Here is a 71454-nt window from a genome sequence, read left to right as displayed (position 1 = left end):
CCACCACGCCCAGTTAATTTTTCTATTTTTTTGTCAAAACAGAGTCTTGCTCCTGCTCAGGTTTGTCTCAAATTCCTGGCCTCAAGTGCTTCTCCTCCCTCAGCCTCCCAGAGTGCTAGGATTGCAAGCATGAGCCACTGCACCCAACCCCCCTTAATAATTTGAAATTTAAAAAAAATTTCAAAAAAAATATGTAAAATAAAATGAAATATATATGGAAGACCTTAGGAGCAGGAATCACCAAGATACTACTGAAGAAGAAATCAAGTAGGGAGTTCTACCCCACTAAACTTATTAAAAAGCCATAATAATTTTTAAAAATACAGCATTTGTGTGGGGAAGCATTAATAGAACAGAGAATCCACACACACCTGTGCATACGAGAAACTTGCTGCATAACAATGGAGAAAGCGGGAGCTTTTCAATAATGTGTCTGAGACAATCAGTTATCCACAAGGAGGAAAAGAAAGAAAGAAATTGGAGTATTACCTCACACCATACATAAAAATTAATTCCAGATGCTTTAAACATTCAAAGGTGTAACATAAAACTGTAAACATTTTAGAATAACATATGAAAGAATATCTTTGACTTCAGGATAGAAATGGGTTTCTTTTTTTTTTTTTTTTAGGGTGGGGAGGGAGCAGAAATGGGTTTCTTGATTCAAAAAAGCTAAATCATAAAAAGTGTGAACATATTAAAACTAAGAACTTCTGAGAAAACATTTTAGAAATGAACATAAGTCACACATTGAAAAAATATATTTGCGATATACATAACTGGCAAAGAATTGGAATACGGAATATTTAAACAACTACTACAAACTGATAGGAAAAAGATAATTCCAAAGACAAATGTGCAAAAGTCTTGAAGGAACACTTCACAAAGAAACGCCAACAGCTAGGAAAATATGAAAAGATGCTGAGTTCATTATTATTTGGGAAAGTAAAAATTAAAACCACAATTAGATTCCATCTGACATCCACCAGATTGGCAAAATTTTCGAAGTCTAATGATATCAAATTTTGGCAAAGTTGTTAGGAAAAAACCATCTATCGCTACAGGCTACCAATCTGGCATTATCTAGTAGAATTGCAGATGTGCATTCCAGAGATGTAGGAGTTCCTTTCCTAGGAATTCATGAAATGCGTGTGCACATGAAGCGCTCCAAGGAATATCTAAAAAATGTTTCTAACAGCACTGTTCATAGCAAAACCTCAGAAACAAGCCAAATGCCCAACGACAGGAGAAACCTAAAGATTTGGTACATTCATTCCACACAATACTGTACAGCAGTGAAAATAAATGAACTACAGCCATGAGCATATGGCATCCTCAGGAGAGTATGCTGAGCAGCCTAAAGCGAGTTGCAGATGAATACATATGTTATGATTCCATTTAAATAAATTTTTAAATTTGCAACACTAAATACCGTGTTCTTTTGGGGGGTGCTATAAGTGCTGGCCCTATAACGTACTGCCTATCTGCACAGCAAGATAACCCCTGGAATTGTACAGTGTATATTCTCTGAAGCATTGTATAGTAACCCTGCTCCGGATTCAGCTGTAATTGTTAAAACTATGGAGAAATCCAAGAAAATGCTCAGCAAAAATTTCAGAATAGTGATTACCTCTGCAGAAGGGAAGCGGATGAGACCAAGGGCTTCAAGGACCATGGTAATGTCTGTGTCTTAAACTGTGTGGGGATACACTGCTATCGATTGTATTTTGTATCATTATTTTATATTCATTATCTACATTTTATAAATATCATTTTGTATCTAACCAATCTTTAATAAGAGCTATTGCAGGAATGACTTGTCTAGTCGTGGCCTGTCTTTACAATGTGACCAAGGATGTCACTACTCCAGTGCTCGTATTTCTCTACAGGATCCCAGCTTCCTGGGCTCCTCCCCCTGTGAACGAACCCTCACTTCCATGGACCATGGAAACTGGCAGACACTTAGAGAAGCCACCATGGCACAGACAGTGAAACAAAAACAAGCTGACCTGGGCAAATCTTCATTAGACTATATAATATCTGTGTGACATTGAAAAACTTACCCTGACTCTGGCTCCTCATCTTTAAAACGGAGACGGTACCATGTAACTTGCAATGCTGTGGAAAGCCGAACTGCGTGGGCAGAGGAAGGGTAAATCAGATACAGCATGTTCGGTGAACAATTTGCAGAAACTGTTAAAATATTAAATGTTCTTGTCATTTAATCAGGAATTCAATTACTTCGAATCTATTCCAGAAAAAATTCTTTCCAAACTTTACATAGATTTACGGACAAGCTAGTTCATTGCAGCATTGTTTTGGATAGGAAAAAAATGAAAAACAACTTTCAGTATGAGAATTGTTAAATAAATTATGATACATCAATACTTGGAAATATATTGCATAGCCATGTAAACAAATAAGGTAGATAACATATTGACATAAGAAAATCTCTATGATATATGGCTAAGTGAAAAATATTCATGTACATAGAGTGTGAAGCCCAGAAAATTTCAGAGATGTCTAGTTTTTATCAGCTATTTGGGCGCAGAACAGGGACTGTGACCCACATAACGTCATTCTCAAATAAGAATTATTCCTGCGCCAACACAAAACCATCCTTAAGAAACCTTCTAATAGTTATAATTCTCTCTTTCTCTCTCCTAAAAGTTTTTTTAAGTTATTCAGAGTCCATAACTGCAGCAATGAAAGCCTGATGACTTTAGGGGTTTTCTGAAATCTAAAAAAGCAAGACAAGTTCTGTGAGAATCGGGCACCTGAGTTTCGTGGGGCTTTGAGAAAGAGCTGCTATATTTGGGGCGCATGGTTGATCCTACTTCACGTGGCCACTGCCTGTCTGTGGTACTATTTTTTGCCTGAAAAGTGGGGTTGAAATGTCACCTAAAGGCATCCCCAAGGCGCTCAGATGAATAATGTAGTCATCCTCTAGTTGTTTCAGTGATGCTGAGCCTGTCCCTCACGCATGACCAAAGAAGGGAATTCAGAGGTTGCACTGACCCTGTGCCTTCATCTGTCACTGCCGGTGTCACGCCTGTCTGTCTCCCTTGAAGACAGGCTCAAAGAACGATTAGAAGACTCCCTGGAGAGGGGAGAAAAATCATCATTAAAGGTGTTTCTTGAATGTGGAGGAGAGGTGGGCGAGGACACGAGAACCATCCATCCTGAGTCCCCAGGGATCAGTGCAATGATTAGGTTTGGGGGCGGGGGGGTTCGGTTTCAGTTTTTTTTTCTTGAGAGGGAATGGCTGAACCATTTTTAAAACTAACTGTGATATTGCTTAAAAAGGAGCCAGTTCCTTTTCCTCTGAAAGAGATGAGAAAGGCATGGAAGTGTTGGTTTGTTTCCACGTGCCCAGGCAGCCAGGAGCAGGTGTAGAGTCCAGCTCCTCAGTCCCTGCGGAGACTAGCGGGCGCTCCAAAGCCAGCTGCCAGACTCTCTGCCCAGTGCTCTCCCCAGAGCCCTGGATCAGAGCATGTCCGAGACCTCTGAGAGAGACCTGGCGTGAGACCCAGCCCCCAAGGACCCCTGGTCAACCGCCCTGTACATGGTCTGCATGCTGGTGACTGCCCCTGCTGCAGGGCAACGACAAGCCTGGCGAAAGGTGAGCTACGTCGGCACCGGCTTGCACAGAGGACTTTCATGGCAGCGCACAGGAAGTGGGGCCACTACTACTTATGAGCCAAGAGGTATATTACCTCATGTAATCCTCACAGTGATTTTACCAACTGAGTGTTTGTATCCTAATTCTGTAGATAAAAGGTTTGAGATTCAAAATTTAGGAAATTTCCAAGATCTCTTTATTTCTAAATGGTGGCATTCGGATTTGAACCCAGCCCCATAGGATTTCAAAAGTCATGCTTTTCCCACAACTTCTCCTTCCACAGACATCAACGCAGCCAGAGTTATTTGGGGCCATCATGATTTAAATCTCATATTCAGCATTTTCTGAAAATTCCAGCTCAGTCTGAGAGCTCACTGAGTCTAACCTCAGATGCCCCAAAGACAGCAAGCCAGATGAGGGTTGATCTCAGAGAGCCCCCCACACAAGACTCCATTGCCTCAGTTGAGGACGGAGGCTGCCCTGCCACCTCTTTTGAGCTGAGCGCCAGCAGGGACGTCCTTCATGGACAGCTCCTCCTGTCCCCACCAGTCCAGGTCAGCTTTGTGAGGATGATGGGGAGACTTGTTACTCATCCAAAGAAAAGTAAAAACACTGTTTCAATAGCCCTGTCAGGAAACACTGGGTTGGAGCACGGAAACTAACAGAATGCCTCCACCACTGAGTGAAGTAACACCAGCAGCGCTGCCTGGCACCAAACGGGCATTCAAAATAGTTAGCTTCCTTACGGGAAGAACCGTTCTAGGGGCTTCATATAATTTATAGTAATGTCCCCGTGGCCCTTCGGCACCTCCACGGACCTGATAACAAGACTGAAGCTCCAAGCCCATGTTCTGCATGGTCAGGCACAACGGATGCATTGCAACTGTCCACCTGCTGTATGTACGAGTCCAAGTAGGGCACTGAGGAAGGCCCGCAATGTACAGGAAAGGGTCCTGTTCCACCCCTCGAGGAGCTGGCAATCAGACCACGGAGAGAAGCAACACACCATGAAAGAAAAGCAGCAGTGGAAGGGAATGAGTGTCCTTGTCACATAGGCTGGAAGGCTCTCCTGACCAGACAACACCTCCTCCAGGGAGCCCTCCCAGAGCCCGAGATAGTATTAACCACTACTCTCTCTTCCAAGCACTTCTGTCCCCCGTGGATTCTGTGCATGTTTCTGTCTTTGCACACTTCACCGGTCTAGGAGACAATCTGCCTACTCGCCTGTTTCCCCAGTAGACTCTGGGCTCACTGAGGCAGGCACTGTGACTTAGGCTGTCTGTGTGTTCCTAAGACCCAGCAAAAAATTAGTTCCAGAAGAAAAAGTGTTTGTTGGTGTAGGATCTGAGTGGGAAGACCAGGACGCCTGGGTCTGACTGAGCTGGGAGTTCCACGCGGAGTGATTTCTGCAGCAGGAAAGGATCACAGCGACAATGGTCAAAACCTCACCGAGTTGGAGTCCTGGTCTCTCCTAGTCTCTCTGTCCCCTCACCTAGCTTTGCCTGTTCAAACGCGAATTCATTGTGGTGTATGAATCAATTTTTTCGACCTTAAGAAGTGCCCCCAAATTATAGAATAGGAAAGGGGGCACCAGGCTGAGCCAAGGGAGCTGCGGTTGCGGGTTCTGTCACTGACGCATGGTCACGGACGGGAGGCCCTGGCACCTCTGCAAGCCTCAGCTTGCCTGTCGGTGAGATGAGAGGGCTGAACTCGCTGAGCCCCAAGACCGTTTCCCACGCCCGCATTCTGTTAGCCCGAGAAGAATGGGATGAGAAGCTGTGAGCCTCATGAAGCCAGGCATCAGGGAAAACAGGAGTCTTTTGCGGATCGGCACTGGGGCATCGTAAACCTCCCTGCCACTCTCCCGTTGTAATTCCTGCTCGTGATCACCACCACCTAGTTCCCGCAGTCCTTTCATTTCATTTCATGACGGGTTCCTCCAGCCTTCCTAGTCGGATAAGCAGGTTCCACAGCGCCGAGGACGATGCCAGGCTGTGATTTGCGCGGTTGGGAGCCCCGCATAAACCAGGCAGGTCACCGGCGTGGGTGGGCGTCGATTTAGCTCCGGAGACGACAGCCACACCTCCTCCCGAGCAAGACGCGCAGGCCTCGTGGCGGACGCCGGCTGGGGGTGGTGCCGACGCGCGCTTATCAGAGGCGCATGCACGGCTCATGGGTTGTCACCGGGCACAGAGACCAACAGGCAGGATCTGGTCACAAGTCGAAAAAAGGAATCTGGACCAGCGCCTCCCCAGGACGGCCTCGATGCCCCAACCCAAGAGCAGGAAAGTGTGGACCCCTGCGTGGGGGTCACTTACTAGCGCCAAGTGTGGGAGAGGCGGGCACTCCTGGGTTCCGGGGCAAGTTACTTATCCCGCAGGAGCCTTAGTTTCCCCAGGGGTGAAATGGGGACAGTAATAACTGTTTCCTGAATCATTGTGAGTATGTATCATCTTTATGCAGAAGGTCAGCGTGTCCCTGTCCCCACAGCAGTGAAGACCCAGTGAAGGTGAGAGCACTGCCGCCAGCCCCTGCCCTGTGCTCAGCGGAGGGGCCCCTCGGGTGCCCTCGTTCAGCGTGTTCAGCCTGTCGGTGAGTTTCTCGCAGGCAAACATCGCGTGTGCCTTATTTCGCCTTGTCTCTCCAGGGTGCAGCGAAGTGCCTAAGCAGGAAGGCCTAGGGAGGACTTGAAGGGGCCTGGAGCACGCCTGGCACCTAGGGGATTGTGGAAAAACAGCTTCCCAGCAGGCCTGGGAGTGGGAAGGGGAGAGCTGGACGGGAAAGGCCCCCTTCTCCCGTCTCTCCTAACCAGCCCTGCCCGGCAGAGGCCGATGTGACTAAGTGCCCACCGGCCTCCCTGCTGCCCGGCAGGTTTTCTGGAGGTGGGTTAACCACTGGATCAAGGCCAGATCCGCAGGAGGCCAACTCCTACTCACTGGGTGCGTCTGAAATGCAAACCTGGGACAGGAAGGAGGAAATGCCTTCCTCGTAGGTGTAGGAGTGCCCAGGCCTGGTGGGTGTGACTGGACTCTGGCACACACTGGCCATAAGGGGACCATAATGGGTTATAAAGGGGTGTGGCTGGAGGGACCTTGGCTCCCTACAGGCCCAAAACTCCACCCAGGGACAGTGCTGAGGGTCCAGCAAGCAGTCCCCAGGCCCCTGCCTGCCAGGCCCTGCTCTAAGCACATTGCATGCGTTAGCTCATGCAATCCCCGCCACAGCTGGGAGGCAGCTGCAAAGCCAGTTACCGATGAGGATGTGAGCCCCAGAGGAGGTGAGCCCCGCTGGCGAGCACACAGCTGGTGACAGAGAGGAGGGACGTGACCTAGCAGGGTTTCTCCTCTGCTGCACTATGGACATTTGCAGCTTGATCATTCTTTGTTGCAGGGCTGTCCTGTGCATTATGGGATGTTTAGTGGCATCCTTGGCCTCATACACAGATGATTTTGGTGTACAAATTTACCACTAGCTGAGATGGAAACTGGCATTTGGCGTGGGGGCCACTGAGGGACCCTGGGGAGGGGTGTTGAGCTCAATCTGGTGTGTCGGGAAGTGGGCTGGGCTGAGGATGAGGAGCTGGGGGAAGGGGCTGGAGAAGGGTGTCCCAGGCAGAGGGAAAAGGACAGGAGTAGGAGCTGGCAGCAAGTCAGCACCATCCGAGAGTGTTTCACACACAATTGTGTAGAGGGTCCTGTCCCCAGACCCACTGGGTCAGAAGCTCCAGGCTAGGTCCTGGAATGTCCACTCTGACAGGTGCCCCACATAATCTGTGCACAGCCAGCCAGAGCTAAGGACGAGGAATCACAGGAATTGGGTGTGGCTGAGGCTTAAAGTGTGATCAGAGGCTCTGGAACCCTCCGAGGACCCTCTGTGTGGAGTCTGGCAGTGAGCAGCATTGGGTGTGTGGCCGTGGCTATTCCCACCTCCATTACTCCCCTAGAACAGGCTGTTCCCTACCTGAAATCTGGTCTCATCTGAGCTTCCTCACCTAACCAGACATCACCACAGCCTTTGCCCCTGTGGAGGGGAAGAAACATAGATTTGGGAAGCAAACAGAATTGAGTTTGAGTCGGTAATTTACAGACCATAAGAGCTGGCCTCTTTGAGACTCTGTTTTCTTATCTGTAACGGAGTACAAAACCATCTGCCTCCCAGCCATTTTAAGGCTGGAATTGTGTATTAGAAGTGTGACAATGCAGTTTTCATCCCAGGTTTCCGCCAGCTGACTCCAGCACAAGTAGCTGCTCAAGACACAGATCTCTCAAGTTAATGATGTTTCTGAGATGCACGTGGAGCTTACGTGAAAGACCTCGCCCATGAGTCACCGAGAGAGCTTATTAAAAACACGGAGGTCAGATTGGAACCAGGTCCCCATGCAGCAGGCTTTTCCTCCCCAAGAGCTTCTAGTTTTAACCTCACAGCCGTGATTTCAAATCACACACTGGTTCCTGCCACGCCTGGGAGGAATGTGGGGGACGAACTCCTCACGTGGAGGGGACCGTGCCACACTCTGCTTTGCCAACCAGAGCTAGGACGCGTGTCCAGGCCAGCTGACCTGGCTCTCCCCAGGCCTGACAGCCTCCCTGTGGGCCACAGCCACCTTCCCTCCACAAGCCACCCACTTTACTCCCAACTGTTTCCTGAGTAAGGGTCTTTTTCCCAGCACCACTAATGAAAACCAGGACCAGTGCCGGTAAGTGGACATCTTCATTTGCTTCCCCTACTTCTTGGGGACTACATATTAATCAGGAGCTCTGAAATCCTTCCACACTGGGCCCTTTGTTCCACACTCAGCAATCAGTGGCCCGACACTGGCTAAGTTTTCTCTACACTGTATCGCAGATTTGTTGGCTGTACCCAAAACCCACATTTTAAACATGTATTTTGCTTCTTGGTTAAAAAAAAAAAAAAAAAAAAAACCTCAGCACCTTCCCCACAAATAAAAGCATAGCTGTCAAGAAGAATACATGTTATATTTTTAGCTGAGCCTGCAATTTGCGAATGAGTCCATTGACAACGTGAAGGGAAACGCAGTGTTTGAGGAAGCTTTGAAAATGATACCATCAGGGTCACTTTCCGACTTAAACCCATTTGGATGACTAAGAAGCATAATTGAGGAGCTGCTCCACTGCTTGTTCCAAAGCCAGAAAGTCTCTGCTCTCACAGGCATGTTTACAGAGGTTTTCCTCAATGTGAGGAGTGACAGTGGACGGAAGTGACCCTGGGGATGAAGGGCATGAGGGTCAGGGGAGACAGCGCTACTAACACTGCCCAAGGCAAGGGGCACACTGCGCCAGGCACTCAATGAACACGCTGAACGCAGACTGGCCAATGCTTAAGCAGGTGACTTTGCCTCGCGTGGGCAAGGGCAATGCCTCAAGACATTTTTGGTTTTCACATTAGGGAGAGAGGGATCCTACCAACACCTGGTGGGCAGAGGCCAAGGATGCTGCTAAACATCCTAGCCCCCCACAACAAAGAATTATCTAGTCCAAAGGGTTAATAGTGTCAAGATTGAGAAACCCCGGCTTTCAAAGTAGCTATTACTATCCTTATTTTCCAGATGGGGAAACTGAGGCTCACTTCCCAAAGATCAGCAAGCAAAGAAGCAGGATTCAAGTTGAGGTCCACCTGACCTCACAGCCTCATAGGAAACTTCAGGAAGTCGCCTTCCTAGCCATAGGGAATCCAGGCTTCCAACAAAAAGATGTCGATGTGGCCTCTTTTTAGCACAACCTAAAGCTCTATAATTAACCACATGCCTAACGGCAAGCAAAGGTGAGCAAATACACACTCACACACACAACATTTAAAGTCAAGAAGCACTGATTTCACAGTTCTTCTCTTTTCACAGAAGATTTAAGAAGCATATTTCATAGTTATCAAATTGCCATGGGGCATTGGTCGAATCACTGAACTTCTCTAAACCTATTTCTACATTTAAAGAAAATAATTCACACTAAGGTTATAATTACTGAGAATGACCTGAAGGTGTCATACTTACATCTGAAACCTTCCCAGCTAATTAATCAATGCGAAGGATTTATTAGTCTAATCTGAATTTTGATTTACAAGTTAGAAGGGAACCATGCCTTAACCCGAAGGAGTGAAAGGTGGACGGGACATCTCAGGCATCATGGCAAATGGCAAAAAAGACATTGTTGGGTGGAGGTGTACCATCTGTTTGTCCCAGAACTGCGCATCCATCTTAACAAGTGGAAGCAGCCTGAGGACAAACCTGATGGACTGAGGGAGGTAGAATCTGCCAAGACACCCAGCCCACTGCAAACCCCAGGACCTGTGCTGTGGTCAGTAGGCAGGCTCACAGCTCCCTCGTGAGGTCTCTGAGCCTCTCTGGGATAACATGGTGTCACCAGGTGCCTTGCTTTGTGGATCCTTCTCCTTCTGATATGGAGACCACTGTTACCCGGCCAAAGACTTCTGGCTGACTTAGGCCATAGAGGGCTCTCGAGGTCTCGTGATGAGTAGACTGATCTCATCACTTGTTTTATAATAAAATGATTTAGAACATACTTGATGTAAATAGGTTTGCAGACAATATCTGCAAACAAAATGCTTGTTTATGTAGAAAGCCCCAGTGAAGCCACAAAATAAAAATATAATGAATTTACATCTCTAATAAATGAACTTCAGCAAGGCTGCGGGATAAAGGGTCTTACACAAAAATAATTTGATTTTCTGTAATTAGCAACAAACAATTAGAAAAGAGATTTAAAAAGACTCCATTAACAATAACATCAAAGAATATTTAGATACTTAGAAATGAAGTTACTGAAAGATATTTAAGATCTTTTCACTGAAAACTACAAAACGGTCCTGAGAGATATTCAGTCAATAAAGAGAGATGCCGTGTTCATGGATTAAAGGCTTCAGAATGTACAGTTTAATTCTCCACAAATGGATCATCTTGAAATATGCCCACACCCTTCTGTTCTCCATAACAAAGGCCTGCCCTTAAGGGAAACGGTGTTACCAGACTCTTATCTGAACTAGGAGCAGAGCAATTAGACGACTCCGAACCCCACCATCCCTCCTTTCTCACATGAAGGGAGAAGAGAAATGGCTAAGAAATATTTCTGGAAATCACAAGTCAAGGACTCGGGTCAGCTAAAAAAGACCGATATTTAATCATAAAGACCATATAATGTGTTTTCTCCCCAACTTCTTACCACCTGACTAACAAGGCTCCAATATAATTACGGAGGATTGTAATCAGAAAAGCTGCAAGACACAGACCCTCTTTAAAGAGGAGCCCTTAGGGAAACACGAAGGCAGCAGGGAAGAAAAAACTGACACAGAAACTGAAGTCCTCTGATACCTACAGCTGCAACAATCAATAAACACAACCCACATCTTAGTCGGATTAATATAAAAAATCACACTAAAATCCTGATTATCTCCATTTCTATTACCAGATACATCATGCCTGACTTTCAACAAAAAATTACAGTGCATGCTAAAAGGCAAGAAAATACAGCAACTGAGAAGACAAAAGAAGCATCAGAATGATACTCAAATACTCAACAATACAAAGTTTGAAATTATTAGATAGGGAATTTAAAATAATCATTAATATCATATGTTAAGGAGCCTGTGGAAAAGTAGACAACATGCAAGTACAGATGGGTAGGGTAAATGAGAGACATCAACTCTAAATATCAAAATGAAATGCTAGAAATCAAAACGCTGTAATAGAAATAAAGAATGCCTTTGATGTGCTTATCAATAGATCAGGCAAGGCTGAGCAACAATCAGTGACCTTGAAGATATGTCAATAAAAACTTCCGGAACTGATATGAAAAGAGAAAAAAAAAATGAAAAAAAAAATGCCTATAATCCTAGCACTCTGGGAGGCCGAAGTGGGAGGATCGCTTGAGCTCAGGAGTTCAAGACCAGCCTGAGTGAAAGCGAGACCCTGTCTCTACTAAAAATATAAAAAATTAGCCAGGCATCGTGGCGTGCACCTGTAGTCCCAGCTCCTTGGGAGGCCAAGGCAGGAGGATCGCTTGAGCCCAAGAGTTTGAGGTTGCTGTGAGCTAGGCTGATGCCAGGGCACTCGCCCAGGCAACAGAGTGAGACTCTGTCTCAAAAAATAATAATAATAAAAAAATAATGTTGAGAATTTTCCACATTATTTAAAGATACCAAATCACAGGTCCAGGAAGCTGAGAGAACATCATATCTGGATAAATACAAAAAACAAAAATATCCCACGTAGGTTTATAACTTTCAAATTGCAGAAAACCAGGACAAAGAGAAAATCTTGAAAGAAGTCAGAGGGGAAAACCACCTTAACTATACAGGAAAAAAAAAAAAAAAGAATTACAAAATTAGATTATATTTCTCTTCAAAAACCATGCAGGCAAGAAGGGAGTACAATTAAACATTTACAGTGTTGAAACAAACAAACAAGGAAAAACACAAACCTAGAATTTTGAATTCAATGAAATTATCTTTCAAATGGGAAGGAGCAGTAAGTATTTCTCAGATAAACAAACACGAGGCATAAATATGTAGACATGCTTCACAAGAAATGTTTTTAAAAAAATTCTTCAGAGACAAAGAAAATGATACCAGTCAGCAACTTGGATTGACATGTAGAAAGGAGGAGTGTTAGAAAATGAATTAAAAGGTTACATAGGGAAAAAACAAACTGTCTTTCTCCACACTCACACTCAATACAGAACACTTCTGTGATCCAATGTGTGAGGATTTTCCAGTACTCTGCAGACACCAACGAGGTGTCCTACAATTCAATTCAGTTCTCACACTAACCAGAATTAGTGAAGACCCCACAAGTTAAGAGCTAAGTCCCACAAGACTGCCCCCCACTTCAGATGTCAATCACAAGTAGTAGGTTCCTTGGTCACACACAACTTATATTCAACTTGGCTACAAATCAGAAGTTCTCACAACCCCCATCTTGGGTTTGACCCTTTGCTAGAATGACTCACAGAACCCTGGGAAACACATTACTTACATTTAACAGCCAAGTAGAAGAGATGCATAGGGCAAGGTATGGCAGAAGGGGCACGGAGCTTCTACGCCTCCTGTGGGTGTGACACCCTCCCAGCACCTCCATGTGTTTAACAACCCAGAAGACCTTCAAACCTCATCCTTTGGGGTTTTTTGTGGAGGCTTCAGTGTATAGGCATAATTGATTAGATCATTGACCACTGGTGGTCAACTCAACCTTCAGCCTCTCTCCTCTTCCTGGAAGTTGACAGGTAGAACTGAAAGTTGTAACTTTCTAATCACATAGTTGGTTCCCCTGGCAACCAACCCCCCCCATCCAAAGGCTATCTGGGATGACCCCAGCCACCAGTCATCTCAGTAGCATACAAAAGACATTTATCACTTCAGCTATTCTAAGAGTTTTACCAGCTATATGCCAGAAAATGGGAATGAAGACCAAAATATATATTTCTATTGTATCACAGTGTCCCAATATCTTTTTCTTATTCTTAATTGATCTAATAGTTAACTGTTCATTCAAAGTTATAATAGTAAAAATGTATTGGGTTGGGATTATAACTTGAGTATAAGTGAAATGAATGACAACAATGTTATAAGGGAAGGGAGGAAGGAATTGGGTATGCCTCATTATAAGGTAACTGCACTACCCATGAAGAAGTACAGGGTTATTTGAAAATGAACTTAAATTAGTTGTAAATGTCTACCGCAAACCTTACGGCAACAACTTAAAAAAATTCAAGAAGTATAATTGATATGCTAAGGAAAGAGAGTAAAGAATCATATAAAATACTCAATTAAAACCAGAGAAGACAGAAAAAGAATGAAAGAGTAAAAAATTTAAAAAAAGAAAAGAAAAAGGGTAATGAAAACAGTTACAGATATGGTAGATATTAATACAAGTACATCAGTCATCACTTTAAATATGAATGGCCTAAATATACAAATTAAAAAAAAAATAAACTGTCAAAGTGTGTTTTACAAAACCCAACTATATGTTGTGTACAAGAAACCCACTTTAAATATAAAGACACAAATAGATTAAAAATAAAGGAATGGAAAAGGATAAGCTAAGATAACACTAACCAAAAAAAAAAAAACTGGAGTAACCATATTAATTTCAAGCAAGGCAAATTTCAGAACAAGGGAAAATTTCAGTAATAAAGTTGAACATTACATAGTGTTTAAGGAATTAATTCTCCAAGAATATATAACAATTCTTAGCATGTATGTGTCTAACAAAAAAGCACCAAAATATGTTAGGCAAAACCTGCTAGGACTGCAAAAAGAAATAAATCCACTATTACATTTTGGAGACTTCAACATTTCTCCATCATTAATTGACAGATCCAGCAGTCAGAAAATTGGTAAGGATATATTAATAGTTGAACTGAACAGCACTATCAATTTACTGGATTTAATTGACATTTATAAAATATTTTATCCAATCAGCAGAATATAAATTCTTCTCAAGCTCAAATTGAACAATTTATCAAGATAGTCATATTCTGGGACATAAAAGTACTTTAACAAATTTAAAAGAATAGGAACCATACAATGTCTGCTCTCAAACTACAGTAGAATTAAACTAGAAATCAATAACAGAAAGACACCTAGAAAATGCTAAAATATTTGAAGTTTAAACACACTCCTAAATAATACATGGATCAAAGAAGAGGTTTCAAAAATAAATAAAATTCTGTGGACAAAGTAAAAATGAAAACATAAGTTATCAAAATGTATGGGATGCAGCAAAAGTAGTGCTTAGAGGGAAATTTATAGCACTGAATGCATACATTAGAAAAAAGAAAGATCTGAAATTAATAATATAAACATCCACCATAGGAAACCAGAGGGAAAAAAGAGCAATATAAACCTAAAAAAAAGTCAAAGAAAAGAAATAATTTAAATCAAGACAGAAATCAATGAAACTGAAAACAAGGATATCAATGAAATGAAAAGCTGATATTTTTCAAGATCATTAAAATTGATTAATAAATTGATCAATTTAATAAGCCTCTAAGCAGGCTAACCAAGAGGGAAAGAGATAAGGCACAAATTACTAAAATCAGAAATGAAAGAGAGACCATCATTATTGAATCCATGGATATCAAAAGAATAATAAAGGAATATTATAAGCAATTCTGTGTTTGCAAATGTGATGACTTAAACTAGAAAAATTCTTTGAAACATATCTTTCTTGAAGAAATAGATAATCTTAATAGGTCTCTATCAAAAATATGAATCAACAATTAGTAACCTTCCAAAGCATGAAGTACAAAGTTTCACTTTTGAATTCTACCAAACACCTAAGGAAGAAATGATACCGATTCTCTACAATCTCTTCCAGAGAGCAGAAGCAAAGGAAACACTTCCTACCTTTCTCTATAGGGTCAGTATTGCTCTTATACCAAAATCAGATAAACACATCACAAGAAAGGAGAACCACATACCAATATGCAGAACATATGCAGAACATATGCAGAACAATATGCAGAACATAGCTGCAAAAATTCTCAACAAAATATTATCGAATTAATTCAAGAAAACTATACACCATAACCAAGTGAAATTTATTCTATGTATGCAAGGCTGATTTAACCATTCAAAAACTCAGTAAATACAATTCATCACATCAACAGGCTAAGAAGAAAAATCATATGATCACATCAATAGATGCATAAAAAGCATTTGACGAAGTCTAACACTTATTCATGTTAAAAACTCTCAGCAAACTAAGAATAGAGAACTTCCTAAACCTAATATAGAACATCTACAAAAAAAAAAAAAAAAAAAAGAGCCACCAAGCCACAAGTAGACATGAAAGAACCTTAAATGCATATTACCAAGCATAAGAAGCCAATCTGAAAAGGCTGCATTCTATATGATTCCAACCATATAACATTCTAGAAAAAGCAAAACTATAGAAAGGATCAGTGGTTGCCAAGGACTCAGGGGAGGGCTAGGATGAGTAGGTAAAACCCAGGGGATTTTAAGGGCAATGAGACTGTTCTTTATGATACTGTAATGGTTGGTGCATGACATCATGCATTTGTCAAAACCCATAGAACTTTACGACACAAAGGGTGTAAAACTATGGACTTCAGTTCATAATAATGCATCCATATTAGTTCACTGATAGTAACAAGTGTACCATCCAAATGAAGATGTTAGTAAGTCAGAGACCCCACCTAAATGCTGGGGTGCTTACCAGAGCCCTTCCTCATCAATGGGCCCTGAACTCCATTTTCTCCCTAGCCTCAAAAGATTATCGTCAATGCTTCTCAGTTCTCTCAGACACCTCTTGTGTATGAGAAAATGCCTCTGGAGATAAACTGGTACCAAATGTCAGATATAACTACCTGGGTTTCTCCTTTCCATGAAATCTTAGCCCTTCAAGTCTTCCTGCCTCAATGGTTCTCATATAACCGTAAGTCCATTTTCTTAATACTGTGTCCAAGGTTTATAACTGTTCTTGGCTGGAGAGCTGGTGCCCTGTGCTACCCTAAAATTAACTGGAAGCAGTTACAAAGAATAAGAAGATCAGTAGGCCATAGTCAAAAGACCATGACAGGAAGAAAATATTTGCATATGTTATATACAATATATAAAGAGCTACAATAAATCAATAAGAATACAGAGAATCAACAAAAAGGGAAGATGAGCAAAGGGTATTAGCAGCCCATTCACAAACAGAGCACAAATAGTCTATAGATGAGTAGATCTAATAGATGTGCAAGCTCACTCTTCATCCAGAAAATACAAGTTAATCTAGCCATAAACTGCTGTTTTTCACACATTGGATTTTTAAAATTTTGCAAATTAATACAATATATTATTGACCAGTGGTGGTAAAATTGGGACGTTCACATTCTATGGGAGTGGGAGTGAAAATTGCCAATTGGCAGATTTCAAAGTTATCTACCTTTTGACTCAGCAATTAGTTTTTTAAGGCTCCGTCACTCAGAAACTTTCATTAAAGTACACAAAGATATACTAGCTAATAAAAGCATTGGTTGAGAGCCCACTATTTGCCAAACATTGTTCTTAGTGCTTTACATGAACCAACTCATATAATTCTCACAATGACAGAGAGACAATAGATGTATCCCAGTCTGAATGGTAGTTGAGATAGGAAACTAAAGATAGAATAAAAATAGACTACGTTACTATAAGCTATAGAAGAGTTAGCTATTGTCTCAAATACTAGGTAGTAGAAGCAAGATTTTCAAAGAGAGTTAGAGAAAGAGAGAGAATGGCTGAATGTAGGAGACTGTGCTTGGTTTGGAGGATGGGAAATAGATCAGGAAGTGTTGCCCAGGTGAATCAAGGGGGTATGGCATGGAACCAGGTGGAAATATCCACAGGGCTGGGTTAGCCATGGTCCTAAAATTTGATAACCATGGATTTTGTTACCTCCACACCAAGTATTTTCCATCACCTGCCACTTCTTTGCACTCCACTATGCCAACCGCAGTGGGGTTTGGGGAAGAAGTACAGAACATAGTCTTTGTCTCTAAGGATCTAGACATCTTTGCAGGACTGCGGTGTGCTCTCCTCCAGCCTCCCAGAGAAGAAGCCCTGCCCAGGCATCTAGGCAGCATCTTCAGCACTGTGTGGAATTTCCCATGAAGTCATCTCTACTGCCTGACTCTGCTCTTCTTGAAAGCATTCCCGCATCATCCCTGTGTCCTCCACACTCGCACCGTGTCTGGCACACAGTGGATGGCTGTGGCATAAATGAACGGTTTGATCTGCGGATGGATAGATGGACGAATAGCCTAGTGGGTGGGTGGGTGGGGAGATGAGCAAATACTTCATATTTAGTACTAGCCCTTTCTTATTGTGTGTGGATGAGAGGGTTGTTGTGATGTGTAAGGTTTACTGTTCTGCAAATATTTTTATATTCTGATCTAGTGTGTTTCCATCCTTCAAGATTCCAGTTTTGTGGAATTTATTTTTATCCTTCAAGTTGCACCAGTACAGAGAAAACTAAGATTTAAAATGATGCCATTTCTTTTAACTATATTTTCTCTTTTCAAAGCAGAAAGATCTTTTGTACCTGCTGTTTCACGTTTCTGAGAAGACAAACACTAACAGCTTCAGGGCTAAAAATCGGAGTATCTGTCCACTCTTGTATTTATTCTTATCTCAAAAGAAAATCTATTTCGTGTCAATTGCTTTGTATTGCTGCCATGCATAATAAAATTCTGATGTGTCTCAGAGTGTCACATTTGCAGCAGTTCTCAGCACAGTCGCATACAGCTGAGTCAAGGCATCAAGATGGCACGGTAAGGCTTCCAGGAGTGTGGCTCAGGCTGCACAAGCAGCCGCTTCCCAGGCGTGCTCTTCCCATGGTGGAGGGCTGGAGGACAAGAGGCCAAGCCAAACCATGCTAGGACATTCCACACCTCTGCTGGGTCATGTCCATTCATGTGTCACCAGCCAAAGTAAACCCCACAGAACTAGGGCAGGGCAGGGCAGGGCCCTGGGCTCATGTGGGGGAGGGGAAGCGCAAACACGTGTTGGATAACAATCCAAGCTCTCACAGGGGTCCCGCTGCTCCTATAGCCTGCTGAGCTCTGCCTGCTTTGTCTGCTTGGGTGGTTTTACCACCAGTGAGTAAGGAGACAAAGTAAAACGAGTCACCATTTATCAAGTATCTACTATGTCCCAGCCACATCACATATATTATTTTTAATCCTCACCTCAAATCTGTAAGGTCAAAGTTGTTCTGTGCACATTACACAAGAGAAAGCTACAGATCAAAGGGAGAAATTGACTAGTCCCCTGTCACTAAGTGAGTCCATGACAAAGAAAGATGTCAAGCCCAGCTCCACCAGTGCACACAATCGCCCATGAGCTCTTTCCAGTTTAGGTGGGTGCTCAACCTCATTGATCCTCTTATCTGATTATTTATCTATCTGTGCCAACAACGAAGACCACAATGAAATACTCCTACACACCAAACAGAATGACTCAATTCAAAAGATTCAAAATACCAAGTGTTTAGAAGACATAGAGTATGGAGAACACTAGGCACTACTGGTGGTGATAGAAATTGGCTCTTTGGAAAACCATTTTACATTATCTAATAAAGCAGAATGCAGACTCTATAACTCAGCAAGTCCACTCTCCTGTGTGTAGTGCCATGTATGTGTGTGGATAGTGTGGGTACTATGTGTATATAGTGTGTGTGTATACCCAACAGAAATGCATGCACCTGGTCACCTGGATACATGTACATGTACAACAATTTTCTCAGCCACATTGCTTAAATTGCCCCAAACTGGAAATAATCCAAATCTCCACTGATGGTAGAACAGACCAAATTAATTCTAATCTATTCATATATGGGTATACATACAACCATGAAAATGAATGAACTACAGCTCCGGACAACAACACAGTGGGTTAATCTCATGGACATACGTTGAGTAAAAAAGGCCAGGCTCCAATATACTGTATAATTCCATTTATGGAATGTGCAAAAAGCAAGCAAAACCATATTCTCGCGTAGGTAAAAAAATCTAAAAAGAATCATAAGAAAAATGAATAACATTTATTAATAGCATGGCAGTTACCTTTGTGTGGGGAAAAGGCGAGTGAGATTTGGAGGGGGCGTGAGAGGCCTCCGGGCTGCTGGCCACGTCAGCGCTGTGGCCTTGACGGAGCTTCCACAGGTGCTCACATTATGGTAATCCACTGAACTGTGTGTTTCTCTTTGTGCATGATGTGCATGCATATAATGCTTCACGATTTAAAAAATACGGTTAAAAGAGGAAGACAGAATGGAGACAAAGAAGTGGAGGCAGCAGCGCTGGATGGATTTTTGAAGTTTTGCTGTAATGGAGCACTAGCGGATTGGGAGCTGGACAGGTAGCTAGAGAGAGAAGCAAGATCGTCCTTCCAGGCCCGCAAAATCATAGATTTGGTGGTGGAAAGACACAGTGGGTCTATTCTAGTTGATGCTATTTTTACAGTAATAAGGCGTGTGATCCTCAGCTGAGAAGGAGAAGGGGGAGGGCTTCAGGGGTCTGAAGCAAAAGAGAGAGAGATGCAGTGGCATTCGCAGAGAGAGATCCAGTCGGCCTGCACATGTAAGCTGGGAGTGACATGAGACCAGTCAGCACACATTATCCTTGAGGGTGCAAGCGCAGGGGGTAAGTTGGGTCTAGGCGGGGTTGGGCTTTCTCAAGACACCGCAGTGCAAGGAGTGAAGGGCAAGGTCGCCAAAGGGCAATGAAGAGGTGGGCACCGTGTGGACACCCTGGTCTCACCTGGGTAAGGAAAGAACTGTGGCAGGAGAGACAGGAGGACAACGTCGTAGGGTCCGTGGACCGAGGACTCCACAGTCCTGAAGGACTGTTAGAATCGGTTCTAGAGAGACTGATGGGAAGATGTGTGCAGGTGGTCAGAGAACAGGCGCTGCTACACGGAGATGGCGGTTGTAAGGTCTGCAGCGCGACACTGGAGTGGGGGCCTCAGGGGATGGAGGGGAGGGAGAGGCCAGTGGTGGTGGACAGGCACAGGACTGAGAGGCCAGCCTGTTGCTCATGTGGATGCTGAAATCGCCAAGAATTATGAGGAAAGTAGTGCCGGAGAGAAAGGCACTGGAGGACAGGGAAGGGGGGACCATGATCTAAAAGGGGCATTTCAAATACCCAGAGCCTTTGCAGAAAGAGGGATGAGAAACAGTCTATGGGAGAAATGGGAAACAAGGACATCTGCCCCACCGTTGGTCCCAGCAGTCCTGGGGTGAGAAAAACGAAAACAGAAATCGATCCCCACTGGAGCGTACTGAAGAGGCAGCAATGCCCTTGGGGAAAGCCAGGCTCTTGAAAGAGCAAGAACATTAAGGTCATATTTAATAAAACATTACGAAACCCAGGGAAATGTGCTGATAGGCCTGGAGCTCCAGAGCGCCCAGTGGAAGGGTTTGGGGAGTTGGAGGTCGCGGGCGATGACTCCCATTAAGGGATTTAAGAAGAGACTGGGAGGCTTGATGTTTTGGGTGCAGATTCCAGCACGGTGACATTAATCTGGGTGGTGTGTTGGGAGCAGGTGGGTTATCATTTCTAATGAGCTCCTCTGTCATTGGCTGTGGGTGGGCTGGGGAGTCAGAGTCAGCTCCTACCGGAGGTCACAAAGCTGTGGGCACCCCCACCACATCCCTTAATCATGCTGCCGCAGAGTCGAGGCTGGGAGGCTGAGCTAAGTCATGCCCCCTTGGCTCTGTCCATGTACATCTTTTGAAACAAGGTCAGCAATTAAATTAGCTGCTGCTAAATTTCGTCCCACTAAATCAAGCCCATTTTCTCAGCCTGCTCACATCTTTGTAATAGCGTATGCTTTTCCTTTGGTTTACAAGTTTTCTTCAAGAACTAAAAAAAAAAAAAAAAAATCAAGTAGTACAGAGAGCTTTTGTTTTAAAAGCAACCCTCTCCCCCACATGCACCCTTGCCCACAGCCCTGCTCACCAAGGCCCCTTTCACCCTCTCTGACTGTAGGTCTGCAGTCAGCTACTTCATTTTCCTAGATAATATGCTTAGTATCCTAGGTTTTGACTCGCCAGCTTCAGAAAATGCCTGCTGACTTCTCCTGCTGGTTACTCTTTGTATAACACCCCTCTTAGATGCACACTCCCCTGCTCCGTGCCCAGGGGACGGAGGCCAACTGCAAGGGCACCATGGGCAGAGCGTGCAGGCAGGTCAGGCAAAGAGGGTGCCCCTGTCCCCATTCTCACTCGGCGCATCTGCGGTACTGTGTTCCGCTAAAGCCACAACTGTGCAAGGCCCCGCCTGTCTCAGCTAAAATAACACCGTCCTCACCTGCTTCTTGAGACCCGAGGGTGGTGCCCATCTCAGCAAGCCAGGCCCTCACCCTGGCCCACACCTGTGAAATGAGGGCCCTCAAAATGTTCTGCGCACATCCATCCCTTTGAGTGCGTCCTCCTTCTCGCGCCAGCATCCTGCCAACTCACCTTCCCATGAGAATGATGGTAGTTCGGTGCTTTGGCACCGCTCTCTGCTTTCTTTCCCTCCCTTCTCCAAATGTCGGACACTTTTATTATTGTATCTGGTTCTTCTCCAGACGATCGTCTTTGTACTTCAAACAGTGTGGCATAGCACACCTCCTTGCGCCATGCCACGCCGCCTGCGTCCCAGCGCCCTGTGCAAAGTGGACATCAGCGTCCTCACCCTGCCCCCATCTCACCTCCCTCTCCTTCCACCTCTGTCACCTGGACTTGCACAATGTCAACATTGTCGAAAATCACATTCCCTTCAGTGACCGCGACTATCTTCAGTGTGTGTTTGCTCATTTGTTCCCCGCAGGCTTGTTCTGAACCTGAATACCAGTGAGCCGCGACCCAGAGTGACAGCTGTGGAACCATTTCCACTGCACGGCCAAGTGGCGTGGGGCTCGTCCCCCGTTGTTGGGGACCAGCTTCTTGGCCCCTGTGTTTCCCAGTGGAAAACGCCCCCGTCCTTGAGCCGCATTGTCTTTCTCATATTCCATCAGTGGCCCGAGGTGACGCCACATTTTAGTTAGCTTCGAGCTTGGACTGTGGCTGCTTGGTATGGTGTTTTGTTTGTTTGTTTGCCTGCTGGGTTTTCAGCCAACATGCTTTCCTCATGGAAAAACAAGGCCTGCATTCTCACCGCATTTGCAGGTGTCTCCGACAGCTCAGCCGTCCTTTCTCATCCGCGTAGTCTCTTTTTCATTTTTTCCTACAACATCATCCCTCCTGAAGTTCACCTTCCCCTGGTCCTAAACCGAAGCCCTGCAGCCCCGCACCGCCCCAGACACACCCACCGCGGCTGGTCCCAGCCCTGGTCCCTCGGCATTGTCCCGTGTCTGCATGGATTCGTTCTCCAGCAGCTTCTAAACTTTTCAGTCCTCACATCCCCAAAGATGTCTTTATTCTTCTCTCATAACCAATTGCTCTTTCAGCCAGTTGTTAGATTTAAGGTTCAAAGTCGTCTCCACCCCCAGACTTTGAAAGCACTATTCTGTGGTCTTCTAGCATTCGCTGTTATCAATGTGAGTTCTGAGGCCAGTCGGATTTTATTTTCCGCTGAAGCTTCTCTCTCCCCGTCCCTGCCTGTGAAAGCTTTTAGAACTCTTCTCTCTACTGTACGTGTTCCAGACTTACATAATATACAGATATACGTATTCCTTAAATTCAGCCATTTCAGCCTGAAGACCTGTGTCCTTCGTCAGCTCTGAGCTATTTTCTCCTCTTTTTTCTCTTCATTCTTCTTTGTCTTCTTCATATATATGTATATATACATATATACACACATATGTATATACACACATATGTATGTGTATATACACATATGTATATACATGTGTGTGTGCGTGTCCATGCGTGCACACATGTGTGCACACATGTATGTGTGCATGCATACACGTATGTGTGTACGCATATGGTGTACAGGTGCATATATCACTACATATATATAAAATATATACACATGTGCACACATATATATGTCATTTTCTCCTTTTTATTTCTGTGTTCTTTCTTTGAGAAATTCACATTAGGTAGACCTCCTGTATTATATATCATATTTTCCCTCTTATTTTCTCTTGTTTTGCTCTTAGTTTAGGAAAAGATCTTTAGCTTTAACTTTCAACTCTGCAATTGAATTTTTATTTCAGCAATTATATCATTAATTTTTAAGAACTCTCTCTTATTATATGCTTTTCCTTTTTCATAGAATATTACTCTTATTTTATGGTTTTGATATTTTCTCACATCTCTCAGTATATTAAATTTCTGCTTTTTTCCTTTGTTTTATTGTAGTTCTCTTCTTATTTGTGGGTTTTTTTTCACTGAGGTTAGTTTATCATGTTGTTCAACCGAGCCTTCTCCCTTCACGTTCTGGTTTTAATATATTACTTGGCAATTGTCTATAACAGTCTATCAACATTGAAAAATGAAAGACCAGGCTGATTAAAGCGTTGTTACCAGTTTCCTCTTCCATTACGTGAATCCACCTGCTTCCTGATCGCCCTCCCTGCGGTGTGGAAGCTCAGGCTGAGAGACCTGTGTTTGAGACCATGTGGTCTCTCCTTTAGCAGGGGCGGGGGAGCTGTCTGACAGGCGAAGGCCCCAAATCCCAGGAGGAGGAGGCATTTACTTCCCACACTAGTGGCTCTTGCACACAGTTTCTTAATTTTCTTAGACACATCCACACTTTTCTGTCCCTGGGGGCAAACCTCTGAGGCCTGCCTGGCATTGTGTACCCAAAGGTGGGGAAGTGGGGAGCATTGGCTTCTACCACACAGACCCTCAGCTCATCTCCTCATCTTCATCCCCAGGTTCATCCCCAGGTCCAACCCACCCTCCAACCAAGCATCCTTGAGCCCAGACACCCATGGCCCTGACAGCCTAACCCCACACACCCTCCTCCTGAGTCCCCCTGGGCTGCTGTCTCCAGCTTTCTGCTATGTCCCCTCAGCGGCTTGCACACCCCCAGGAGTTCCCGAACTCTCGCTGTGGCTGATGGAACCCCTCATAGAATCTTCACTGTGCAGGGAGAGGATTCCTTTCATTATTCCTTTACATAACTGTAGAGAGAGCACAAAAAATGCTAAGTCTACTGTCTTCAGCCAGACACTAGAAAGAACTTATAAATGAGAGAAATAGATGAGGAATAGACAGTCATCCATGCCCCCACGGCCTTGGCATGACAGTCCACCGTAGGTGGATACAGTTATATCTGGTGTGGTCATGGCACACCTACATCCACACGTGTGTGTTTATTTCACGTGATGTCTTTTAATTTTTTCTACCGTGCCACGAAGACTTTGTCTTTATCACCACTGATAAATCCACGAATGGGCAGAGCTCCCAGGGGAGCATGCACCAACCCTGCAGAGCACGTCAGCACAGGTGTCATTGGCCTGCTTGGAGGCAAAGTCACCCAGCAAAGTGGCAGGCGGTGAGGCAGGAACAAGAGGCCACGTCTGCCACATTCCAAACCCTGGCCTGTCCTTGCTTGTGAGACCATTCTGAGAATCGAATGAGGTAAAATACGTAAAGCTTATAGTAGAAGTTCGGCAAATGACATCACCATTCCAGTTCCCCCCTTAGTCACTGTTGGGACTCAGAAGACAATACCCCAAAGTATGACACTGTGACATGCTGGGTACTTTGAACTGAAGAAGCACCCTCAGAACCAAGGTCGCTCAACCTTCCCGGCCCCCCATCCCTGGACGCTCCTCCTCTCTCGAAGCACAGGGAGGGGCTTCCTCTGAGGTTTCCCTTGTGCGACTAAGGGAAGTTCCTCCAGAAGGAACGCAGTGTCATGAGCTCCCTCCCTGGCATCTACATCAGCAGGAGAAGATCAACGTTCATCACAGGAGATGGAAACTAAAGGTTTCCACAGCCGGGACACCACGCCCAGACAGACTGCCCAGGGGACACCCGCCCAGACAGACTGCCCAGGGGACACCCGCCCAGACAGACTGCCCAGGGCACCGTGCCCTCACTGACCCTTCCCCTGTTCTGCTGAGGACTGCGCCTGGAAACCCTACCTGCACGACCAGACAGCCTTTGTTCTTCCCCTCGCCCTTCCACAGCTTGTCACCCCCACCCTCCGGAAACCCCCAGCCCTTCCTTCTCTTTGTAGCTCAAACTGCTGTTTAAGCTTAAACCACCTGGCCCTTGTTTGAGTTTCACACTTTGTGGGACACCCTTGCCTACGCGCATAATAAATTTGCGTGCCTTTTCTCCTGTTAATCTGTCTACTGTCAACTGTATTTCTAGACTCAAATATCGAACCTCCAGAGAGGAGAGCCAAGGTTCTCTCACCCCTGCATCACAGTTACTTACACCAAATTCCTCCCTCCTGTTGGCGAAAGAGGGGGAAAGCCACAGTCAAAGGTCCTAGCAGGAGCTGCTTTCTTCCCTTAGTGGGCTCAAGGGCTCCGCTGGGAGCAGGTGGACGTGCAGGTTTTTAATTTGGTTTCGCATCGACAACTTATGTCCACAGGGAAAGGGCTGTGTCTCAAACAAGGCTTCCTGAGAGTTGGTAATTCACTCCCTCATTGTTGGAAGACTTTCATTTCTGTCTGTCCTGATGGGAACCGTCTGAGTCGTTCAGCAGCTCCCCGCTTCCTTTGCTTGTGTCTCGCAGCGTCCAGCATGAACAGCCTCCACCGGGCGTGCAGCAGCACCAGGAGTCCAGGACCTGGGCTGCTCAGGGTGAGGTGAGGTGGCCAAGGACAGTGAACTGTTAGCACAGCCCCACGGCAGAGCTTCAGAGAGGAACAGACCTGGATGGAAATCTAGCTCAGTCGCTGCATTACTTCCCCTTCCCTGCACTGGTCCTCAGTTTCCCTTTCTGCAAAGTGAAGAAGAGAGAAAAGGAAAAATAAACAAAAACAAAGCACCACCCACTGTGACAATTAGCTGTGACAATTAAAAATGACCATAGGAGAGAGGCCCAGCATAGTACCAGGCCAGTACATCCTAGGTGCTCAGGAAAGTGCTCCTGTGTGTATAATCCTGTGCCCGCTGGAATGTGTCTTCATGGAAAAGTACACGCCTGCTGGGGTGTCTGGACCAGCCACGCTGTCTGTGTGCTGTCTTCTCCTCTTCTCTGACTCCTCCGTTCCAGATTCAAGCTCCCCCTCATGCTTCTCTGGGCCCTTTGTTTTTATTTTCAGTCTGAGTCTTCCTGGCTTTTCTCAACCCAGGTCATACAGGTTGGTTCTCAGAGCAGACACCAACAGGTGAGATTGTACCTGCAGGTCACTTCGACCCAGCCCCAGCCACGCGGTGTTCCCGCTGGGTTTCTGTGCTGCTCCTATTCTCTTACAGATGCCCGTTAGGAAGCTTCCAGAAGTGGGCCATTCTGGATGCTTAAATATCTCCCCTTGAATGAGGTGCTGTCGTAAGTTAGGGGAGAAGACCACAGCTAGGATCTGACAGGAGTCCCACCGCCTCACTCATGGCTGGGTGCCACTGGGGCTCAGAAACTGACACCCCAAAATATGGCGCTGTGACAGGCTGGACTGAGGAAGCAGCCTCAACGTCTCTCTGACCTTCCCGCCAACCTCCTGTCCCTCAAATCCTCTGTCTCTCCCAAAGCACAGGATGAAGTTGTTCTCTGAAGTCCCTTATCTGCCTAAACTCCTGACCCACCAAAGACAGTGACCTCTGGCCCCTTCCCTGAGTGCTCATTAACTGAGCCCTCATCTCAGGAAGAAAGGCAAGTCTGTCAACACAACTGGGCAGACTTTTGTCATAAACTACTGTCTGTGAGCCCAACAGACTTTGTCCCAGGTCACTGTATGTTCTTCAAGCCCATTGAATTCCCCTAAAAATCATTTACTACCCCCCTAAAATCATCCACACTTCCCCATCCTCCTTTCCCCCTAAGAAGAAGGGTGTGTAACCCTCTGTATCTCCCATTGGGTTACCGGGGACTCATTCTCCTATGATTCCCCGGGCATGCACACTAAAATAAATCTATATGCCTTTTTCCTCACATTAATCTGCCTTTTATGAGCTGATTTTTCCCCAAAACTTCGGAGAGTGAAGGGGAAATTGTTCCTTGGCCCCCTAGAGTGCTCTCCCCTTCTGCCAGCCTTTAGCAACTTCTAGAAGAAAAAGGAACCAAGTAGCTCTGTCCCAGCAGGAAATATAAAGTCTCCTCCTTTACCTCAAGGCCCTTCAGACCTCCCCAAGCAGCAGATTCTTCTCAGAAAGTGTTCCGCTCGGAAGTGAGGGAGGTTCCCAGTCAAGGCTGCGGAGCTGGAGCCACTGATCCCGCCGTGCCTGGTGCAGGTACAGGAGCAGGTACGGGCTTCCCCCGGTCCCCCACAGGCCCACTCCCTACCTCCTTCTCATGAGGAGCAGCCTGTGACACCATGAACAAACCAGACCCCCGTTTCTCCTCTACATCCCTCTTAAAATATGCATGGCCACACTTGGGTTTTCTTAAAAGCTGCCAACTTGCCAATCAAATAAGTCAAACTACATTAGTGTGCTAATGGGAAAGAACTGGGAAAAAGCCAAAAGGAAAAATATTTGCAAAACACATGAAAAGGTGTTGTTGTCTTTTGTGTATAAACAGTTCATATAAATCAATAAGAAAAACATTTGCCACCCCTTCAAATAAAGAACTAGCATGAACAAAATATTCTCCTAAAAGAACATGTGATCTGTAAATAAGCATTTGACAGCATATTCAACCCCCGCAGTAACCAAGAAAATGCAAACACAAATAACTACATATGTTTCTCATCTACAGAATTAACAATGGTTTAAAATTTAATGTTTAATTCTGGCAAGAGGCTCTGAGATGAGCTCTGGTATCTTGAGTGGGGAGAAAATAAATTGTTACAGCCACAACTGATGAACTTACCAAGTAATTCTACTTGTCTGAATACAAGCTAAGGAAATAAAGTATGAAATCCAGATATTTATTTATGTTCACATGGTTTATCCCAACATTATTTAGGAAACAATATAGTAAATAAAACAAATTAAAGAGCTTTCATACTTTTATACGGTAAAATGTTTGCGACATAATACTTGGTAGTGAAAGCTCAGCACTCAAAATCGCACACTCAGTAAAATCTCACATCTCAATAGTATAAAGCAAATATCCCTAAGCACAGACTAAAAGTAAATAACCTTAATGTGCTAGCGATTATGAGCGATTATTAGGGTTTGAGTTTCTTTTTCATTTTTTTTCCTCCACTTAACTGTTTTTTTTTTTTTGACAAAGAGCATCTATTACTGTGATGAGGGGCAAAACCTTTCAATAAAAATTGCAAAATGGCCAAGCTCAGGAGCTCACACCTGTAATCCCAGCATAGTACCAGTCCAGTACATCCTAGGTGCTCAGGAAAGTGTTCCTGTGTGTATAATCCTATGCCTGCTGGAATGTGTTTTCATGGAAAAGTACACGCCTGCTGGGAGGCCAAGGCAGAAGGATCGCTTGAGCCCAGGAGTTTGAGGTTGCAGTGAGCTATGATGATGCCACTGCACTCCAGCTGGGGCAACAGAGCGAGACTCTGTCTCCAAAAAAAAAATGTAAAAGGCCCAAGTAACAGCTACCTACCTCCATCTGTAAGGGCTCACACCCAGGAGACAGAAACAACACTAGGGGACCTCTATGCGCCCTCCCAATAAGGGGGCCAGCACTGAGTGCGTATTAGTTTGCAGTGGGATTTGGAGGGCAGGGATCCCCTTTCCCTGGCAGTTCCTCCCAGCACAGTGGTGGAGGAAGAGAACATTCCCCTCTAGGACTCAACCACACCTTGTCACCCCTTGGAGGGCTCAGCAGCTTTACCGGCCACGCAGTTGATGAAGAGACGGCCAGAGCTGAGTCTCCATCCTGGCTGCACAGCCCTGGACAAGTGCTTGTCACTGCTCTGAACCTCAGTGTTCTTGTACTTAAAACGGGCCCCTGGCGATACTGTCTTTGGAGGTATTTGTGGAAATTAAATGAGATAAGAATTGTTTTATTGTTACAAAATATAGATGAGTTTTTTCTACTTCATGAATACAACACACAAAGATACACTAATAACGCATTTCTGTGACTTAATGTCTGACTCTTGCCATATAATCTAATTTTTCATATAATTATTTTACGTTCTTAAAATAGTAGTCATTTCTTTAATATTAGACACTTGCATGGTTGAACTCTCTAAAATATACCCAACGTTTCCCTGGTGGCTAAACTGTGACTCACTATGAAACACTATTTACTACACAAACAAATGTGTATGTCAGGGGGAAGGGGACCAATATCTTTAAGTAACTCCTATGTGCTGAGTAAGACATTGTAATTATCTCACTAATCATTAATTATCTAATTTGTAACTCACAACAACCTAACTTTGCAGATTGTTCCACTTTCATGGATGAGAAAATTGAGGTTCAGAGAAGAGAAGTAAAATGCTACAGGTTACCCGGCTTGTGGACAGCAGAGTAACTACCCCTTGATGGCACAGGAACAGTCCCATCCTCTGGTTACATCCGAGTGAGATGCTTCAGTTCCGTAATAAGCATTACTTAGTTCCTACGCCTTGATAGTCAGTAGGGCTGTCACTTCTGTTGTTTAGCTACTTAGCCAATTAGTTCATTGTTTGGCTTCCTTTCTTTAAGAAATTCTTGTAACATTTTGGTGCTTTTAACCCCTTCTGTCCTGGGAAGATAGATAAGCAAACCTCTTATGATTATGTCTAAGGTCAAAGTGAGCCTCTAAAAGGTCCTCCTACAAGTGCAGTGCAATGACTTGGTGATTTGTTCTTTGTTTACCTGGTGGGACTTTCTACTTCCAACTCTACATTATTATGCATTTATGAATTATGTATTTCAGATAACTAAATTTATTTTCCTTGAATGTGGAGGGAGGGGTATTATTGTCCCACATGGACATATATGTATTATAAAACAAAATGTTAAATTGTCACAGTAATCCTTGCTAGTTTCTATTTATTAAAAGCCTTTCCTGATCCCACTGTGATTTTATAATCACTGCCACTGCAAAACCTTGGAATGTAGGTGTTCTTGTCAACATTTGATAGATGAAGAAACCAAGACTCAAACCCTCCACACCTGGCCAAAGGCATTCTGTGAATAGTTTACTTCAAGTCAACCTGTGTGTGCTGGGCATGGAAGTTTGATTAAAGATCTCTAAGCAGTGGGGGTTCCTCGACATCTAACTAATGTGAATTATGAAAGCTTCCCCCCTGTGTCAAGGCTGTCTGGAGTCTGTGCAGCCCAGGGAGAGGCTGGCAAGGCCTCTGCCGTGCACACCTCCAGGGGGCAGAGTCTCACTGTGTTCAGCGAGGATGACACTCTCAGTGGCATGGCCCATGCATCCTGCAGACAGCAGGCATGGTGCAAGAAGTGGCAGGAGGTGGGGGAGGGGCCGCAACAGTGCTTTGGGGCTTTAAATAAACAACAATGAGGAGCAGCAGCAGAAAGACCAGACAGCAGACAGAAGTGCAGGGTGTTCCCCTGGGTGGGGGGGCAGGTTAAAACAAGGGCAACGAGGCCTCCAGTTCCCTGCCTTCCCTCTGGGGGAAGGGGCGCTATAACTATATTATATAACGTAATTTGTGGATGGTGGGGTTGACTCCATTTAACTAACCAAAGTATATTTTTTTAAAGTTTTAATTGTATAAAGAGGGAATTCTCCACAAATTCCACTATGTCTGTAAGCTTCAGCCAAAGGCGATTGTAACAAATCACGTGGCCCTTGTCCAGAAATTCTTCTCTTTTTCTAATACTCTTTCCCAAATGGAAAGCCCCCCAGTGGGTAGGGGCCCTGAGAGGCGGGCAAGGCAGTGACTCTTCCCAGGCCCAAGGCAGTGACTCTTCCCAGGCCCGAGTGCCCTGCGCCGGCTCAGAGCCGCCAAGCCAAAGAGCAGCCGGCCAAGATTCAAGCACAGGTCTGCCCTATTTGGTCACCATCCCTGACGGTGCTGGGCCAAGCCGTGTCACTTCTGGGAGTTTTTCAGGGAACACCGGGGGAATTCGCAACCACAGCCTGCGTTATCTGGTAGTGGCAGAGGGAAACAGAAACAGGAAAAAATGTCATTCTTGCGCAGGAAAGTTGGAAGTTGCAGCGCAGAAGAGTTCAGAAGTGGGCGGGTGCGTGTGTGTTTAAAAAAAAAAAAAAAAGGTTGGAAACCCCACCAGCCAAGTCTGCAGAAAAAAATAAATGAAGTCTGCCTATCTCCGGGCCGGAGCCCCTCCCCCGGCCCGCGCCCAGGGTGACCCAGGTGCCGCTTCCTCCCGGCCGCTGAGGGTCCGGAGCCCGCGAGCGCGACCCTCACGGCGCCCGGCCTGTCCTCAGCCTCTGCCGGGTTAGCGCGCAGGACCGTGGGCGATGAGCAGCCCCAACCGCACGTCGCCGCTGCCCCGCGACGGTGAGTTCCCGCCGGGGAGGGAGCCCGGGGACCCACGCGAGGCCGCGGCCCACAGCGGCGCGGGACCGGGCCGCGGCCACCGGCGCGAGGGCCCTGGAGTCGCCGGCGCGCGGGCTGCGCGGGTCCCCGTCCCGCGCTGCGACCGGACGCGCCGCCTCTGCGCGCCCTGAGCCCGGAGAGGCCGCGGCCCGCCAGGGCGCGTCTCCTCGCCGCTTTCTGTTTCTTTGTGCGGGGCTCGTGAGGTGTTTGGGGCCAGAACTTGTCACTCTAAGGGAAGAAATAAGGCGCCTCCTGGGAGGGAGAGTCCGCATCACATCGCCAGTGGCTTTCTGCGCGTCCCGGGCAGGGCTCGGGGTGGACTGCGGACCGGACCGCTCCCAGGCCTGCGCTCTCCCTCCTGGGCAGCCGAGGCTCACAGCGGAGAGGCCGCTCGCTCGCCTGGATCCTTTGGGGTTTGCCTTTCCCCACTGCTTTTTTCTCTCTTTTTAAAACCAGCACATGTTTTCTTGCTGACAGGAAATCACATGCGATGTGATTCTTTGTAGGTGCTGGAGACATTGCTGGGCCTCTCAGGGCCCTCCTCCTCTGCCGTTGGGCTTTTGCCACAAAAACTAAAATTTTAATTAATCCAAAAATGAATGTGTACCCCTTTTACCCACCCCGGCTGGGCTGGATCATTAGAGTCTGCTAGAGAGGAGATACTCTGAGCCTATAATGTAATCACATTAAATTATTAATATGAGAATGATACGGGTATTGGAGACACCACCTCTTTTATAAGTCTTTGAAATCCAGGTGTTCGTGAGGCCTCACCACTCGCCAGGCCCCAGCTTGGGTGTGGATGAGCGTGGCTTCGGCCTAACCCTGGCCCGGCAGGCGTGTGCCCCCAGCAGGCCCCCCGGAGCGCACGGGAGCCAGTGAGGGCCGCACCGCCACAGGGATCATCTGTGCCACTTGTTAGCAAGTCGCACTCTCTTAGCTCCAGTTTCCACATCTGCAAAATGGGAATCATAACAGGATATTCCTCATCAGGTTTAGGTGTATATAAATGTGTATAAGTGGCTCAGCACGGAAACGGAGACAAACTAAGTGCTCAGTAAATGTCGGGCATCTTTGTATTAATTTTACATAGCACTGTGGATCCCTGAGTTCTTGTGCTTTAGTGTGTTTAGTGTGTATGTGTCTTACTTGAGCCTGGGGCCTGGGTTAAGGGGACAGAAGCCACCGTGATCCTCCCATTCAGGCACTGAGGAAATGTAGGCTGCAGCCGCTATCTGAAAAGGCCAGGCTTACCCTCCCCTGCTCCGGCCCTCTTCCCCGCCCCAAGCCATTCTCCAGGATTCCAGTTTCAGACCTTGACCAATGACTGCGAACACCTCCCCTGCGGGACTCCTGGGGATGCAGCCCTTCCTTGCATGCCATTCCGGATTACCCTTCGGATTTGATTTATGGCAGGTCCCTGCTGTGGGAGAACTGTGGGGCCCTATTTCTTGCTGCTAACTCAGGCAGGATGTGTCTATATCCTGTCTCAGTTTACATAGCTGCTCCTCAGACCCTGAGGTTAGAGAGGAGAGGGCCCACTTCCGCGGGCCAGGCCTGCTCCTGAATGCCACAGTTACGACGAGCAAGGCCTGCGCAGCAATCCATTGCCTTGCCCTTGGATGGCAGGGGTGAAGCTTCAGCCAGGAGACTGCCAGGTCTGGCAGCTTTATATAGAATTCGCCGCCTCTGGCAGAGGATTGCGCTAAGTGCCAAATGAAATTCCATCTCAGCCGTTGCTCAATCCCTCCAGATATCAGTGGTGTTGGGAGTCACATGGCACTGGCACCGTCAGCAGCTGGACCTTCCCAAGGGTGCACATGGTTGGGCAAGTATTTCTGGGGACTTGCAGAACACACTGGAAGGCAGAGGAGTGTGGGGTAAGAGGCATTCTGTGCTTGCAGGGGGTACATGTAACCCCATCCACAATGACTAGGAAGAGGCCCCCTCAGCAGTGCTGAGGGAGGTTGAGCAAGCCAAGTCAGTTTGCCTTTTCGGGTGGCGTGTGTACATATATCTCAAATGCCGTTCTGAGGACCCAACCTCAACACCTTCCAGTGACCAAGAACACGCGATGGGCCAACAAGCACAAGCTAAACACAAAACCAGCCAAACAAACAGGCAGAAACGTTTGAACAGTAAATGAAGTGCGAACAATAGGAAGAGAAAGACACCTTCTTCCTACCTCAAAGGCAATTTCTTTACTGATTGGTGAGAATCCTTCTAGAAATACTATATGCGTGTGTAATTACTTCTTATGTTACATAATAAAACTGTACTTCATCTTGCTTTTTTCCATAAGAATACATCTTAAAGATTATGCCTTAGCACCACATAGAGACTAACTCATTCTTCTCAGGGCAGCAGAGTATGAATTGTATGACTGTATCAATGAACTAGTTCTTTTACTTAACCAGTTCCTCTGCTAATGAACATTTGGGTTGTGTACGGACTTTATTTAATTCTTTCTCACCTCACACAGTGCTGCCGTGACAATCCCTGTAAGTAAGATTTTACATGCATGTGTTTGTACACCTTTAGGTAAATTCCCCCACCTCAGAATTTCATTTCTGGGACAAAGTGTGTATACATTTAGTTAGCAGATACCGAGAAACTGCCCTCCTAAAGGTCACACAGTTTCTGATGCTCACAAGTAGCTTATGAAAGTCACTGTTTCCCACATCCTGGCTCACACTGTGTAGTTTGCAGGTTGGCCAAACTGCTGGTAAAGATGTTGCCACTTTGGAATGTGCCTCTGTAATAGGTGAGGCCGAGCATGTGCTCTTATCTCCACGTGACTTCTTGGGGAAGTGCCTATTTGTGCCTTCATCTGTTTCCTGTCAGCGCGGCCCTCCCGTGAGGAAACATGCCCCAGACGTGAAATGATGTGTCCTGGTCACAGGGCCAGTGAGAGGCAGAGACCAGAGCCCCCCCGCCCTGCCCCGTGCGGCGGAGTCAGCCTGGGTTTGACCTCGTCCCCGTGTTTACTGGCTTTGGGAAAGACGCCGAGCCCGCAGCCCCTCAGTGTTCCCACCTGTGAGTGGGAGCAACAGCCACTTCCCACGAGTCACACGAACCACCGTGCTAAGAACCTGGCCCTGTGCCCAGCAAGAGCAGTAGCAGAGGTGGCTTTGGTAACAGAATTTACAGAGCACACCTGGCCTTCGGATGCTGGTAATTCCAGGAGTCTCCCTCCAGACAGCTGTTATTTTTCACTTTTGCTATCATAGCAACAACAGCAGCACTTAAGCGCCACTGAGCCCCAGTAAGGGCCTTGCCTGCGACTCGCCTCCACGCCTGGTGGGATGGGCATTGTCTTACCTGTTTCGCAGCTCAAGTACTGGAGGCTCAGGAGAGACAACCTGCCACAGGGCTCCCGGGTACTGAGGGTAAAGCCAGGCTGCGGACACGGGCTGTCAGACCCCACAGGCAGCTGGGGCCAACCTGTGGCAGTAGGCTGTGTGTGGGTCTGCTGCCAGCGTGTGCCTGGCGGGGTACTCTGCCCGCCACAGGGGCTGTGGCTGGGGAGTCACTGCCGTGGCTTCGTACCACAGGGAAGCACTGCATGTGGCACAGAGGTTCCACGCTGATTCCCCACCGCCCACTACCACTCCCCTTTCTGTGCTCAGACCTGGCCCGTGAGCCTGCCCTCATGCACCACGGGTGCTGATGCCTGCCACCTCCCGAGCGTCCCCTCCCCACCCCACTCCCAGCTCTCTGGTACCAACCCCCACTGACACACACGGTCACACCTGCTGCTCCGTGAAGGCCCAGTTTATGCATTCCCACCACGCAGAGCATTTTCCCACCCCTAGAAAACCACCTACCATGGCCCTGGGAACACTGCAGCTCCGATAGATCCCTGTGTCTGTCCTCTTGTCAGAACTCTGACCTTCCACTCAGGGCCCGGCACAGAGAGGTGTTCAGGAAGCCGCTGTGAAATGGATGGATGATTGCACAGGTGACCCGAGGGCCCACACCAGGGAATGGCTGCATTCCAAAAGCCAAAAGTGCCTTTTAAAAATCATACACTCAGGAGCCCCTAGCCCAGAGTTTGGCATATACTTGGAGGCCAGTAAATAACAAATTGAAATGGACAGAAGTCAGCCAAAACAAGTTCTAGAACATAGTCCATGGGCCACAGAAATCCCCACCTAGCCCTCCCCACTTCCCCACTCCAGCACGGGGTCATTTTCAAACCCTCTCACTGTGTCCCTGAGCCAACTTCCCTCTCATCTTGGCCTGGGGTTTTCTTCAGATCGTTGTATAATCTGAACTTCTGAGGGAGTGCTGACTCCTGCCCTTAGTTATTATAAATTTTAATTTTCCACATTCTTCCAGAACAGTGTTCCTCAACAAAGTCTTAGCCAATAGCAGGAACTAACAGAAGCCCATTCCCCTCCTGCCAGCGGGCGGCCCGGCCCCGTAACTATGGGTCCCACCTGGTCCACGGTGAGGGGTGGATGGGGCCCTGGCACGACCCCTTCAGCCGCTGGAGAGCCTGAGCAGTTCTGGCCGCTCCTGGGCGAATGCTGGGCCCAGGAAGGGTGGGCTGCCTTGCCTGGGGCCCCACAGCCACCCGTGCCTACCCCTTCTCCCGCCCCGACATCTTCCCCGGCATCCTCCATAACCCCTTTGAGCTTCAGTACAATCTCTTGTTTCTGCTTGTTGAGCAAACTCCTTCTAGGTGAAGCCAGACACCCCCTCTCTTATTGGCGAAATACTGGTTGTGCACCACTTGGGGCCCAGCAGGCACACCGCTGACCTCTCTCCAGAGCTCTAAGGAAAGGAAGCTCCGTTTCGGGACCCGTGTTGGGGGAAGGCCCAGGGCAGGCTGCCTCAGTATCTTGCTGCATCCCTGGCAGGCACACCCTGATGGAGCTGTTTATCTGCACTCCGCATGTATGGCCCTGACCACACGGCTCTCGCAGAGAGCCTCCAACAGAGCCCCCGCACCCCTACCCCCACGTGCAGTGTGCGCGTTTATGATGGGCTCCAGCGTGGGGCTTCCAGCTGACCTGGCCCAGCACTGCCCTTCTTCCTCCTTGGACTCTGGCATGGAGAATCCTCACACTTCATCGGCAGCTGATGGGCACACGTATTCTCAGCAGAGTCTAAAAGGGGAGAAAACTATGGTTTGTCAGATCAAAGCCAAACAGAACAATGATGCCTGCTGGCCCCCAGTGTTGGGCCCCATGGTGACTTCTCTGCTCACCTGGTGGCAGAGCTCACTGGCTGTGAGATCCACCTTCACTTGAGGTGCCCACCTAACCCTCTTGCTAAAACCTACACAGCCCTTGGCAAGGCTAAAGGCTTCGAGGTCAGATTCCCCTTGTGTATTTTTTTTAGATACCATTTAGTTCAACTAGACTTTGTGCCAATTTGCTGGTGATGAGGAGGTTAGCTTCGAAGTCCCAGGATGAGGTTTTGAATCTGGACGTGCTACAAGCTGGCCGCCACCTGGGACGAGTGGTCGGGCCTCTCTGTGTCGAAGTTAATCATCCAGACCAGGGCTGCCTTCCCGGGGGAGACACCCACACAGTCCCACAGGGCCCTGTGCCCAGCAGGGCCCTGCACTCCCTTGGTTTAATACCCTGCTGTCACTGTCACTGTCTTGAAATTCCTCATTCTGAACAAGGGCCCCGGGGTTTTATTTAGCACTGGCCTCTGCAGATTCTGTAGCTAGTCCTGATCCTGCAAGTGGGGATAATAATTATCTCAGGGATTTGTTCTGAGGATTGAATGTATTGTCACAGATGAAATTCCTAGCGTCATGCCTGGTGCATGTTCACAGTTATGCTCAATCACCGCCTCTTACTGAGTGCATGAGTGTGCTGAAGTGACAGTCCCCTCCCTGCCGCTCAGCTCTCTTCCCACTGCCCAGCCTTGTCTCTCTTTGTTCATTTTCCACTGGAAATCATGCCCTGAGAGAGGAGACCTTCTGCATCTGCCCGAGGCCCGCAGAGCCCAGGGCTAGGCCCTCCGCCTCTTCATCGCTGTGTGAGCTGCTCCCTGGGAGCCCCACTAGCTGCCTCCCAGCACTGCTCCCTCGTGCTTTCATCAAAGAGCTGGCTGGCTGTGGCAGAGAGCAGCCCAGGAACCGCGCAGGCCCAGCTCTTGGCCTCGCACACCAGCTGCCGAGTTGGAGCCGACCGCTGACCTTCTGCAGTGCGCTCTCCTCACATCCTAACCCCTGCTTCATCGGACCACCCACCCCTCAGCCGCAGGCGTCTCAGCTGTCTTGTCTTCCATGGGGAAGATAGGCTCTTCCAAAGCACCCTGTGAGTGAAGGAATGAGTGAATGCATAAAGGGTAGATGGATGGATGAGGGGTCCAGCCAGTGTAGACGAGACAGTCTGCAGAGGGTGCTGCAGGCCCCACACTCACCGCACTGCTCTGCTCAGCTCAGTGCCCACCTCTGTCCTGCCCACCTCTCCCCGTGTGCACATGGCCCTGCCTGCTGCCCACCTGGCCCTGGTGCTCTGCCTTCCCTGTCCCCCTTTCCCTCCAGGCCGCCCTTTGAGCGAGCACACAGCTGGGACTCTCTTGTCCCTGCCTCCTCCCCAGGGAGGGCTCCTCCTCAGCCCCCCACTGCTGTGAGGGGGGCCAGGCCCTCTTTGATCTTGCCCTGGGATGGACTTGTCCTTTGAATCACCCCCCTTCAACTTTTGCAAAATTTCTCATTTCAGGGAAAGTAATTTCAGCTCTGGCTGAAAACCCTTAGATTCCTTTTTTCCCTTAATTCTGTAATCTCCTCTTTTCTTCCTCTTTCGCAAACTCTGTAAGTGATCCTGACCCATCCTGCTCCCAGCTAGACTATGCCCCTGACTCAGCATGGAGAGCTGGAGACACCATCCCGTTCCACCCGTGGGCAGGAGATATTTTTATCTCGGTGTCACATGTGAAATGCAGTACCGAAACCAGCAGTAGGTGTGACTTGCAGAGAGCCCGCGGCCCACACGCACCCTTCCCTTCACCCTCCACACACGGGCTTTCTAGGGGGGGCTCAGCCAGGGCCCCCAGCCACAGTGCTTTGTAAATGTTTTAATTTCTTTTAAAATCAGGAGAAAGGAAATGAACCTTCAAGGTCAAAGACTGCATTTGTATCTATACCCATATAACCATAAATATGGTTTTTAACATTTGGGAGCAGAAGAGACCCATAAAGGCAGAGCCCCTGGGCCCATGGACGTCCCCCCACCCCGCCCCCGTGGGCTGGACTCCCATCCGAGGCCGAGGGGCCTGGGCCACTGTCCCCGCACTCTCCCAGCCAGACTCTGCCCTCTGCGCCCAGGGCTCCGGCCTCCTCTTCAGGGCAGTTGGCTCCCTGTCTGTGCCAGCCTCTACCTCTGCCTGCGCAGGTGCGCCCGCAGGGCGCTGGGACGCAGGGCACACTCCCCCGCGCTCTCTTCGTCTCTGTCTCTTACTTTTTTGGCCTTCTCTTCACTTAAAAGTTTAAAAATAAATTTCCTTTGCCCTGTTTCATTATCACAGAAGCAATGTTTGTTCATTGTAGAATGGTAGGCACAAGACCCAGAGGCAGAACGTAGGAAGATTCTCTCAGGGGAGGAGGGTGACTCTGAGATCCAGCCGTCCCCCTTCCAAGGCTTCAGCCGCCCGCGCTGTAGTGCAGTAAGGCAGTGTGCGTGTGAAGAGAGCGACCACATTCACACGGCTTTCCTACAGTGCATCGCTAGGACTGATTTATTATTAGTTATTGTTGTTAATCTCTTACTGTGCCTGATTTAGAAATTAAACTTATCATAGGTATGTACGCGTAGGAAGAAGCATAGTATCCACAGGGTTTGGCACTATCTGCGGTTTCAGGCATCCACTGGGGGATGTCCCCCCACGGATAATGGGGGACGCTGTGTTCATGGGACAGGTAGGTGACGACTGGGAGGCAGCGTAGAGGGAGAGCTGGGCAGAGACACGGCTGGAGCACCTCAGTGTGAAGAGGCCACCGAGGGAGCCCTGGGGAACCTGCTGGGATCGCATGGATCACCTCGGATTGGGACACGGAGGCGGCTGGGAGCAAAGCTCAAAGCCAGGGTCTCGGCACAGGTGCCAAGGCTGGGGCGGTGCATGGCCTGGGCGGGGGCCCACGCTGCCGTCCTCCATAGCCAGCCGGGACAGATGTATACACAGGACCGCGTTTGGGCCTGAAGATGTTGCATGGATGTAGATATTATTCATTCAGTTTAGAAACAGGGAAACTGAGGTCCAAAGAGGTGATTTCCCCAGGGCCTCACTGTGTCCTTAACCCGCTCCAGCCTTGAAGCCAGATGTGCCTTCCGCCACCCCTGGGGCTCTGCAGTGGGCCTTGCTGGGAGGGGCTGCCCCCACCCTTCCCCTGCCACTTGTGCTCCCTCTGCGCTCCCTGGCGGCACCCTCCTGGGGGCACGGCAGCTACGAATGCCACACTAGCCGTGGTGCGCAGGGCCGGGTTGTGCGAGTCCTGCCAGCCCAGGCCAGCCCGCCCTCCCCCAGGGAAGCCATGGACAGCTGCCTCTCAGGGTCACTGCAGGGGCACCGGAGAGAACAGTGCCCCCACCAATTCCTGGCCTATTCGTGGAGCGCCTCCGGCACAGAACCACCCGTGGGCTGGCGGCTTCGTCCCGTGTTAAAACATACCAGGCGCCGTAGTACCATCATCACCACACAACAGCAATTTCTGTTACACTTTGCTAGACACTTTCAAATCTGCTTCCTCCTTCATTCAGGAGGCGCTACTCTCCTTCCTTCACAAGTAAGTAAAATGAAGCTCAGGGAAATTAAGTGACTTGGCAGAATTCACACAACCAGGGGTGTGGCGTATGGAGCCAGATTGGAACTCGGTCCCCTGGCTCCTTTGTGAGGGCAGCATTTGTGCCGCAGAAGCTCCCGCATCAGGTTCCGAAGAGCCCAGGCCGGGACTGTAGGGTCACGGAAAGGAAGAAACTGTGATCGATGCTGCCCTTCCATTCTCCCGCCCCCTCCCTCACTTCGCGCGTGCACACACACACGCGTGCACACACACATGCCTTCCCACACACCAGGCGCCCTGCATTCCTCGGCAGCAGACGGCTGCCAGCCGCGGGCCTGAGCAGAGGAGCTCCCTGGGAATCTGGTGTGGTCTGGGACAGGGCGTTTAGTCCATGGGTCCTGTTGACCTCCCGGAGGTAACTGGAAAGAGGTTAAGAGCTGCCGCCTGCAGTATCTTTTGGCCTTGGATGAAAGGTGACTTTTGCTTTTGAAACTTATTTCTATGCCACTATTTTGGGACACCGTGCCCATTTCTTTGCCTCCGTGTTGAGATCTGCCAGGCGCCCGGCTGTGGGCAGTGGGTTCGGCTCTCACTGCCTCTTGTGTCTGTGTCTTGCCTGAGGTTAGTGTGGCCATCCCACTCCAGCTGGCAGACGGGGACACGTGGATTTGGGGAATTCACAGAGGTTGTTTCTGTTGTTTTGGGTTTGGGTTCAGCGTTGCCTCTCCTGTCCCCTCCCCAGAGAACCCATCCTGAGTCTATTCACACAGACAACAGAGGCTGCCTTCCCTCGGGCAGGTCGTCCTGTGCTGCACGACCACACACCAGCACTTAGATTCTTGGGTCGGTTTCCAGATGTGACTCCCACACACAGTGCCCTTTATTCCCAGCCTAGCACATGGCATGGAGTCCTTTTACAAGTCCCGTGTCTGCAGGAATCCCGGGTAGCAGGTGACCTGAGCCCTGAGCCTCTCGCTTTGCATCCACTAGCAGCCAGTTCAGTCCAGAGCCCCACTGTTCAGATCACCACAGCCCAGTCTGATGCACACTGATGTCAGTCCAGTGAGTCCCTGCTGTGTGCAGGATGCTGTACAGGTAACACCGACCCTGTCTTCAAGGACCTTCAGCCTAGTTAGGGAGGCAAGACCCAGGAGCAGCAGAGAAAAAGCAAGTCCGAACGCTGTTCAGAGATGTGGCCCGGCAAGCCACTCGCTACTGTGGGCTCAGGCACAAGGAAGAGTGCCATTCTCCCCTAGCGTGAAGGCCACACTGCCCCGAACCTTCAAAAAATGTGGCTTCCCACTCAGGGTCTCCACCCCAAAAGGCACACACAAAAAAAATGGCGTCACAGATACAAATCTCCATTGCAATTCTTACTTTTGATTAATTTTTAGCAGCAGTGACAATTTTACAAAATTAGTTCTTAGGTGAAGTCCAGAAACATAAAAGAGATAAAAAGCCCATCTGATACAATCATGTAGGGAATGAGAGACCTGGTGACCACATCCAAGGGCAGGTGACAGGTGATGGCTCACTCCTGAGACGAGTGGGAAACCTGCTGCCTGGTGCCTTCCAAACCAGGCAGTTACTGCTGCCCAGTCACCGTTTGCCATCCTTGATGACATTTCGGGGCTTGGATCTTGGGATCCTTCCCTATCTCTGCCCCATGCAGTTAGGAAATGCTCTCGCTGCGGTTAAATGCTCACCTGCAGCCAGACTGCAAGATACACGTAGCTGTTGGTCGCTACCCATTAATTCCATTAGAAGAGCTTTTGTCAGACCTCAGGGAGTCCTATTCTCAGACTCTAAGAAGAAAATCTGAGGCCCTGGAAGAGAAAATGGATGGAAAATTAGATTATGAGACTAAGTCATCCACAAATGTTTACTCATCACTTTGCACATCCTGGTTCCACCATCCTTGGAAACTCCTAGGGTTACGGTGGGTCCACCTGTCATCAGTCCCTGGAACTGAGAGGAGACAGAAAGTACAGGACACGATCCTGCCTTCAGAGCCCCGTGCAGCTGCGTGGGGCAGCAAGGCTCACACGGTGGCAGGTGTGAAAACATCCGGTCCTGGTGGGGGGGAGCTTCTTATCACATGAATTCGGGTTTCAGACTGAATTGCCTGCGACTTATTGTGATTATTCACTGAAACAGCAAAGTGGCTATCTAGATATTTAAAGAATAACTTCAAGGAATACAACTCCCCCACGTAAATCAGTGCCTTTCTAACTAATATGAAATTATGGTGAATTTCCACCTAACTAGATACAGTTTTATCTTGGTGAATTAAAATCTTGTGCTTGAAGAGACAGTTGTCAATGATCCTCATGTTGACTGTTGAGCGCGTCCCAGCTCTGGGGAGTGACTGAGTAAACACAAGTTGCGAGAACATGTGATAGGAAGAATAGGCAGAATCGCAGTCCCAGCCTACAGAGCCCCGCCGCGTGCAGGGCCGGGCTGGTGCTTCGTCAGTTCCGAGCAGACGTCGTCTAGCAGTGTTCGTCTTGGCCGTCACCCTGTGCCGTGAGGCGGTGCTCTGGGTGGTCCCCTTCTTCAGGGGGCAGGCATGGCTGGGAGCGTCAGGACTGTGGTTTGAACCTGGGGGCCAACCCCTGGGCCATCCTTCAACCCCTGCACACCACCCCTCGTCTATGCAGGGAATGGGGAGTCTGAAGGGAGAACAAAGTTCTCTTTCACAGGAGGAGTGGATGACAGTGGGTTTGAATAGGCTAAGAACATTTATTTATATCAGGCTTTGGTAATTACCCCGGGTCATTTCCTACTTCCGAGTCCTGGAGCCTCTGGAAAACCTTCTGGAACACGCTATTATAAACAATTCATTTGAATGAAATGATGTTGGTCACTCGCTGAGAAAACAAGCAATGCTGGTGGAAGTGGAAACACACCCTGAGGACGTTGCGGTCCCAGGTGGATGAATCAGCGCTGTCCTCCCAAGGTCCGCCGCCTGCGAGTCCTCGTTCCCACTCGCAGGCAGGTCCAAGCCTTACTCTGCGTCTCATTTCCTGGAGGCTTTGGGTCTCTGTCTAACTCTTTCGCTGTCCTTTTCTCCCTCTGTTTCCAGGGTGGTGCTTTTGGTAAAGGCCGTCTCTGAGATTGCAACATCTCAGAGGCACAATTATCCAAGTTCCTGGCCACATCTAACCCTCCTTGCCCCGGGGCTGTGGGAACAGAGGCCACTTGTCTGAGCGGATGAAAGGTTGGCCTCCCGCTCCCCTGCCTCCCACCCCGGAAAGCCCCCATAGCTCTCAAAGACGGTTCTCCTTTGAGCTGCCTGCATGTGAGTCCCTCCCCAGGGAGAAAAGAGTCCTCCTCTGCCCCGTTCGTGATGTCTCCTTCTGAGACAGGACTGCCCAGAGCACCCCAGCCTCCCCAGACTGAGCCCTTGGTTAGCCAGGCTCTGGCCACTTGGACAGGCCCCTTCTGGGACCTCCACACTCCCAGGGCTCAGGATTCGCTGCAGAGTCCGTCCATGGCCAGGTCTCGCCAGCCAGTGCCATCGCCGCAGAGGAGTATGCAGGGCTGAGTCAGGGCCACCGACTGGCACATCGCCACCTGTTGTCTTGGCCCCACAGCCAGGAGCCAGCAGCTCACTCCCACATTCAGAAAATGGCACCAGCAAGCCTGTGGCCCAAGAGTCACATCCCACAAATGTGTACCAGGCACCATTGGTGTGTCAGGACCAGGCTGGGACCCTGGGGATAGGACAGGGAACAAACCAGCAGTAATCCCAAAGGGAAGCTTACCTTCTGGTGGGGTGGGCAGACACACGCAAGGCACATGAGCAGAAGGCTCAGGACGTCAGATGTGCTCAGGGCTGGAGGACGCTCAAGCCAGGAGGTGTGATGGGGAAGGGGAGTGGGGGGCGCCACTGTAAAGAATGTGGCCAGAGAAGGCTTCCCTGGGGGAGATGATGTTTGAGAAAGATCTGAAAAAAGCGAGAGAGCCAGACATGGGGTTATCTGAGAAGTGGGGCAGGCGGACAGCAACACAGCGAGTGCAAAGGCACTGAGGCAGGGGCAAGCCAGGCCTAATCAGGGAACAACCAGGGGCCAGCGGGGTTGGGGGAGCAGAGTGAGAAGAGGTAACCGGGCAGTGAAGGCAGGTGAGGTGGCAGAGAGAGGAGGGGACCAACTCCCAGCACCTGATGCAGAGTCAGGAATTCCACCGTCTCCCTGAGGCTTGAAGCCCTCCAGTCCCCCTCACTCCCCTCCAGGCAAGGAGGCTCATGACTCAGAGAGGTGCACTCAGCATCCAGCTTGCGCTCCAGCGAACGGCTGAGAGCGAGGCCTGGGTGAGCTGTAACGTGTGGTGGGAGCTGGGAAGGAGGAAGAGGATGGTGAGACTTGCTAGAGTCCCCGAATTGAGGGGTAGGGCAGGAGGGCCTTCACCAAGGGCCCACTTTGCACACACAGAGGCCAGCTTTCAGAGTGTGCCCGGCGTTGCTGGGTGCACCTTCTGGGTGAAGCTTTTCTGCAGTCTCGAAGCCTGTGCCAGGCTCTGCGGGGAGTGAGTGTGAGTGTGGGCCCCTGGCTCCCTGCACCTGCAGCCCACAGAGCATGCAGGACCCTCAGGGAGAAGGGGCGATGTACTTGGGCCCCTTGCCCGCAGCTCCAGGTCAGTGCAAGACCGGCCCAGCAGAGGGCACGGAGCAGTGACCTTCCCCCTCGGGGTGGAGGTCTGGCCTGGCAGTGACAAAGAATCATTACAGGATGTGTACAAGGGAGGTCTCGACCTGCTGCTCCTAGGCCCAGGCTGCCACCTGCCTGGGGGAGGAAGGCCTGGCACCATGCTCAGACCCAGCCAGTCTTCCCTGGCACAATGAGAACACATCCCAGAAACGCAGCCTCCTTCTCCTGCCTGAAATCAGAGGGGAAGAGAGCAGCTCAGGTGCACACAGCCCAGGCTGGAACCCAGGCTTCCCCGCCGAGGGGTGCACCTGAGTGCAGCTCGCCCGGGAGGCAGTTACACGCGAGGAAAGGTGTTGGGAGGTGCTTTTCAGCAGCTCTGTTTTTCAATGCCATTCCGCAAGTGAGCAGAGCCCTGAAGCATGAGCACAGGGGCTCACTCCTGTGCCTCCTCTCATCACATAGCGTGGGCCCAGCACGAGAATCCAGCTGCTGCAGAGGTGACCGAGTCCTGACACCTGGGCTTCTTCTCATCCTCACCCGGCAGTCTTGGAAGTCCGGCCCCTGGGCATCCGTCCGTACCTGGAGTCGCTCGTGCATGCCAAAGCGCATGCACGTCTCAGCCCCTCTGTTCCCACCGCAGCCTGGTGCAGCAGTGGGCGAGGACGCAGGTGTTCACTGAGCTCCCCGGGTGGGACAGGCCAGCCATGTGCGCACAGGGAGGGGAGTGTTACCATGCACTTCCTTAGAAGACGGGCCCGGGGTTCTCATCCAACTTGGTATCCTGAATAAATGGGATTTGGAAAGGTATAAAGTAACTGTCCTAAAGCCACAGCAATAGCAAATGGCAGAGCCGGGACTGGAATCCGGGTGTTTCCCTCTACCTCTGTGTTCCACAGGCAGACACTATCACTTTCCTCTTCTCCGTAATTTCAAGAGGACAGATGGCTTCGTGCTTGAGCACTGCCTGATCCTCCCCGCTATGCACACGCACACATGAGCACACGCTGTCCAAGAGACCTAAGTGGCACCGCCCGCACAGGGTCAGCCTCTTGGATTCAAGCTCAGGTCTCTGCTGAGCTTTTCAGAGCCTGTGCTGTGGGAGGGCCCCCAACTCGTTCCTGCGTGGGGATGCACGCGGTGCCTTGTCCTAAGGGGGGACTCGAGACCCCGTCCCTGAGTGGGAGGTGAGACACCTGCCTGCCGTGTGTGCCAGAACACAGAGCTTGGCCTCAGGGGCGGGCAGCTTGCGGGGCTGTGTCTGCGTGTGCGGGATGCCGTATTCGGTACTGCGTTCCTTCCGAGCACGCAAGCTGACGGGAAGGCTCCCCCACCCAGGCGTGCCCTTGATAAGCCTCCCAGGCAGTGGAGTGCAGAGCCAGTCCCTTATCAGGCGGCTGCAGCAGACCCAGAGGACCCGTGGGGCAGCAGTGCTGATAAAGCGGGCCTGGGCCAGCCGCTCACCAGCAGCTCTCTGGGACCCGGCTCCAGGCACCAACCTCTCAGAAACAGGAGCAGTGAGACCTAGGAAATTACTTTACTTTCTTAGACTCCAAAGCAGGGCAGGCTTCTGGTGGCCGCAGGTGGCAGGACCTGAGGGAAACAAACGGGAGACAGGTCTGGCCAGGAGAGCCAGTGGGGAGGGGGCCCTGAACGTGGTGGAGGGAGCTGGTGCCTCCCATGGGTGCAGCTGGACGGTGTGTGGGGTTTGAGCCTGCTCAGAATTCCCTGTGAAGCAGACATTTAGGCTAAAACACTGAGGCCAGGAAAGAAAGGAAAGCATGAAAGTACTTCGTCTGATGTGGCATGGTCAGGTTGGAAGCCAGGTTTGCTGGCACCGAAGCCCAGGCCGCCTTCCTGCCTCCTGGGAGCTCTGGCTGGAGGGTTCACCCCCCGCGCCCCACCCCCAACACATACCCTGTTTGACCAAGCACATTCCACGTTTGGAAGTTAACTTTCTTTTTCTACGCTTCTAAAAGTTTTTGGTTGTTTATCTGAAAGTCAAATTTAACTGGTGTCCTGTATTTTATCTGGCAACCCTGGTAGGAGAGGACCTGGACATGGGTGTTTTGGGATGTTCTTTAAAGGGTTCCAGATGATTCTAACATGCAGAGTTGAGAATCAAGAACCAGAGGCTCCTGCTGCATGTGCCACCCCCAAAGCCTTCCCGCGGAGCACTCCTGGCCTTTAAAAGCATCCTCAGGGGAGCTGCTTACTCACCCTCTGCGTCTGTCTCATGGATACCACTCCAATGGTTAGAAACCTATTTTTTACTTAAATTTGAAACTCTGAGACATATCTTAATTTTTAATACTTTCAATAATGTCCTTGTGGAGGTGATTCCATAACTGGATATATGGAAATAAAGAATAATAAATGATTATTCATAACCCTCCACTTCTCCCCTCACACTCATGTTCCCTTCCTTACCTTCTAATCACGCTCCTGCCCGCACCCCAAACTCTCAGACCTCCACCCGCCCAGCCCGTCAGGTTTGCCCTCCTGCAGCCCCCACCTCACACCAGCAGCCCCCATCCCCTACTCCCCATGTCATCCTGACTCTGTCTCAGTAGCTTCCAAGTGCTCTTCCAAGCGGTGGGTTCTCCTCCCCAGCCCTGCACTACTGGGATCTCCTGGGTGTGTCTCCCCGCGCTGGCTGCCCGTCGCCTGCACGAGAAGGCCCAGCTCCCGTCTCCTGGTCTTCAAGACCCTTCCTTGCCCAGTACTCGCCCACGCAGGTGAATGATGAAATGTATTGATGATGGTAGCGATGGTGGAAGAAATAATAAGACAAGGAAAAGAAAGAGGAAAATAAGCTCATGACAGGTACTAGATTTAGCCATTTATATTCTTTCCTCTTTTTTTTCTTCCCAAAACCTCAGCTTTTATATTTCCCAAAACAAAATTCAAAAGCCATTATTTGAAAGGTGTAAAATAAAAAATTGCATTTGTTTCAGTATGAAATCATCTATTCTTAAAAAGGATACAATTATTTGAAATCCATACTGTTGTAGACAATCTGGCTTCTCTGGGAGCCCCTAAACCCTGACTGCTCAAACAGAGCCAACCCTGTAGCTGCCTCATGTCTTGTGGGTGACTCTGTCTTCACTCTGTGACCTGGTTTGCCTAAGCAAAGGCTTCTTTCCCTTATCAAAGAAATGAGCTCACTGGTCGGTCTGACGGAGGAGTAGACTGTGTGTGTACTTACCCTTCTTCTCCTAAGAGTATGCGTCAGGTTTCAAACTTACTTTTGAAGTGCTAAGACCCCTGCAGAGAAATGATGAACAAGCTTCCTGTTTACAAAACACCGGGACTGTGCCTGTTTCCCTGCTGCTGCGGGTCACAGACATTACCGGTTGTCTGACTTCAGCTGCACCACCTACATGACTCTGAAGTGAAACAAAGTCTAAGTTAGTTGACTTTTCTTTGATTAGTCTCCAGGGCATTTATCACTTTCTATGAAAGAAACATCTAATTTAGGTGGCAGTTGATTTGTGCCATGGGATTTCAACTGACAAGAGGCAGAGTTATGTATGTGTTTATGGCTTCTTTGCTTTTAAAAGATTAATGTTGGGCAAATATAAATCACAAGACCTGGACAGGGGCTGGGAAGATGGAGCAGGAGCTTGCCAGGGTGATGGATTGAGACGTATTTTAGAGTATTTTCATCAGCTGGAAAAACAGTGGGAGGATGAAGCCAGGGGCTTTAGAGAAATGGCTTTTTCTCCCCAGGCACAGAGAACAGACGGCACAGGGGTTGACCCAGGGGCAGGCAGCTTCCGGGCTCTGTTGCGGATGCAGAATGAGGAAGTGAACGGGTGACTTCCTGAAGCCCCTTTCCTGCGCTGATACCCAGGAGACCGGACTTGGAGGACAAAGGAGGGCCAAGGGCACAGCGGGAAGGACTCGGGAAGTCCCTGGCACTCCCTGCCGCCCTGGCCTCCCCCACTCCCCTCTGTGTGTGTGTCCCTGTGTGTGTGGGTGTGGGGCGTGTGACAGAGACAGAGGGAGACGGAGGGAGAGAGGGAAAAGGAGCCATTCTTACATATCTGAGGACAGTAGAAGAGCTTTCCTGTGCAGGGAACCAGCCCCCAGAGCCACACGCAGCGCCAGGGTCCTACTCTGCAGTCACGAGCGCTGAGGTCAGAGAAGAGGGTACGTACATACAGCTGGGACACAGCGACCAGGATTCACCCCGATCTCTCTGGCACCAAAGCCCATGCTCCCCATGTCCCGTGCCACCCATCAGGGTGCCCCTTGCAGCACCACTGAGGTGACTTTGTAAAGAGCCGTTTGTTGGCGTGCGTGCGTGCGTGCCTCTGCCCCTCCCCTCACCCCGTCAGCGCTCCCCGCCCTCCCGGCGCCCTCCCACACGCCAGTCCGCATAAAAGACCAATCGCAGCATCATTAACGGTAATGGCTAACACGTCCGATGCGTAAACTCCCGCCAGGCGCCTGGCAGCTCTCCCCCACCCCGGGGCCTGCGGCATGGTGGGCTCCGAACGCCTCTGGCCAGGCCTTTCGCACAGCCCCGAGCTCTCAGGGGACCCTGCCTTCTCCCAGGGCCCCTCACCGCCGCTTCCCACCCTTCCCACCCATGCACGGTGGGAGCTGCTGTGTTGGCCGCCTTGGCCGCCCCTCCTGGCACGTCCTGTGGGGAAGCACTGCTGTCCTACTGGGGATGCGGGAGACCCTCTCAGGAGTGGCTCCACCCAATGTCTGTGCGGAGATTCCAGGCCGTGGAAAGCCCCCCCTGCCCCTGCACCCCCGCAGTCCTACTCGCGCCCCGCGGGCTCTGCGCTCCTGCCTGTCAAACGCAGTGCAGAACGTAGAAAAACGTTTCCACATCCTGTTCGCCTGCTGATGGGCCTTTTGGAAACCCACTAGCAAAGCGTGGATAACCAAATCATCGTTATTTACACATGCAGCCCAATAGAGGGTGTTCAGTCATGTAATTAGGTACCTAATTATGCTGAAAATGCAATTATATGACTTTTTAAGTGAATTAAGCCCTCCTGAGAAGTGGCGAAGATTAGCACGTGGGATCTGGCTGGAGAGCAGGGACCTCAGAGGGCACTCGAGGGTGACTCTGGGCTGCACGGGGACCATGTGGGCTGGACTCGAATCACACGTGTGAGCACACGGGCACACCGGCTCACATACAGAGGATGCCAGCGTCACCTCTGTCTCCCCAGGTCTCCACAAATGCCTGCTGCACAATAAATGCCAGCCATTAGCGTCATTGGAAGCTTAGTGTGTATCTGTGGAGTGGCTGTTCAGAGACTTAGAGAAGCTTAGGGAGGTTATTTATCCAGCATCAGAGAGGCAGGTGTATAGGGAAAAAAGTAATGACAGAAGGATGAGCTGGGACGTGTCAGGGGATATTTAATGCAACATCACTTATTCATTCACCCGGCATTGTGTCAGATGCGGACGCGTAAAACACAGTCCTGTCCTCTAGTAGCTCAAAAATGAGTGCAGAGACTGGCAAAGCCTTTTAACGGTGATGTGAACAAGTTGTTCAGCAAACTGCAGCCTGTGGACTGCAGGCAGCATGTGGCCTGTTTCTGTGCAGTCATCTAGCTAAAAATGATTCTCACAATTTAAAGGGCTCCCCACTTCCGCCCCACACAGCCGAGTTCTGTGGCCCACATGCCAGTCCCTCGCTGTGTGTGCTTAACTCCAGCGGGACCCACCGGGGTCTGGACGGCTACTTCTTTACAAACAGGGGAGCAAGTCTGTGGAGCAGTACCGTCGACAAAGAAAGAGTCGTTATTCCTTGGGAGGAAGCAAGCAATGTGGATAAGGATGGAGAGATGGAAGATGGTCACAGGGACCAAGAGAGAAGGAGAGGGAGGAAGAGGAGGCCAAGAGGAGGAATCGAGTGTGCATGTTTCAGCGTAAGGTGCTTTCCCACAAAATCAAAATCCAAGGGACAACGGGGCCTCCCCTCAAAGAATCCTAGCAGAGGACTCTCTATCTAGTCTGGGGAGGGACAGGAACCTTTCCAGCATCTTTAGGAAGCTATTCAAACTGGACATGCTGAGAAGCCAGCCGTGTAGCACACCAGTGGCAGCCTCAGGGGACTCCAGAGACGCAAAACCCACTGCCCAGCCCTGACCTGTTCCCTGAGAGTCAGAGCGCACCTGCGTGCCCTCCTGCAGAAGCGAAGGCGTGGGTGAGGGCTCTGGCCTGAAGCCACAGCTCACGCTCCTCCGCCCACAGTCGCAGCCCCGGGAAAGGGCGAGGAGCTGCGGTCACTGCGCGCGCTCCCGCTTTTCCACCTGGTGTGTGTCTGTCTTGGAAATGCACCTGTCTCCTTGGAGCATCTCCCTGCTGGGTTGGGCAAAGGATATGTGGACACAAGATCCACAGGGTCACGCTGAGGGGTGGCCATGGTCCTGCTCTCCATCAACAGCCCAAAGCAGGCTGCGAGAGTCACCAGGCAGGGGGTGCAGGCACCCAGTGGGGGCCTGGAGTGAGGCAAGCAGGTCCAGGCCAGGGAAGGCACCTTGACTGACCTTCCAGTCTGAGACTTTGATGATTCTGCTAGTTCTGAAGATCCAGCCTCATTTCTTTACTATACAATGTTATTGTGGCTGGCTTGGAAAGTACAGAAAACTATATATTAGAAGAAAGAAAAACCACCCATCTCCCCCACCCACCACCCAAAAACCACCACCTAACATTGTGTGTTTCCTTTTCTTCTTTTGTCTAAGACTTTTTTGGAATATTTAGCATCGTTTTTATTTTCAGGGTCCTGTTCCTCTCACTGAACATCATACCATAAGCATTGCCTCCTGTCACTAAGAATTCACATGTGTCATTTCAACAACTGCATGATATTCTATCATATGGGCATATTGCGATTTCCATGGCCAATTCTCTAATATGGAGCATTTAGATTGTTCTCTCTCTTTAAATTTTCACTTTAAACCACATTGCAATACACTTTCCTGAGCATGAATTTTTCTTTCCATTCCAGATTACTTTTCTAGGATAAATTACAAGAAGTGGATTGTTTGATTCCAAAGGTGATGCATTTGCCAGATAGTACACAAGAGCTTTGAAGGTGCTGTTTTTGACAATCCCACTTTGACTCAGGCCATGCCAACATAACTGACAATGACAAAAACTATCATTCAAATGGCCCAACCTATGCCAGGCACTGCTTGCCACATGCTAACTCACAACAAGCCCACGCAGTAGCACTGTTGTGTTTTACACATGAAGAAAGCCAGGCTAGAAAGGCCACATGGCCCCCAGTATGGTCTAGGCGCGAGTGCTGGTGCTGGGCTGTCACTCCTTCCCCTGTGCCCTCCAGGCCTGGCCAGAGTGCTGACCCCACAGGGGCATGGCCAGGGGCATGGCCAGGGGCTGGCCCCAGCCTGGCAGTTGCAGTCAGGGTGCTCCAGGGGCACGATAGGCCTTCCTGTGCACCCTCACTCTCCTCAGGGAGGTGTCTGGATGGAGCTGGGGCTAGAAATAGGGGTGTCCAGGGCCTGCTGTGTTCCAGCCGCCTCTGCTGGAGCCCCGCACGGGGAGGCCCAGCAAACACTGATTGGTATACGTCCCCCTCCTGGCTCCTGACATCTGCAAATGTCTATCTCCTTATCTCCTTTGGTATTTTGGTGACTGGAAACCTTTTATTTTTTTTTGGAGAAGCATTTCCCTGCTGCATCATCCCAGCCCAGCTATCCTTAAATCAATAGGCAGGGGTCCTTAGCCCTTCCATCGGCCTCACTGCAGGGGCTTGGGGTAGGAGTGGATGTCGGGGGCAGGGGTCCGGGGAGCTTTGCTTAATATCCCAAGAACAAAGCAGAGGAGACTGCAGTCTCATGAGGCATGGATCAGAAGGGCACGTGCGTCTACCAGACCCTGGCACAAAGGTCCCCATCCCTGCACCCAGATCACAGGGGCGGGCCGCTGGGGATCAGGCAGAGGGGACAGATTCTCAGGGTTCTCAGCCATCTCAACCCCTCCAGGTCCCGTCTTCCTCAGCCGGGCTCTCCGGAGCCTGGCCCTGCCTCACCGGCAGGTGGCCTCTCCTGCTCCTCCCTCAGCTTCAGTTCCCTCCTTCCGCAGTGCAGATCCGTCCACCGGACAAGGAGACAGGTGCAAATTAGAAGTTACACAGCTGGGTCTCCTGGGTATCCTAAAGCCACACCAACTATTTCAGGGTGGATTTTCTTCTTCTTGGAGAAAAACAAACTGAGTAAGTTTTCTTTAGGTGGTGGGCATTGTCTCAAGCAAGAGCTGCTTCAGTTGCTTGCTCATAGCTGACAGCAGCTGCAGCCCCTGTCAGCCCCCTGCCCGGCCCTAGCCCTAGGCGGTTCGCCAGGGGAACTGTCTGCTCCACTCTTCCTGTCTGTTTCACCTCCGATTTTCCTAGAAACCCTCGGCAGGCGTGTCTGCTGGGAGTCGGGGGAGGGGAGCACTGGTTCTTTCCCCTTTGCACCGTGAACGAAGGAGGATATTTGCTGTCTCCTTGGTGAACTGCAGCTCCACAGTCCGGAGCCGAGGGGCCGCTGTCCCTCGGGAGTCCCCATGTGGACAACAGCAACCTCGTTCTGCTCCGCAAACCCTCGTAGCCCCGAGACAGGTCTTCCCTTCAGGGCTTCTCACTGGTTTCCCTGCCTGTCACCATCCTGGACTTCAGAGAGGGTCGTTCTACTTTTTTGTACTCTGGCCCCAAATGGAGACAAAGGGATCTTTTCCTTTGACTCAGACGCTGTAGCGCTACTGAGGCAGGTGGGTTGCAGTGTTGAAGTAAGGCTCTGTTTTTAAAAACAAAAACGGGGTTTAGGGGGAATAGCGAGGAAAGCCACACAGCACACTCTGGAACCAGATTCTTTGACTGGTAAGTTACAGTCACGTCACCTTTCTCGCCGGTTCCCCTGCTGGGAGCACACCGAAGAGCGATACCTAGATGTGAAAAGTTCCCAGCAGGACTCCCGGGTGGACACAAGGGGGAGATGCCCCTTCCTGACTCTGCCTTCCTGGTGTCCAGGCCCTGCTTCGTCCCCAGGTTACTGCTGAGGGGGTGACTGTCTTCTCCAGGCCAGGGAGGCCGCACGGCCCCACCACCCACCCTCGCAGCCCTCCACGCTACCACGCGGATGGCGCGGTTCAGCAGTGCCGGCATCCACGCCGCTGTCCACACAGCAGCATCAGGCAGGGCGGACACGGTGAGGAGGAGGAGGGTGTGGGCAGACAGTGACACTACACTGCTCAGCGCCTCGGCAGCCCTGGGGCTTGGGGGGATTATTTATAAGGTGACCCACACAGACCTTCAAGGTAATTTTTTTTAATTTTAATTTTTAATTATTACGGGTACATAATAGTTGTATGTCTTTATAGGGTACGCGTGGTGTTTTGATACAGGCATACGATGTGAATTAATCAAATCAGGGTAATGAGGGAATCCATCCCCTCAGGCATTTATCGTTTCTTTGTGTTAGGAACATTCCAACTCCACTCTTTTGGTTATTTTAAAGTACACCCTACCTTGTTGTGCTATCAAATATTGTTCATTCTATCTCACTATCCAACTATGTTTTTGCACCCATTAACCATGCCCACCTTATTCCCCTCCCCACTACCCTTGCCATCCTCTGGCAACCAGCATTCTACTCTCTGTCTCCATGAGATCCAGTATTTTTAATATTTAGCTCCCACATATGAGTGAGAACATGTGAGATTTGTCTTTCTGTGCTTGGCTTATTTCACTTAACATAATGTTCTCCAGTTCCATCCATGATGTTGCAAACGGCAGGATTTCATTCTTTCTGTGGCTGTATAATATTCCAGTGTGTGTATACACCATGTTTCTTTATCCATTCATCTGCTGATGGGCACTTAGGCTGATTCCGTATCTTGGCTGTTGTGCATAGTGCTGCCATAAACATGTGCAAGTATCTTTTCATTATACTGAAATCCCATCCTTTGGATATTTGCCCAGCAGTGGGGTTGCTGGGTCATATGGTAGAATCTTCAGTGCTTTGAGGACTCTCCATACTGGCTGCACTAATTCACATTCCCACCAACAGTGGACGCGGGTTCCCCTTTCTCCACATCCTCGCCAGCGTCCATTACTGCCTGTGCTTTTGAGGAAAGCCATTTTAACTGGGTGAAACGACATCTCATTGTAGTTTTGATTTGCCTTTCTTTGATGACTAGTGATGTTGAGCATTTTTCATACACCTGTTGGCCATTAGTATGTCTTCTTCTGGAAAATGTCTGTTCAGATCCTTTGCCCATTGTAATAATCCAATTAAAGTTCTATTTTTTCCTATTGAATTCTTAGAGCTCCTTATATATTCTAGTTATTAATCCCTAGTCAGATGGGTAGTTTGCAAATATTTTCTCCCATTCTGTGGGTTGTCGCCTCACTTTGTTGATTGTTTTTGTTTTCCTTTTTGCTATGCAGAGGCTTTTTAGCTTGATGTGACGCAGGGCAATTATTTTGACCTTTAAACTGACCGGGGTGGTCTAGTTCACATGGGCCTTGCCTGTGAACTCTGTCCACAGCCCAGGTGATGGCACGGATGGCCAATCCAGAGAGAGCATGGGCAGGCGAAGCCCCCGTAGCACGCTTCCAGCAGCTGCCTGGAGCCCAGCCTCTTCTGCACAGTGCCCAGGCACTGAGGCGCTTGGGTGCCAGTTGAGAGAGGCCCTCTGCCCACCCCGAAGCCCCGCCGACCATTGCACTACCACGGCCTTTCCCCCCCGGCCCTGTCTCACCACCGTGCCGGCTTGCGTCTGCCGGCAGTGCCCGCCCACCGTCTCAGCAGGCCAGACAGGGCGCACCCATCAGACGGTGCGGGCTTGTGGGCCCCCTCAGAGAACAACTGTCCTGACGCAGCCAGGGATGCCGTTGTCACTGTTGGCTACACAGTGAGCCCCTGACGGCTGGGCCCTGGCCTTGACCATGGAGCATGCAGCAGGCGGTTGCAGGTGCTGCAAAGGTCTGATGAGGGCAGAGAGGAGAGGAGCACAGGCAGGGGCTCCTCCCTGTCAGAGGACCACAAGTCCTGGGCCAAGTCTCATGGCTGAGTCTCCTCTGCGGCAGCCATGGGCCCCTCTTCCTTGTTCACAGCGATGCCTGGTCACGGGGGGTGTGGGCAGTGTGACTTGACACATACCTGTGCTGCACCTCATAGACTCGCTAGGGATTTGACTTCAGCCAGTGGCAAATTCCGTGGAAGAACAGCCATTTCCAGCTCCACAAAGATGCGGATGGTGAGGGTGCAGTCTAGTTGATTCCTGGTTCCCCAGAAGGGACTAGGCCTTCAGACATTCAGCAGTTGTCACTCAGTGCCAGGCTCCCAGCCCGATGCTGGGCACAGACCTGTGAGCAAGACAGGCGCGGGGCCTGGACTCGTGGAGCTTCCAGGCTGGTGGGCACTTTGCGGTCTTGAAAGGAGCTGGGAAGGGAAAACGTAGGACACTTTAGGCCTATCCCCTAGTGGGTGGCTAGGATCTGAGCTCGCTCCCGCCAGCCTGCTCCAAATACCCGTCGTCATTGCTGCTGTCCGAGGGGAGCAGCACAGGGAGTGCGGCAGATGAGGGCTCTCCCCCCACCTTCTCCAGAAGCACGAGATGGAAGCCCAGGCGTCGGGAGCCTCGGGGCCATGGATGGCGAGCAGACCCTTGGGGAGAAAGCCAAGAAGCAGGAAGGGGTGAGGACTCCATGGATGCTGAGCTCTCTGCCCGGGATGCTTATACCCTCTGTGCAGCAAACTCCTATTCATCCTTCAAAGGCCGATCCTGATATACCCCCTGTGGGAAGGCTTCTTTTACACCTGCATTTTTCAGCCTGAGCATACATCGGAATGCCCTGGAGGCTTTGTTACCACCCTGATTGCTGGGCCCAGCCCTGGTGTTTCTGGTACAGCAGATCTGGCCTGGAGCCTAAGAATTTCCATTTCTAAGAGGCTCCCCGGGGATCCTGCTGGTCCAGGGACACCTTGAGAACTGCTGTCTCACACCATCCCCACCTCCCAGTCTCTAGCGTCCTCCTCCATGCTGATTCTGACCTGTGTGGCTGTTCTGGTTGGGCTGAATGTCATTTCCTAGAGTCCGTTGCATTGTGCAATGGGAGGGGGACAGGGCCTGGAGAGCGCAGTGTGAACCAGGGGGCTTTCCTGCCCCCGTTCCCCCCGTGGGCTTGGGCTTGCAGGGAGCCCATGCTGGGAGGCCCGACTGGCGATGCCTTGGTCTCAGGTCCCGCCTGCCCTCCCAGCCCACCTGGCCTGCTGGAAGTGCATCTGGTATCCCAGTATACAGATTTGGGTACAAGGTCCCTAAACATAAGCCAAGAAATGCATCCCAAGTGATTCAAGACAAATACCTCATCTGGAAATCAGCTCACCAAGGCTCCCACTGGGCAGTGCCCTGCAGGGGTAAACTCGCTGACTCAGAGCTCTTTGGGCTTGAACTGGGTGACTCCTGACTCATAGCGGCTGCATGAGCCAGGGAAAACAGTAACACCTTTCTGGGATTCGGCTTCCAAATCTGTGAAATGGTGACAATAATAACTCCTACTGAATGGGACTGTGGTGGGCACTAAGTTACTTAAAATGTGGTAAATGCTGAGAATGGTACCAGCATCTGGTAAGCAATTGCTAATTGTTTAAAAGGAAGAGGGAGTAACAGTCCCCTCTAACCTTGGCTGCACTGGACAGACTGAGGTAAGAGATGCTGGTTTTCACCTGGAAATTCCTAAGGGCAATTCCGAGTATTCGAGTTTCTCCACCATCACTGCCAACCTAAGCAAGGTGCTGTTCTTTCTTACTGAACTGTGAGGTGCATAGTGATTGGAAAGATCTAGAACTCCACCTCTAAATCCATTCCTTCATGTGTGCATGTGTTTAGTCCTGCACGCAGTGACTATTTACTGAGCACCTACTCTGTGCTGGGTACTAAATCGCAGGCTGCAGCTGCTCACACAGGATCGCAGAGTCCAGCATCCGCTTAAACTTGCTGCACCTCCTGCTTCAGGTCTTGCCACGGAGAAGCACTTTGAACGCTGAGCCCCGTCTCTGCCTGGCTCCCGCCTTGCCCTGACTCCTGGAGTGTCCCTGATCTGGCCCCAGCCTGAGGTCTGTTTCTCCCCTACCTGCTATCCCTTACGACAAAGAGGCATCTGGCAGCTTTGCTGAGGAGAATGATCTACAAGCCCTACAATTAAAGTGATTATCTGAGCAGAAACGGCTAGTATGAAGCATCCTTCTCGTTTCATTATGCATAGCGCTCATAATGGAAACACAGGATTTCCATGTTAGCGCTGCTACTTCCCGGTGTCTAACAGATCCTCTCACTCATCTCCCGGAGGAGAGGAGACATTCTGTGCAGCAGCTCGCAGAAGCATTCAGGTTCCCACTCTTCCAGAGATCCTAGCACTCTGGCCAGACCATTGAACTTTGGAAAACACACTCAGTAATTTGGATGGCACCAGAGAGCCGTCCTTCCCACAGGAGAGTCAACACAGGGACCCGCGGAGGGGCCTCAGGGAGGGATCCCTGGACAGGGGCCCTAGGAGGGGCTTCTTCAAGAGAGAAGGAGAGAAGGTACACCCCAGAAGCAAGAGTACTGGTAAGTCCTGTGAGGCTGTGGACACGTCGCGTCCCTGAGCCTCAGTGTTCTACCTGTGGAATGGAATAATAGTGCCAGGCACCTCACGGGACTGCTGTGAGACCTCCAGATATAGTGGATTAAGGGCAACCAAAACAACACCTGGTGCTGCGGTCTGTCCCCACTAGAACTCATGTGGAAATTAGATTCCCAGTGTGGCAGCGCTGGGAGATGGGGCCCAGTGGGAGGCGTCTGGGTCATGGAGACGGCTCCCTAACTCATAGACTAATGCCCTTCCGAGGGAAGGACTGAGTGAGTCCTTCTTGCGCTCGCGGGACTGGGTTAGTTGCCGCAGGGCAGGTTGCTGCGAAAGTTCGTTGGCTCCCGAGACTCTCTCTTGCTCCCTTTCACACGTGTGATCTCTTTGCACACGTCTGCTCCCTCCCACTCCCCACCACGAGTGGAGGCAGCACGAAGCCCTAGCCAGATGCAGCTGCCCAGTCTCGGACTTCCCAGCCACCAGAATCGTGAGCCAAATAAACCTCTTTTCTTTGTACATTACCCGGCATCAGGCATTCTAGCAACACAAAACAGTCTATGACACCGGTGTGAGCAGACACTCACAGATGGTCTGTGTTAGACACCACGGCCATGCCTGCCCTCGCACACACCACAGACGCAGGCCCAGCCTCAGTGCAGGGACACAGGAGGGAGCTCACGCAGGCCGACGGTGACCTGGTGGTGGGCACAGCACTCTACAGCCTGCTGCTCTTGGGCCTGGGCCTGGGTCTGGGGCTGCACCCTGCTGCTGCCCACCTGGCCTGTCAGAGCCGCTCACACATGAGCTGAGGATGCAGCTGCAGCCACGGTGCTGCCAGGCGTGGAGAGCCTTCCTGTCTCACCTCCGACTCTTCTCTTCCATTCACAGAGCCTGGCCAGGGGATACCCTCCACCATCATGGACATCGCCGTCATCGCAGGTGAGCTGTCATCTCAGGGCCCTTCATGCAGCCCAGAGTCTCAGAAGAAATGCCCAGGGGAGAACTGGTCTGAGGATTTGGGTGGAGACAGCCATGGTCAGCATTTTCCCTCCCTCATAGTTGGTTTCGAACGTGGAATGGGAAGTCCAGCCCTGGTTAAGAAAATCCAGCAGAGTCCTGGTGGAGCAGGCGGAGCCGGGGTGATGGCGGGCGCCCCCTCTCAGGGTGCAGAGAGTGGCTCTGGACAGGGAGGTTTGAAGGTGGAGGCGCGTGGGTGGGTGGACTGGCCGGGCTGCCTGGTCTTCTCCCCCGTCCCCTCACCCCGCCTGTGGCCTGCCCTGCGTCCCACGCCCCGCCCTCCGTCCTCAGGGAGTTGGACCCTGCCCGCGCCTTGCTGTGAGCCCCGGGCAGGTGGCTCCCCCGGGTCATGACTGTGACTCCAGATTGTATTTCAGGAACAATCAAGTTTGGGCAGTGTCACATGCTCTGTGTGCTTCTTTGAGATCCACACTTCCCACTAGCTTATTAATAGTTCAGGGAACTTCTACAATTAAAAAGAAGGAAAAAGCAGCAAAGACACTTGTTGGATCCTGGGCAACCGGCATCCTCCAACTCGCCGACCGCTGAGCCGTTCTTCTGAGACACATTACGGGCACTGTGCAGACACAAGCGCTCCCCTGAAGGCAGCAGGAAGTTCAGGAAACTGTTCCGTAAAGTGGGACTTAGGAGCAGCCTTAGCCTGTCCATGTTCTCCCCAAGGGCCCCCACGCCAACCTGCATTCTAAGGAAAGACAGAGGCTTGTTCTGCAGCTTCAAATCAGTGCCCAGACTCGCAACACCCCCAGTGGGACTGAGGCCCTTCAGCCCCCTGACCCCTCACCCTGCCACTCCCAAGGCCCTGGCTGGCCTGACGCCTCCTGAGTCTGGGCGGAGGTAAAGGACGGTCCCCCCACCACACTTCCGCCTCGGCACAGCGTCCTCAGCAGGACCCTCCCTCTCAGTCCTTTGCCTGGCCACGTCCCGCTCCCCCTGCAGATTCGTGGCAGTCCTCACTTCCTAGGGAAAACACAGACCACACCTCATACCACCTGTCCCCAAGTGCAGCTAACAGCCCTCACCTGTATGGTGCATGGAGGGCAACCAGCTCTTCCCAGTTTTCCAAGACTTTCCTGGTGTTAGCATGGGAAGTCCCACGTTCCCAGAGCCCTTCGGTGGGAATCGTGCTGCTTTAAAAGGTGAAGCTCTGCATCCCGTGGACCCCACGGTTTCAGGCAAACGCACACACTTCCCTTATGCAAATCATGCATGTCCTGCAGCGACACCCCGTAAGTCTCTCTTCCTCAATAGACTGTGAGCACCTCCAAGCAGGGTTCCACCCTGGGATTCCACCCAGCCTGCCTGCAGAGTGCTCAGTGGAGTGGGTGGGAAGGAAAGGAAGGAAGCGGGTGAGAGAAGAGAGAAGGGGAGAGAAGGAGCCTTTGCGGTGGGCAGAGATGAGAAGCCAGCACACCAGGCGGGGGACGCATACAAAGGGACCTGCTGTTGGTACAGATGATCTCCAACTTACAATGGTTTCACTTAACCGAGTTTTTGGGTTTTCAACTTTACAATGGTGCAAAAGTAAACACATTCAGTATAAACAATACTTTGAGTTTTGAATTTTGATCTTTTCCCAGGCTAGCAATGTGCAGGATGAATACACTTTATTTTTAATATATAATAAGCTTTGTGTTAGATGATTTTGCCCAGCTGTCAGCCCGTGTAAGTGTTCTGAGTCAGAAGAAGGTGGCTGAGGCTGAGCTTAGATGTTCAGTAGGCCAAGTGTATTAATGCACGTTTGACCTATGATGCTTTCAGCTTATGACAGGTTTATAGGGCTGAGACCCCACCTTACAGCGAGGAGTGCCTATGGTTGTTACAGCAGCATGTCTTTCCTGACACACCCTGTCCCTTGTCCCAGGGCCCAGGGCCCCTGCTCCACACTGACCCATGCATTTCTTCCCACCTGCAGGCGTGATTGCTGCTGTGGCCCTCGTCCTGGTCTGCCTCCTCCTTGTCATGCTACGCTACATGTGTCGGCACAAGGGCACGTACCACACCAATGAGGCCAAGGGCACGGAGTTTGCTGAGAGCGCAGACGCGGCCCTGCAGGACGACCCTGCCCTCCAGGATGCTGGTGGCGGCAGCAGAAAGGAGTACTTTATCTGAGGGGTACCCGACCTCATTCCCCAAGTGCCTCCTCAAGCCCCATCATGGAAAATGCACCCCACCGTCCACCAGCACTACTGGGACCACCGTGCAGACTGCAAGAGCAGCCGCCTCTTCCCGAGATAGGCACCTCAGAGGGCTGGGTGCCCACCCAGGGAGGAAAGCAGGGGCTCCAGCTATGTGAGGCGTCTCCCAGGGACACAGGGAGGCAGCGGCCACCCCGAGAGGCCAGCCTTTTTTCTGCCAAAGAGGGAGAAAGTCTGGGCACACGGGTCCCTGGGCAGGCCAAGACGTCATCTCGTTGGCGTGAAGGTCCTTGCTGAGGGTGAGCGGGGCGTGGGCCTGGGGGCCGGGGAAGCAAGGAAATGCGTCACCAGTGCACCGCCTGGGGATAACAGCATCAAATGTCAGTCCTTGACATTTGGGGGAAACAGCAGGTGCCACAGCTAAAAGGTGCCTTTGTCTCCCATTGATCCAGCTCGAAACGATTGGAAATAAATTTGAAATGTAACAGCATTCAGAGTCCGACGTTACTGTAGGCGTCTGGGGGAAGATAAACGGCACTGGGGCTTGCTTCTTGCCCGTGTGATTCCGCGTTCCCTGCGGAGTCCGCGTGTGTGGGGCCGGAACGGTCCATTCCGGCTCCCGTGGGCCAGTTCCCAGAGAGCACAGACGGTGCGGATGGCCCTGGACCTGCCTGGGGCGGGGTGGGGCGTGACCAGCATTCCTTCCCCACACGGCGCCCGCTGCAGGAAAGAAACGGGCGGGTGAAATGTCCCTCTAGAAAGAGATCGTCTCTGGGCAGCGCACTGGCTAATTTTCTAACGCACAGTGTTAGACAAAGCAGACCTGATGAACAATGTGAGTGAGCCCCGTCCTTCCCACAATAACCGCGGTGACCGCACCTGTTGCCGCCCGACCATCTGCCCGCAGCCCCCGGCCGAGTCCTCACGCAGCACAGCGCCAGGCGGGAGACGGCAGGCACTTCTCAAACCCGCCACCCGAGAACTTGGGAGACAGGGTTTTTAAGGACAGTTTAGCAGGCGGGGGATTGGGAAATTAGGTTCGTTAATTGGGGCAGAATTATAGGGGTGTGGAAATCATCTTCCTGTGTCGCGCCAGTCCCTGGGCTCACAATTCCGGCTGAGTCAGTGTCTAGGTCTGGGCCGCTGGTGGACTACAGGGCCGGAAGACAGCTTGAGAACGACCTTTAGGTTTCGAAAAGGTGATGTAATCTACGGAGAAAGTTAAGAATCTTTATGGACACCAGCTGTGTGGCTCGGGAGTGGCAGTTACAGGGGGACAGTTACTAATTATTATCATTATTTTTAGCTAGACCTGTGCATCATTTTTAGCGAGGCCCTTACCACAGTTTTCGCCTTGCCCCCCATTACTGAAGAGCGGCCTCACACCCAGCGGTGGGAGTGGAGACCGCAGAGCACACTCCCTGGGGCTGGGTCCCGGCTGCTCTTTCCTGGTCCCAGGACCTTGGGCCACTTGCTTAGCTCTCTGGCCTCCAGGTTCTCATCCCTCATATGGAAAGTACGCTAATAATGCCACCTCTGAGGTGCCCAACTTCCGGCGTTGAAGGTTAGGAACGAATGTGCCAAGGGCTCAGCGTCCGGGGTCTTCCAGTGTCAGTGACCGGGACAGTGTGTCGTCATTAACGATCATTCCTCATCACACCACTTCGAAACGCTCCTGAGAAGAAACCATAATTCCAAATGAATAACAGAGAAAGACCATGAACTCGTCAGGCATCACTCCCCCGTGACGCTGAGACTCCCAGCAGCCCAGCAGCCACTCGGACACCAGCAGCTGTGGGGTCGAAGACTGCGTCCCAGGTGCCACGGTCGCCGCAGGAACTCCCTGGGCTCAGGTTCTTGAGGCTGCACCGTCTTCCCCTGGGAGTCAGCAGAAAGGCCCCCTCACTCTCCCAGGAGGATACGGGGGTCCAGGCTGAGTGGAGTGGCCACCAACCAAAGGAACTGGAGGTCCTGGGGCTGTCTGTGAGCAGGGAGCTCGCAGAAGCTGGTGATGGCAGGAACCCGGTTCAAAGGCGACACCTCTCCCTGGGCGACCAGAGCTGGCCCTCACATAAAATAAAGGGCGATGGCCACAGCCTTGTCTTCAAGGGGTGTGAGCACACATGGCTGTCCAGGGGGAGCAGAACAGCACCCAAAACCCGCACATAGACTTGCGTTGGTGTGGACAGGGCTCCAGGGAGAGGATGACCCCAAGCTCCCTAGGCCTCCCCGAGGGCTGGGGCCTGTGTGAAGAGAGGATGCTGGTCACTGTCTCTCCCTCAGGTAGCCCAGGGGCTGTCCACGCTAAAGCTCGGCTGCCTGGCCACTCCGCTCACCTCCCCTTCCTCACCTCTGCTCGTCCTCACTCTTTTGCCTGCCCAAGGTCCCGGGACACTATTGGGCCACAGCCTTCTCCCCAGGCCCAGCCAGAACCAGGCTCAGCAGCAGGGCGACACGGAAACTGCAGGGCTGAGTCGTCCAAGGTGGCCCAGTGCAGATGACACAGAGCAGAGAGCGGTCACAGGCTAACTGCAGAGGCCAGATGGCCACATCAAAGAGTAGAGCACCTTAAAGAGATGTGCATACACACATCCAGTGCACACCAGTGGGCAAAAAGGCATCCTCCCTCAGGTCAGGGGTCGGCTTCTTCATCTTGAGCTCTCCCACAACCGCGCACCAACATCATCCTGCAGCATGCCTGCAACAAAGCTTGGTCGCAGTAAACATGCAAAGCACCAAAGTTTCCGGAAACTGTTAAGGAGGAAGGAGGGACAAGGAAAGGAAAGGAAGAGAGGGGAGATTAGAGGAGCGGTGGGGAGAGGAAGGCGGCAGACCGCACTCTGTAGGACATCCTGGCTTTGCACATGAGCCTCCTGTAGTCCTCCCAGTAACTGTGTGAGGTGGGTACCCTCATCCCCGCTTTAGCTCTGTAGAAACTGAGGCTCAGGAAGGCTGAAGGCTTTGCTGGAGGTCTCACAGCTCCAAATGGCAGAGGAGGGATTGACCCCAGGCCTGACTGGCCAGGGGGCTTAAAACGGACCCTCTTCCCTTCAGCAGTTGAGGCACCAGGACTCACGGATGCTGGGGTGACTCACCAGTGATGGCCCGGCACCCGTGCCACCATCCCTGTACCTGCTGGGAGCTGGCCTGGGACAAGCGGTGGGAGGAGACCCCAGTGGAGGCTGCCGGCCCCGGCGGGATGAGTAGGAAGGCAAAGACAGCAAGTGCAGCAAGCTCGGCCGCAGCACCCCGCACCTCAAGCACCACTCTTACGAAAGAAAGGGAAGGTAATCGGCTGAACTGCATCATGCCAAAGCATCCCTGTCAGCTCTTCTTGGATGATTTGTGCTTCTTACAAGTGTTCGTTCCATTCCCAAACTAGGAGTATTTAAGCGATGAAACTTCAGACTTAGAGACAGATAATCCATACGTGTGTCTGTCTGAGTATACAGCTGCCATCCACAAACATTTATTCGGTATCCATGTAAGTGTTGGACTTACATCGTTGAGTGTGGCAGCTTCTGCCTTAAGGGGTCCTGGCTTAGCAGAGAAGATAAACGTGTAAATGTACACAAGCCCTAAAATGTTACAGGGCTGAGAGAGAAGAGATGCAGATCAGTTTGGAACACTAAGAAGGGCGGGACCATTTCTCCCTGGTGGGCCAGGAAAACCTTCAGAGAGGGTGGAAGGCTTGGAGCAGCTGCACAGCAGATGGGGCCTAGGCCCCAGAGCATCCCTGGCCCCAAGCTAAGGAATCTGGACTCCGTCATGTGGGCAGTAGCGAGCCACGGAAGGAGTAGGTCAGTCTGTGCCACAAGGGTGGGCCAAGGATCAAATTAAACAGGACACAAGATGCAAATGCATGGAAATTTACAAGGGGGCTTGGAAAGGCTCCCAGAGCTGAAGACCTCCCCTGCCAGCTTGCCCGCTGCTCCCGCCACCCTGTAGTTTGGTCTGGGTGTCACGTGACTCTACGCATCTGCCTGGGGAGAGGAAGATCTCACCCATTCACCAGAGAAGGGGCAGTGGGTCAGGGCGTAGAGCCAACTGTTATGTAAATGTTAGAGAACTTTTTCTTCTTTTAATGGAAGGAATGCCTCACAATTTTATCTGTTTATGCTCCTTAAAGGAGAGGCCGCTCAATTGTTTTCCGTTCTTTGCCTGAACGTTTTCATTATCATAGCAAGGGGGATGACTCAAGGGCCAAAAGGATTTTACCTGGCCCAGTGCCACAAGGAGAGCTGCAGGCATTAATGTTTGCAGTGTGCCACGTCAGCGTGATGTTACGGAAAGGCAGTGGTCTGGTCCGGCATCAGACAGAGCTGGGCAAAAGTCTCGCTTCCAGCACTAACTAGCTCTGCGACCTAGGAAGAGGTACCTAACTCCTCCACACGCAGTCTTCTTATCCACAACATAAAGACCAACGTATTTGACCTTTAGGGTATTTTGAATATGCATTTTAATAAGGACAGAATCTTGCCAAGACTTGTGAAGGGCCTGAGACTTTGCCCTGCTTTCAAGTGAGCAAGTTAGCCTGTAACCATAGAGTTCTTCCTGATCATGTAGACACATCCGCAGCTCCTCTGGGACAAAAGATACCTGGCTAGAATTTCAGAGGGGAAACGAAAACAAAGGATTCAGAAGGGCTACCTCAGAAAGATAAAGCCTGCCCTAACTGGCATCCGAGATGCCCAAACTTTCACCCCAAGTCAGTCAGAAATTCCACAGTTCAAGTTTTCTTCTTCGGGATGAGTACTGCAAAGCTCTCTGCCACACACAGCCCTCCAGGCTGGGAGCATGCAGAGGAGCAGTGAGGTCCAAGCCCTACCTTCTCTGTCTGCAGATGGGAGAACCGAAAGGGGCACCAAGGCATCAGTGGGATACAGGGTGGGACAGGAGCAGGACGGCAGAGAACACAGGCGATCCTGCCTTCACTGCTTTGCTCAGCTCTGACACCCTTGTCAGGCCAGAATGCCATCCTGGCCTGTGCGGGAACATGAGACAGAAAAAGGCTGTGCTTGAAGTCAGGCAAAACACCCAGGAGTGTTCTAGACAAGGAACCAGTACGGGACCTACATCTAACTTTCTAGTCTTCCTAAGAGAAGAAGAAATGGGTCCTGGAGACTCCAGGGAGCAGGCTCCGCATGTAAGTACTGGCCATCTGTGCGATCCTAGCACCTGTGCGAGGCACCTGCGCAACCCTGGCTGCCTGCAGAACACTGGACACCTGTGCAATATTGGCCTCCTGGGCAGTACTGGCACCGGTACAATCCCAGCATCTGGGCAATACTGGCACCTATGCAATGCTGGCTCCTGTATAATACTGGGTACCTGGGAAACACCAGCTCCTGAGCAGCACTGGCATCTGAAAAATACTGAACACCTGTGCAGTATTGGCACCTGTGTCATACTGGGTACAGCTGTGCAACACAGGCATCTGCGCAAACGCGAACCTGCACGATACTGGCACCTATATAATACAGGGCACCTGCGCGATGCTGGGCACCTGAGTAACACTGGCACCTGGCCATTACTGGACACCGGATGTGGGGCTGACAGTCAAATGAACCTGTTGATGTCTTACAGTTGATTGTCACTAGTTGAAGAAGACAAAGTGGTTCCCTGGAGATGACACGGGGCAGAGTTGGCGGTTCTCCTCTTGGAGCTTTGATTTCCTCACTAGTACAAAGGAGGTGATGAATCCTACCCCCTTCTTCATGAAACTGTTAGAGTTGGCCAATGCCATGAGATACAGAGGGGCTTCAAAGTGAGGAGAGCGCTCTACCACAAGTATTCTTTCATTCCTTTCAGTACCCTGTTGCAATGTGCCAGCAGAGAGAGATTTTTGATTGTGAAGGAGATTTTTTGCTCACAGACATGTTTGATATTCAAAAAAAAAAAAAAAGCCTGGAGATTGTAAACAGCTAACTGAATTGGAATTCTTGGCAGCTAACCACAGCCACCCCCCAGGGAGGTAAAAGGAAGTTCTCTAACTTGTTTATTCCACCCAATATTAATCACTTGCCATAGAAAAATGATTCTAGCAGGAAAAATGTGCAGCTGCATTACTAAACAAAAACAATTTTCAATATACATATATTTGCGTGTATGTGTATGCATGGACAGCTGAACCTTGAACCACACAGATCTGACTACACAAGTCCATTTGTATGTGGATTTTCTTCCTCCTTTGCCACCCCTGAGACGGCAAGACCAAGCCCTCCTCTTCCTCCTCCTCCTCAGCCTGCTCAGCGTGAGGACGATGAGGACGAAGGCCTTTATGACGGTCCCCTGCCGTGTAATGAACAGGAAATATATTTTCTCTTTTTAATAGCAGTCTTTTCTCTAGTTTAGTTTACTGTAAGAAAATATGTATGTACAGTATACAATACACATAACATGCGAAATACATGTTAATTGTTATCAGTAAGCGTTCTGGTCAACACTAGGCTATTACTAGTTAAGATTTAAAAGAGTCAAAACATATATGTGGATTTTCAACTGTGTGGGGAGTTGGTGCCCCAAGCCCCACATTGTTCAAGGGTCAATAGTATATACATACTTATATCTGTGTATGCATATATGTATATATGTGTGTGTATAAAAGTATGGGTGTATGTGTATCACATTTTAACGTATTAATCAAGGCAGATTTTATTTAAAAGAATCTTACCCAAAGCCACCAAAGGGTCCAATGGGCTCACACTGGTTGGTGAGTACAAACTTGAGCAAAACTTCTCTGGCAGTACATTTGCAGTGTGCCAAGAATCTTGTAAATGTTCACATTCTTTGATCCAGAAATTCTACCTCTCTAAAAGTATATCCTGAAGAAACATTCTGAAATACAGGCCACGATTTCAGTTAAAAAAGACTTATAGTAGAAATAGCTCTTGCAGTAGAAGAAACATAGAACTGTTTAAGTGTTCATCATTAGAAGAATGTTAAGAGAATTATGATGCGGATTTGCAATTAGATATTCTGCGGCAAGATGACGCTACAGAGAATTTCAACAAGTTGGGGAAGTACTTATGATATCATGTTAAGTGGAAGACATTGAAACACACATTACACCCAGTGTAAACTCGAGCATGCCAGGATGGCACAGAAAAGACTGGGAAAGTTCACCCGCATATTATTGCACAGTAACTACTCAGGGTGCTAAGACCATTACGAGAAGTTTCCATAGGAATCAAGGGAGCTTTTCTGAGACTCTAACCTCTCGGGAGGCCAAGACGGAAGCTTCAGTGTGTGCCTCTTCTCTTCGCGCTCCACGAGTAGGCGCATTTATGGTTCCCTCATCCTGCTGCCCACCTCCTGTCCAGGTGTCCCACAGTCACACTGTGTGTCCCGGTCTCCTGAGCTTCTGCAAACTGGCCGCTTTGCTCCACTTACTCTGCAGAGGGCCTTAGATCCTGAACTAGAGGTTCTTCAGCAGATAGCGGCAGGTTATGAGTCATTGCTTTCTGATACTTTCCTTCTATGAAGTACTTTTCCAAATCTTCTACCAAAAATATATAATCAGAAAAAATCAAAAAACTGGAAGAGCCTCACCAAGGGTTGGCACTGTTGTAAAATGCAGACTATTTCACAACTGGCCCTCAAGAGTCTTTAGAACCAAACAGAAAAAGTAGATCACCATGATTATCATCCAGACTACAAGGAAGGCCGTGCAGAGAGTGATTTCAGACCTATGCCCAGCCATGCTGCTCGATAAATGTGCCATGGGTTTCGAAGCTTACTGGGGATGGGGCTGGTGAGATGGGAGAGATTCAGAGTGCCCCAGCTGCCAGAGGCACAGGTTATATAGCCCAGCACTCTCCCTGAGCCAGTGGGGAGACCAGGAGGGGATGGGGTAAGGGCTTGTCTGAGACTACACAATGCATTAGAGGTGAGCTATGACTAACACTTCTAAGTGTACTGAGCACTTACTATGGACCAGGTATAATCTATTCACTCATTTAATTCTCACAACTGTCCTCTGAGATAGGTATTATTATTTTCTCCCCATTTTACAGATGAGGAAACTAAGAAGAAACATCAGAAAGCTTATCCAGATTGCATAGCACAAAGTGGCAAAGGCAGGGGCTGAACCCAGCCTTCAGCCAGTACTCTTAACCACTATACAGCATTTTAGAAACTGCTAGGTCTGAAATGGAAGAGCTATACTGAGCTTCCGGGAAGATGAGGCCTGTTTAACCTGGGGGTCTGCAGGAGAATTGCTCTACGAGGGCCCAGACACACTCCTGCCGAGCGTGAGGTAGGTGGGTTTATCCACAGCCCTTATCCAGCCAAGCCAGCGTCGCCATCTGCAGAGCTGGCATTTATCCCAGTGGAAAAAGGTGCTCCCCTCCAAACCTTCAGAGGCCAGGCCACAATGTAGCTATTCTTTTAGGATTTCCCTGCTTCACCAGGGATGTCTGCCTTGGATGGGATAATGGAGGGTTAATGGTAAATCCTTCCAGAGATGTCCTAAATGGATGCAGACATTCAACTCTCAGGATAGGGAAAACCCTGGGGGACTATGTTCTGGGGTCAAGTTGGAAAGCTTTGTTCGTTAGCCAAGGCAGAGCAGAACTTGTGGGGCCCCAAGCAGGCAGAGCATGACCCGTACACCATAGTAAGAGAATGTACCTTCATTTCAAGTCACCGAGCATGCATGGACAGCCTCCTATGTGCCCGGCCCTGTGTGTACACTGGGTCTCTAGAGAGGAATGCCTGCCTTCAAGGAGGTCCCAGAGACAGAGACAATAATAGAAAGTAACCCAAAAATGTCAATAAAGCTTGCTACGTGCAGGGATGAAGAGAACCACAATATGTGTCCATACATGACCCAGAAGATGGCAGGATGGGAAGGGAAGTATTGGTCATGCCAACCATCCTGGAGGAAGAACTCTGTCGGTCTGAATGGATAAGGAGAAGTATTGAGTTGCCAATTATCTGAGTTAGCAAATGGGGTATTTCAGAAAGAGGAGAGTGATCAGGCAGACATGGATGTGGCATGTTCAAAGTCCTGTGAGTAGTTGGGGGATATCCATGGGATGGGCAAGCTGGCAGGAGTCAAGCCTAGAAAAGTGGGCAGGAAGATGATCACTAATAGGGTCAAGCCATGAAGTTTCTGCTCTGCTCTGCTCTGCTCTGCGGCAAAGCAAAAAGTCAGGAGGGAGTGGCATGATCAGATTAGGAATTTTGAAACACCGGTTTTAGTGCCAGGAGAGGCCAAAGGGATGAAAATCCCCACCATTTTTAAAAACCCCTAATTTAGAAGAACACATTATCTCTGGAAAGAAGTGAACAACCTTATCTCCCTGGATAGTTCATTAGCACCCACCAACACTAAGCACTTACGGCACATGAGCATGGGTCCCTTTCTGAGATTAGGTGGGAAAGCAAGACTAGGCCCGAAGATCATGAAGCATAGGAAAATCACTTAATTTGTTTTTAATATCATTATTATCACTTTTTATATACTTTTAGAAGTAGTGGCTCCAGTCAAGATGGCACAAGTAAATTTCCTCCTTAGATGCATCACCTCTGTTCTAAATATATGATTATGAGAGATAAAGCACAAAAGAGACAAAGTAGCTGCAAATCAAGGAGGACATTTGTGTGGACTCAGAAAAGAAACAGAGCTATAGAGAGGCACCAGCTTGCTGACTCAGGAATGACTCTGGCTGGATAATAGGAAGTTAAAATATTTGCCT

The 71454-nt window shown here is 49.9% G+C and overlaps 1 protein-coding gene across 1 annotated transcript; it reads left to right on the top strand.

The window, feature by feature from the left end:
- Window positions 1–31352: 31352 nt before the first annotated feature.
- On the top strand, window positions 31353–62239 carry GYPC (glycophorin C (Gerbich blood group)). Its single transcript, XM_012649918.1, has 3 exons — window positions 31353–31531; window positions 59469–59519; window positions 61531–62239. Exons 1-3 carry the CDS (start codon window positions 31492–31494, stop codon window positions 61725–61727), a joined length of 288 nt encoding a protein of 95 aa, XP_012505372.1. The 5' UTR covers window positions 31353–31491; the 3' UTR covers window positions 61728–62239.
- The last annotated feature ends 9215 nt before the right edge of the window (window positions 62240–71454 follow it).

This window comes from Propithecus coquereli, unplaced genomic scaffold (assembly GCF_000956105.1).
Source record: "Propithecus coquereli isolate 6110/MARCELLA unplaced genomic scaffold, Pcoq_1.0 Scaffold307, whole genome shotgun sequence".
NCBI classification, from domain to species: domain Eukaryota; kingdom Metazoa; phylum Chordata; class Mammalia; order Primates; family Indriidae; genus Propithecus; species Propithecus coquereli.
This window is presented reverse-complemented; position numbering and strand designations above follow the sequence as displayed.

What these genes read in the sequence shown, in the direction of transcription:
- GYPC (XM_012649918.1), top strand. Translation starts at nt 31,492, where the DNA reads ATGAGCAGCCCCAACCGCACGTCGCCGCTGCCCCGCGACG. An exon ending in GTCGCCGCTGCCCCGCGACG is followed by an intron (nt 31,532 to 59,468) that starts GTGAGTTCCCGC and finishes TTCCATTCACAG; the next exon opens with AGCCTGGCCAGGGGATACCC. An exon ending in GGACATCGCCGTCATCGCAG is followed by an intron (nt 59,520 to 61,530) that starts GTGAGCTGTCAT and finishes TCCCACCTGCAG; the next exon opens with GCGTGATTGCTGCTGTGGCC.